The 72,089-nt window shown below is 32.5% G+C and overlaps 1 protein-coding gene across 1 annotated transcript; it reads right to left on the bottom strand.

Moving 5' to 3' along the window:
- Positions 1-36,883: 36,883 nt before the first annotated feature.
- Positions 36,884-62,555, bottom strand: LOC128996918 (serine/threonine-protein kinase fray2-like). Its single transcript, XM_054422453.1, has 8 exons — positions 62,485-62,555; positions 48,492-48,719; positions 44,043-44,218; positions 43,068-43,185; positions 40,687-40,961; positions 39,977-40,048; positions 38,543-38,897; positions 36,884-37,770 (listed from the first exon to the last, which is right to left on the bottom strand). Exons 1-8 carry the CDS (start codon positions 62,524-62,526, stop codon positions 37,489-37,491), a joined length of 1,548 nt encoding a protein of 515 aa, XP_054278428.1. The 5' UTR covers positions 62,527-62,555; the 3' UTR covers positions 36,884-37,488.
- Between the last annotated feature and the right edge of the window lie 9,534 nt (positions 62,556-72,089).

Genomic DNA, 72,089 nt, shown 5'->3' with positions numbered 1-72,089 from the left:
TTTTAAAGGTATATTTGGTATTGTTTACCTTGAATCAACGTTTTATAAATTTTTGCTTACGCTTGGTTATGCTTACTAATTCAAAATTAAAGGTTTTAATACATTTTGGAGTTTTGCATAGGTTATTTACTGTAATAACCTGATATAGTTATACCATTATCACATTATTTCCACTAAATGTGATAGAAGGTCCTGTTAAAAACGATTTATGTCATTTGAAGTATGATTATCCAATCTTTATAGGATTTTAAGAAAACATATTGCAACGCCAACTCATTATCATTGTTCATCATTTTGCTCAGCCATAAGACCTCAAATTATTTCTTAACTTTTATCCCTCGTTGCAGGACTTGGTCGAGTCTCTGAGATATTTATGAGATGTATGAACTAGTTGAAACTGGCTTGGTTGTAGACAAAGTACCAAAATTTGTTTCCTGATCATCGATTTTAGTGTCTATCTCTTGTAGAATCTTTATACAGTATATTTTCGCCATGGCAATCTTCCTCAATTTACTCTTTATCTTGAAAACTATCCTTGAAAACATTTAACACTAATATGTACCTAATAAACCAAACTAAATATAACTATTCTTTAAAAAGTTTAGTCCAAACCTTTGCCTATCCAATAATCAATTGACCAAACTAACCAGTGCAATTATAACTTTTTACATATAAAATCCAATTATGAACAAATTGGTTAACTGTAGCTTCGACAAGGTAGGACTTAAGTCTCACGCTCTAAGTTGCCACTATAGATCAGCTCACTCTTCAGTGGAGCCATCCAGTAACTACGACGCGAACACAATAGATCCATAGAAACTAACATAAAATTTTAATTTATGACTTATTTCAAAATTATTAAAAGCTTATGAACTGATTGGCCCATACAAACAAATCTAATATTCTTACCTCTCAGTAGTATATTTTCATTTTGAGATGCTTGTAGATTGACATTTGTTATTTAATAGTTACTTAATCGTGTTGTTTATATTATATTAAGATTAATTTAGGGGTTGACTAGTTTCCTCTGAACTGGCCAAATGTAATTAGAGTTTCATTCATGTAATACGCCACACATTGGGCACCAAATTAATTATCCATGAATGCAGCAGCTAATGGATGCTGTTTCAACTACTGACTGTTCAGTATTCTGTTTGGGCCAAGATATAATCTTATGTTAAATTGTGTTTAGTAGTAAATAAATTTTATTCCTTTTTATTTTAATATAAGCCTTTTTTTTAGCTAAAAATATTTATCTTGGAGAGGACTACCGGGTGTAATCTGGAATGAAATAAAGTTTTATGTTTATCTGTTTGAGTTTTAATAGTCAACCCACCCATGTTCTCGTTGTCGACTTCTTGCTGGTGTTCTTGTTCCGTTACCGTAACCAAGTGTAGACTTGACCAAGTAAACTTGAATTGTGACAAAAGGCTCTATCAAAACGAGTAATTTGAATTTTTTAAGTTAACATATTTATTGATCTGTACCTTAAATCAAACATATTTATTTATTTATTTATTTATTTATTTTATTACAATGCTGCAAAACAGGATATACCCAGTTACATTGTAGCATTAATATTCGAACAAAATCTTGACATGCATTATAAATAATAAATATGGTAAAAGTTCATCTTGCTGAAGAAATTATAATTATTAGTGTAATCACTCACAACAATACAATATATGACAAAAACGAACTAATATCAATAAATAACGTACAAATAAATATCTTAAAAAATAACAATGGCAATTATTTAAATATCTATAACAACAATAACGAAATAAATAAATATAATACAACAACAAAGTCTGAACAGAGTAATTAATTTAATAACAATAATTATTTGGAGTAATTAAATATCTAAAAACGTATTTCCTGAACGCATATCCGTCGTTAACCATATAAAATACCTTAATACCATGCAATTCTTAGTAATGGATAAAATATCGATTACATTTTGTTGTTACAGTAATCCTCTAGAAATCATAAAAAAGCTGTAAGAAGAGGTTGTGTAAAGTATGTTTAAAGGTCGTGGTAGCTTGTTGTAATCTTACCAAAGATCCAGTCAAATCCGATTGTGGTGAAATATGCGGGTCTAACTAATAATGAACCTGCTTTTGTACCTTTCTTTATTGAATACAACTGTTAATTACAGGGAACAGAGTTTCTCAAAATATTATTTCTTTAACATATATAATTTCTGTATTTTATAATATGACAAAAGGAATTTTGTTACTGATTGTTTTCAAGATAATAACTAGTCATATTAGACAAAAATTGAATTAGGAGCTTTTGGGTTGGAGCAATTGTTTATTGTTCCAAAATCGTAGGAATTTTTGCTATAGTTGTACTTTTTGAGTCAACATGCGAAGTAAAAAGAAACATTCAATTTATTATAAGTTACTATATTTTTGAGGCTTGATTTACCGTTGACAACTAATTTTCTAATTCTTTTACATAGGACAAAGGCAACTTTATTCACCCTCCATATTACATGCATTGGCAGTTTTCTACTTAAAAAAAAACAAAAAAAAAACACATGTTTAACATTAAGTGTTCAACTAGATAGAATATTGTCAGGGTATCAACCCTAATGTAGCAGGTGTTACAAGTTTTGAAGAATAAGGACTGTAGAGTTATGTAGCGATAAAAAGTTATTTTTGCTTATAAAATATATAATGCATATAATATCTAATATAAGCTAAAAAGGTTTAACGCATTTTAGTTTTATTACAAATGAAGAAAGCACACAGACTTAACTTGGTTAATTTAGGTTATAAATTAGCACAACCTAAACCCGTTTCAATGGATCTATTACTAAAAAAATATTATATATAACATTTGTTTTACTTATTTAAACGTGTCATTGAAAATATAAAAATCATCGTAAGAGTCATATTTTCTAAAACGTCACATTTGCTCAGATTTACAAAGTGCATGTGACAATGATATCAAGCTTTGAATGACCAAACTAATCAGAGCATATTAAATTTACTTAGTCTAAAAATCTAAACTTTAATATTAAAAAAGGGCATTATTAAATTAATAGCAACACTATTACACTGTAATTGAAATATGTTTAATGACAAATATTATTCAAAAAAGGATTTTCATTATTATAGGCTAACTTTTTTAAACATAAAAAAGTTAAAAAAATTGTGTATAACTATAAAATTTGTGCTATGTTATACACTATGTTACTGTTCCTAATAGATTTGTTTAGTTTCTTTCTTATAACTTGATTTTTTTATACAATTAAATTATTCATTTATTGACTTCCAAAATACATATATAAGTTGTGTATGGGCAGCAATGTTTAAATCACAAATTCAAATCAATTAAATAAAACTGCCTAAGAAAACCAATATTTTTCTACTTTTCAGACTAGATTAATGTTACCCACTTTAAAGCGTTACAGATAACTGAACATGGAGTAACCATGCCACATCATTAACTGACAGTCCACCACGCATAGTTATTGTCGTATCTTGTTTGTCAACAAACATGACAAGATCGTAACTATTGTTTGATCAGTGTTTGTGTTTGTTGTGTTGTTGTACTTGTCATTACATGATAACAAACATAGCAGCCAACAATGTGCATCTAAGTAGTAATTATTTTTTATGTTTGTAGAAGGAAATACAAACAGTAAAAATGTAATCTATACAACCTCTAAAAATATTAAGGGGAATTTGTCCGTACTAAATTTACAATTAATTATATTTTTGTACTTTGGTATTATATTGACCACACCGATAAATCAACCTCTAAATAGATTTGAATTGCTACAAAAAATCCTAGAATAACCTTACCTAACCTAACCTAACCTAAAACTTAGTCCAAACTTAGTTTAGGTTAGGTTAGGTTATAATTAAGTGGTTGAGATATCACCAAAGTACCTATTTTTTGATAAGTTTATAAACATATTATGTTTATTTGCAAAGAAGACATAATCATATTTTATCCAAAATCCCCCAGGGTCTCTTAGTTTAGTTGAATTAGTGAATCAACTACTTTATTTAAAAAAATGTTCAAATTTGTTCAATCTCTATTGTTAATTAATAGAAAGTTAATGCCATGTCAATTACAAATTTTAAACTTGTATAGGCCCTTTTCATCAGAATCAAAAGATTAAATATTGAAATCTAACTAATTAAACAAACTTTTAATGGGTGCTCCATTTAACCTTAAATTTCTTAAGATTTCAATCAACTTTATGCGTTTTCCTTCGAAGTAATCTAAATGAATACCATAGTACGATATGTTAAATTTGAGTTGACTGATTATAATATCAAACCTACATTGTCTTTACACCTTCTCAGTTACAAACAATGAGGCTATTTGATATTCAATGTCTGATCATAATCATAGAATCGTACTATTAGATAAGTTTCCTTATATAACTTTGGAACCTGATCGGTAGATATGAACTTAGTTACTCTAACTTGATATTCCACAATACAATTTAGTTATGCCTGCCCAACTAAAGTTAAGCCGTTTGCATTCAAATACTATCCTCAGCAATACCTATCTAAGCTACGAATTTCAGGTCATTGTATTTTTACCACAAATGATAGTTGTCAGTTTCAAATAATAAGAACTTGTAAAATTTAAAAGGTACACACTTGTCTAAAATACATTCGGTCGTGTTTTGAATTAGTTAATAACCTGTAGTAATAATATTTCATTTATATAATACATTTTTTTTTAACTATTTAATGCAGCGTCCCAAATTGATTTAAAGGTTTCTTGTTTAACTTATAAACTTAATTAAAGCTTTATATCTTTAGAAATACTCCAAAGTACTATATTCAAATTGGTGGCTTAAAATAAAAACTTTTAGAATTTGGTGACTATTTCCCAAACACTAAGATCAGAACTTTTCTTGTTTAATAGCTAAAGTTAAAACAAGAATTATTAACAAACACGAATTAGTGAATTGTTAAACAATATAAAACATTTAATGAATAATGTACTTTTTACATTCAACTAGAAAATTAAAATAATTATATAATTCAATATATATAATCAAACAAAATTAGAGAACACACATACGAAATTTTGGATGCAATATAAACGTTGACGTGTTAAGCCACATAATAAAAAGAGAATATTGTACCCAGAAAAACATGGTATTGTTGGTTTAACACATTGACCAGAGCAGAGAAAATATTTAAATGGAGCGATGTAATCCAGCTTGGTTGACTCGCCATGTTTACAATGGAAACAAGGGCAACATTCATAAACTAACCTCATAGTTTCAGGGTCTGACTACGTTCTCTGATCATTGGTTATTGCAGTTATTTATGTCCAAATTTTGAGACGGTTTAGTTAATTATATTTAATATTTTTCGCTCCATCTAACTCCATTTAAATATTATAAAAATAACTTTTAAAAGGTGATTAAAACACTCACGTTTGTGTCGTTGCACTTTAAGTCTCTAAATGATTCCTAAGAATTTTCTTAAAATTTAATTACTTTCTTCCGAGTAACATCTATTAAAGAAGCAAAACATTCCGTTAAAAGATTTTTAGTTCTTTTAATGAATAATGTTCTATGTTGTATATAAAATAAATAAAACATTTTCTGTCATGACAGGTCATCATTTTACAATTTAAAATTGTAGGTGTTTAAAAATCAACATAAAATGGAAGTTAGTAATTTTTTACTCAAATGTTTTATTTAGCTTTAAGAAAAGCCATAGTGAAATCGCATTAAAATATGTTGTGAGTGGTAAGCTTTTACTGGATGGTAAAAGATGAGTCATATTTTTTTAATAAACTTTTTAAAACAATTAGAGGTTTATACGTGATATTTTAATAGAATATTGTGCACAAATATGCTAATGCTAACCTTTATTAAATCTTAAACTTGCATTTTACTCTCTAATTAATATTTAATTGCGTAGAAAGAAGAGAACGTTAGGACTCCGTCGGAACTAACACTTAACGAAAAGCTAACATGAACATTTATTTGATACAAAATTTAAATAATACCTTTATACTTAAATTATTGGATATTCAATGTCTCTAAACATATCAGATGTCTGGTGGGGAAGCCTTTTTTAAAGCCATGAGGATAAAAATAAAAAGTAAATTGGGAAAAATTAAAGTCTAAACTTAAGTCTACGTCATATTTTATTAAATGAATAATACGTAATTTACCTAATCATGACTCCGTTGACAAAAAGACAAACATAATGGGATGATGTAAATAATATAAATAATATAGCTATGTAAAATAGACTCGAGTACTAAATTTATACTCAGATCAAACTTATAGAACAAAACGGGGAATAATAATTTATCTAATGAGATTATCATGATGAATGCTTTGTTTGCTTTAATACCCATTAACCAACAATAAATTTACAGGTAAATTAACAAGCCACACTTTTATAATCCAAACAATTACATGTCCTGAATTATTGAACCAGTATTTTAGTTCCATTATATTAAAATTCTATTACAACCGGTATTTTCATGAAGTTATTTAAAATTTGAAAACTTTTTCATAAAATGCTGTGTGCCTCACGAAATAGCTGAGGAAGTGTTACTAGTTCTCAAACTCCAAAATAGGTATTAAATGTTTCTTAGAGAAAATGACAGTCAAGTTCACTTTAATATGCATTCTAAAGACCCATCTTGTTCAGTTTCAAGAGGGATGAGCAAACTTCAAGTCTTACATCCTCACCTACTCATATTCATTTCGGGAAATACTTCAATATTTTGTATAAGTAACACATTTAACCCAAGGCCAGGTTTAGACATATGTAGATGCTTTCGGGTGCAAAATTTAACGGAAGGTTATTTTGAATTTAACTAATAAAATATAAAGTTGTTTGCATAATACAAAAATACATGCACACCCATGTAGAATATCTCGTGGTAAAAATACAAAATAATTTAATAATATAGTCTACCATTAAGGAATATATTACCAAACAAACAAATTGAAACAAATCATTTATATGCATACTACGTTTTCAATTTATAGTTATTACAATATTATCAGTGATGGCTATTAAGAATTATCAAGTTATTTCCAAGTTTAAATTTTTACATTTGGATTTCTCATATGCTACATCAAATTATCAAAAGGTTGGTCAACTACTAATTTAACAACATGCATATAATAATCCTAGTATTTTACTTGAAGGGTTAAGTATAACTATTTTGAATCAAGTAACGCTTTTGTGAATATAAACTCTGATTCACAGAATTAATTCCTCGCGATTTGTTTTCTTATCTGATAAAAAAAATCCGATTGCAATATATATATATATTTTTTTTTTTTAAGAGAAGAAATACGTACATATTGTCGGACGTACCCAAACTTGGAATATTATTTCACATTTTATAGTTTGATATTGATTTGATAATTTCATAATTTGACATTTTAACATTTCATAATTTGTTATTTATAAAAATATTTTCGGCGTAGTAGTTTTTAACTTAATCAGGTATATCGAAAAATAATTTTTTTACACAATGCATTTAGTGTAAGAGTAATTTAATTCATTTAACTTTTGACGGGCCACCATTTTGGATAGATTGGAGATAGCGAACTGCGATTTTCACAATGCTTTAGTTTTTGTAAACACTTAAAAATGAGGGGTCACTTGAAGGGGGTTTACGTTTAAAATTTAGAGTTGCCCCCGAAACCCCACATTTTTGCGGTACACTCAAAATTTTCAAAAAAATAAAACGAACCTTTGTGCTAATATTACAGTACCACCAAAACTATAATTCTGTATATTTACTTATAAAAATAATGGATGGGAGGGGGGGGGGGGTTGTGACTTTTTAGTCACTCTGAACAAGGACTCATACTCGTAATGCAATTTTGTTTGCATTGACGCACTTTAATAGAAAAATATATAAATTTGTATGGCTTAATTACTGCATATACGTGACATAGGTGCCATTTTAATTATTGTATGAGCTTTAAAACTCGTGGTATATTTATAACAACCGTTACAAAATTTATTAAAGTCTTAACAAATTGCTGAAGTTCAATGATTGGCATTGTACCAGAGCTGTAGGCTAAGTACTTAGAATATCACTTTCCTCAACAAGCTGTGGCTATGGGTGTTTAGGTTTATGATCACTTCACCGTTGCATGAACTTTGCTAACGATACCTCAAACCCTGACCTCTGGAAACTATAGTTTACCAACTACAGTCGTTAGTAGCTTATTATACGTCATACATTATAAACAATTTTTCTTCAAAGATTGTGAGCGTTAAAAAATTTAATAGATAATTCGGGATTGATTGTAGCTATATTTACTTAAATATTTGTCTCGTTTGATCAACGAAAGTATTTTACTTCACACGTTAACTGTATTGTATCGTAGAGTAGTTAAAACGATAAAAAAAACTAGTCATCAACATGAATATCTTAATTAAAAGCATTAGTTTTGAAGTGGAGCACTTTGAGGTAGGCCTATATTGAAAAGTTATGGTTCCCAGATGATGAGGCAAAACGAAAATATGTCAGTCATACGTTCTGTTTATGCTAGGGATTACTAACATAAAAGAAAAATGTAAAATTTGTTCACACCGACAACGTGTAATAATTCACAATCTTTCTTGTGCAGATAATCCCTGGATTTCTTAAAACCCGCACACCTGTTGTCGTATGTGAAACATATAAATAATCTGCAAAAACATTTTGTTTACACTTTTGCTCAACGTTGTTTTCTTTTATTTTTCGTTTGCTATTTATTAATCTCGACTTCCGAAAATGGAATTATAAAATTTCAGTAGATTTTAATAATAAGTATTGCATTGTAGGTTTTTTTTATTACAAAAACATTTAATCGTTTCCGGTAAGGATAGAACTATGAATAAACTTCACCTTTTGTTCTTGAACAAGAAAACTATCAATTAATGTCAGAAAATTAAAACATTGAGTCTAATATTTTGCACTATTATCAGCCCCAGCTTTGTATAATATCAAGGTTTTATCAGGCAAATCCTTCAAAGGCTTGACTGATGAGTGGATCAATTTGCCAAGCCGACAGCGAAGGGATATAAAGCCAATCAGATCACAGGATTGATTAGTTCATATGGAAACCTTAAAAATTCCTTCGGATCAAGTTTAATCTTTCGGGGATCAAATACCCTTACTTTTACTTACTTTCCCCAGTTTTTACTTTATCAGTACGTTTTTTTATCATTGGTGCTATTGTATTGTAATACAACTGTTTCCAGAACTGTTTTCTATGTTATTTTAAACGTGTTAATATCAATAAAAATTATAATAAATACAATATTTTGGTTGTCGTCATTTTTGAAAGTGCAGACTTTCATTACCAAAGATGTTTCAAACCAGAAAGACAGTTTTATTATTTTACACCCAAATAGTTACTAACAGAATTGCACGTATGTGCACAATAAAAAAAGTATAGATTAAAAATTAAAACAGTAAACGAATTTTACAGTAATATTCTTTTTAAAGAGGTGATGAAGAAAATAATCTACCTGTCTTTAAGCAACACAAGGTTATTTAAGATACTAATAGGGAAGTATTTCTATTCCAAAGAAATGTGAAAACATATTTCCATACATGGATTGATTAAAAAGAGTTATTAGTAAGGATACAGAACAATGTACTTTCCATAATTTCCTTCCTAAGTACACTGACTAGGAACTGGGGTATTTGATCTCACGAACTATTCATATGAACAAAATATGCATCAATTATCAGTAAACTAAACTTTAGAACGTGACTAATAAATTATCACAAGTATAATATCCTTTGATAGAAAGTAACAGCATGGCTAATTTATGGTAATTTTACTAATCATTTATGGATTGCCTGGGCTACATTGGATGTTGATTGTATCCAAAGTTCCTGAAGTAAATATTAGTATATTTGTGAAATTTGTCTGTATATCAAATCTTACACATCTCAAAATATTTACCTTCCATGCTCTCTGATCGGATACATTCGTGTCTTACCAATGTCTCAGTAATATGTGCCAAGTGGACGATTTCACCACGTTTGAGGAACCATTGATTATTTGGGAGGCTTTTTGTTCGAAGAAAATATACGCATTTGAAATCCTCACCACGTTTCACGGGTTTGAGATGTTCAGAGGAAATAAAGAATTAGTGACTTGGAAGTTTGCCAATGGACGTGATCAGTGTTATAGGCTGCTTACTGAGTTTGTTTGCGAGTTGGTTTTTTTCACAATTCAAAAATCACGTAAAATATATGTATTCAATCTTTAAAAATGAGATATATGATATATGTATTTTAATCGCTTGAGTAATGAACTGTTTTAAAATAATGATACTTTAAATATATTTTATATGTGTGAGTATATTGGTATTCCGTATTTACTGGTCCACAGAAAAAAACGGCAAATTCTTTAAATGCACATTAAATATCTTAACGCAGATAGCTGAAGATTATTACATATAAGTGTAAACCTTCAAGGTCACTCTCATACGAAATTATTTTTAAAAATATAGGTTTTCTTCCTTAAAGTAGCAAATAGTTTTTAATTTAATTCTGCGGGTATAATGATTTTTTTACAAATAAATAAGTTTAAGTAGGAAGTAAAATTAACGAATCGATGTTTTAAATGTTCGTTTAAAAACGTCAAATCTAGACTATTACAGTATGTAGGCATTATGTCAACTTATTTTTTTTATGTCTAAATTTAGGTCTAAACACGAATTATAAATTAAGATTTTTCATTATTTAAACTTAAACTTAAATTCTTAAGTAAGTAGTAGATTTAAACTTGTTTTTATCACATTTGATTATGTTCCAATAGGTCCACTATCAATTTGATATTTAAACTGATATATTATTATCTCATGAGCCATAACCGTAATAACTATAATTTCGAATGATGTTAACGTGTTACACAGATATGCGTACAGTTTACAACATACTATTTATATAAAAAAATTAATAATTAAGAGCACATCAGATTAATTCTGCTTTTCCGTTCAGATATAGCTTTAGAATTTATTTAAGTTAATCTGTGTGTTATGATAAGTAGAACATGGTTGTAGAAAATTTTTTTTTTATGTATTACGAGTTCAAAAATTAATAATTAACAAAAAAAAGATTATCGTTGGGAAAAATCACGAGGTATCATAAACACATTAAGGATGCCGTTTATATCCACTGTTGAAGTAGTAGTGGATTCTCTATGGTTGAGCAAAGAGTGTACAAGGAAAACAGCAATCATTATTAGCAACCACTGGGTAGTCTATGATCATTTAAACAACGATGAAGTTTCAGTCGATAGCCTATCGTGCAAAAATGTTTTCAGAAAAAGAAACCTGACTTTTACATTTCTTGAAACCAAACGAATAAAATGTAAAAGAGAGAGACTAAGAGAGTAAAAGAACAGATAAATATTCCCTAGTTCATTGGGATTATGGGTGGTAAAAAGATTAAGGATTTTCCTGTTGTTGTTGTGATGTGTTTTTTTATTGGTGAACAAGTAATAACATATGTTTAACATTTGATGTATAAGGTTTGCTACAAACCCCTTTTGGGTTTGTCTTTAGCATTAGTGTAAATAATACTCATTTTATAAAATAAAATATTTTGGTTTAATTTGTATGTGCGTGTTGCTAAAAACGACAACACTTATACTTACACATACGTACACGTATGTACACGTATGCATACTTACACATGGTCACATTTATTGGTAGCGCGGTTTCTGTATCTTACATATATTATACATTTCTACAATGCAATATGTTTGATAATGTATAATATCAAATATTTTAGGTAGAGATGCAAATGTCAGAATTCAATTCAATTTGATGATGCATCAAAACATTATTTATCATGTTTTTTTTATTTCCTTACTCCTGTAAGAATTTGTTTGTTACAACAGTTTAACGATATAAAGAGGTTAAATTTTATTTCTTAATTATTTAGTTGATAAAGTTGGCACAAACTGTGCTTAAAACAAGTAATTGGGATGAACGTTATCAAGTAGTTTATTGTTCTGATGTAAAATGTACTGCGAAATATAATATATTCAATTTACTATACAAGATAACTGAGGGATTTAGTAAGGAATGATCGAAGCCTCCATCTATCATCCATGACGTCATCTTAGATAAGGACCTGTTATCTCTAATGGGGCTCGTATATCTCTGGGAGTAACATTTACTACCTAGTATAAAAGTGCAAAAATAACGAACTATTTCCAAGATAAGTAAAATTTAATAATTTAGATGATATAAACTGAAAACCTAATGTAGAACTAAAACTTAATTTTGCCAATATTAGATGGCAATTAATGTTTTTAATTGGGATTGAGCCAATATACTATTACTAAGGCGTAACGATCGTTGTCATAATAAATAGTTTTTGAAAAAAATATAGAATTTTCTCAAAATGTTTCACGAGATGATTTTTAAAAGGTTATTGGTGCTCAAATAAATTTTACGCACAGCTATGCTGTCCGAAAACTCAAACACAACATCATGTGTGTATCTATTTTCAACTAAATTATACAGCTTAACAAACCATTATTGCATTACATAAATACAGCCGCAGGTGTCAAAAGAACAAGCAATACAACTAGAAAAACATTTTGGGTTATAATAAATGATTAAATCGTGATAAAAAATAAATGTATCTAAATAATGTACAGTTTTACAAATTCTTCTTTAAACTTGCCAAAATAAATAAATTTCAAACATGTACTATCCTCTAGCCTAATTATAATCTATACACAGTTAAAATGACAAAGTCAAGTTTATTTTTTTTTTTTAAACCAACTGATATATTCATTTCAGAATAATATGATTATGGAAGTAGAATACATTTTTGCTGCCTACCTAATCTATTGGTTTTCTAGATAGCGACCGGATTTCACTCTCAAGGTCTTATTGTCAAGCCTTAAAACGTGTTGTGGCTTTTAGGAGGTTGTCAAGAAGTCTTTAAAACAAAAACACGAGACATGAACAAACATTTTCACGAATAAATAGTATAGTATGGCCATACAACAACGCTAATGATCACGGTGCGGCTTCGGGTTTAGGTTGTAGGTCAAGACAAATATAACAAAGACAAGGATTAGGCTAAGTCCTAGCGTTGACCAATTTCCGCCGTCACAGAATAGTATAGATTTAAAATCGATGATATTGTTATTATTATGGAAATAAATTACAATTATCAATATTTGAGTTACCACTATTATTACATTCAAATAATTGTTTATTTTAACCCAAACAAGGGTAAATGATGAGTGAACAATGAAGTAAGATTAAGCTTTGTTACTGGCTAAGATCAGCTGTTTCAGTAACCAGATCATTCATTTAGAGCCCTATCAGGGACAGCTGGGTAAAGTTCCGAGTCATAAAAAACTACAAACTTTTCTCAGGATCGAACCAGCGACCTTTGATTGTAAGGTGAGCACTATAAACACTCAGCTACCCAATCGGTTATGCGTTCTTGATTTTATTAATATTTTAAATATTTAAAATCACATGGTTTTGTATCGTTAGACTTAGCTATTATTATCGATTGGTATTCATTGTATTATATTTTTTTATTTTTTATTTTTTGTAAGGCCCAAGATACAACTTTGTCATACCTTTCATGTTACGTGATGTGCGTGTACGGTTCCAAAGAACGTGACCTACATGTCAAATGTACTTGTTGGTCTTAGGTAGAAATTGTAGGGTGTCACGTTACATATTAAGCATCTCGTGCCTTACTAACATTGTCAGTAAGTACGCGAATTGTAGTCAAATGTGCGTGATGCAGCGTTACGGTGTGTTTTACACAATAAGCACGTAAACCTTTAGTGTGGGCTAAATTTAGACTTTTATTTCTCCATTGGTGACTAATATACAATCATACGGTTCTCAGAAAATAGAGTTAATACTGTATTGAAGTCATCTATACTGTATATTAATAGGAAAGCATGTTTTTTTTATATGTTTTTCTCAGCTCGTGCACATCGTAGGGAAAATATACCTATACTCTTAGAAAGATATTTTCCTGTAGGTGTGCAGAATTCCTTTTAAAAAATAAAATAGGCTCAAAAATAAGCACAAAAAATGGATTGAAAGTTTTTTTTGAATAATAAGGCCTTATGGGTTGCTATGCTATCGACGAAATAACAACTAAATATAAACAGAAAATCAAAACAAATCCAATTACATGATTCATTTACAGCGTGGGGTGAAAAATAGAGAAGTCTGAACATTAGATATTTTTGGTCGAGTTTTTGACCAGGGAAAGACATCTCGTAAATATAAAAAAAATACTTTTCATCATGAAATTTATATATTTTCTTTAACTTTGCTTTTTGAGGAACTTAGTTCATTTTAATCTAAAATTTTACATAAGTTGTTTACATGTATAAACTATATGAAATAGATACATTTAACGAGCCCATGAAATCAATAATACACAATTACATATAAATAAATAAATAAATAAAAACGTCTTTATTAGCCAGCATTTCTCAGATACATGTCAGTTTCTCAGAACAACTTTTGTCATTAACCTACTGCACTTACAACTAAACATTCATATCTTTTAAAAACTTGTTAATCTTTATATAGTCTGCACAGTTGTGCTATTTCCTATTGTATTGATCGATTGGAATCAAAATCTGTTTGATTTAAATCCTTATGTAAATAATATCGTATTTAAGTGACCTGATTTTTTTATAAAATCAGAAAACCATTTTTAATAATTAAAACGATGTGATAATTAAAACACTGCTTATAAGTTAAAAGTTTATGTCAATAAGCTATGTTTCAATATATTTGTAATGGATGACGTGTATTTGTACTACAAATACAAATACAAATGCTTCTAAGAATATTTAGCAGATGAACAACAAAATTAGTTCAATATGATGAATAAATGTGTCCTAAAGATAATGTAAAAAAAAACAATAACATGTTGTTTTATTCAGAAAGGTTGTTCGAATATGATAATGGTTTGAACGAAGTTATCCATTACTGTATGCTACACTAAGTTAGTGTTTGTAAAAACTAAAATATCTCGATGGCTCATTACAAAAAAAAGTGATTTCATTATTAAAATGTATCTCCTATTTATTTTGTCTTTGCATTTGTTTTGGTAATAGTTGTTAGTAATGATTAGGTAAGAACTTTCTTCATAAACTGAATTTTAATTTAAAAGTTTAATACTTGAACGGAATTTAATATAGAGCTCCAATCAACACATGGTTATTGGTTACTAAGGGCTGATTGAATATTTAATTTCATCTGATTCCATTACACTCTACAACCACGGATCTTTGGGTGACCTACGTTTTGGATCCAATTCTGAATTATAATAGTATAAATCAAGATAATAAATTCTTAGAATAAAGCAAAATGTGTACGGTCTAATAATTAAGAAAATAATATTTAATCTAAACACTCTATGGATTTCAAAATCGAAACACCATAATATATTCTTTCCTCACTTTGTTTTATGTTTTTGCAAAATTCCGTAAATGTAGTTTACTACAGTGTAAAAACAAAGCTTTTATAGACTTAAGTGCAACGAAATAGGGTTTTCTTTGACGTAAGAATAAACAAAGGGCATCGAGATAGCCATTGGCCATTTCCAGTGAATCTTTCAAGCTCACTTGACATGTTGGGTATTAAATCTAAAGAAAAATTTCGTATACCAAGTATTATGGAATGTAAAAAAAATTGTTTAACATGAAGGGTTTACCATTTTCAGTACAATATTGGTCACAAGAGCCACTATTTTTTTTGTTTTAATGTGACCAGATTGGGTTTTATTTACTTGTATTTATTGGTAGTAAAAAAATTCAAAAACTAAACTTGGCAAATTATTTCGTGCTCAGAGTTTTTGTGTGTATTTTAAAATGAATTCTATCTAACTTTACTGACCAAAACCCAAACAATTTATGAACGATGGACTTTGCTTCAAAAATCACTTGTTTGCTTACATAAAAGTTTTTTTTTTTTATTTTTTTTTAGTTAATTTCTATTCGTTACTTAATTACAACAATAATCAACATTGTATAATCCTTGTGTAGTACTATGTATGACGTACCGAAATAAAAACATCAACCACTATTTTCCCTGATAGTTGGGCAAAAAACTCTGTTAGATGCCTTTGTAGCATATTGTAATTAATGATGATAAGCATTATGTGTTCGCAACCTAATCGCAACCTTTTACTACATCACCACATCAAAGATGTTAATTCATGCAGTTAATAACATTTAATTCCTCTATCTTGTTTGAATTTGGAAAAGTACATAACCATGAAGGAGAGTTGTTACTAAACCTAAAATATCCTAGGCTATAATAACATAGACAAAATGAATTAAATATAGACCATAAATATAGCTGTGCTGCGGTTACCATAGGTTCTGGCGCACACCGCTGGTAGCGCCATGTAGTTACGGCCTACGCGCTAGGTAACTACACGGCGCTCCCAGCGGTGGGCGCAAGATCCTATGGTAACCATGGTAACCACTGCACGGCTGACAGTCTATATTTAATTTTTTTTGTATATGATAGTAATCAACAGCGATCAGTTCCTCCGACCTTCAACCTTAATATAAGTTGTATATTAAGGGAAAATAGTTTTCTCTTAAGAAATGGTCTAAAAAGTAAGGACGTACGTCACAACCTAAGAGGATGCTATGTCTGATCCATATTTGATTGGCTCCCAAGTCAAAGTAACCCGATTCTCGGGCACAGAGAGACTAGTGTCTAGGTTGTATTCGAAATAAGAGTAAGTAACATTGGTTGTTGCAAAGTCTAATGTATTTATTTATATAGCATGTAAAAAAGCAAGTGCAAACAAAACGATTATGTACATGAAACTAACCTTATTCTCTAGTATTTTCAAAGGTGGTCTCTGTACCTTTCCCGTACTTTGTAATATCTAAAGGCTTTTACATGGAAAATGTCGATACAACCCACTCAAACCGATACTCCAAAACAATATTTATTAACTATATAAATTTGCACATTGTTATCAAATTTATTTTCTACTTGAAACCCCTCAGAACAATCTTGCATCCTATCCAACTTGTATTATTTAACCAACCAACATGGTCATTTAAGTTTAAGGGGGGAGAAATAAAATGTTATATCAATTCAATTTGATATACTGTAATTACATTAATATTTTGTTTGGTACCATTTTTCATTTGTTAGGAAATGATTATTGAAAACCAGGGATTTTTTAATACAAGAATAAATACATAACTTTTGACCATTCGTTTGATCATGGATTCAAAATAACACAAATTTAAACTCTCTTATGCAGTAAAATGTATAAAGGATAACCGCTTACCCCTTTAAGCTCCGAAAGCTACATTCATGATATGAAACAATTAATTTCTCTATCATATTAGAGAAATACATTTAAAATGCAATTTCCCATTGCCGAGTCGTGGATGTTGCAATCTTAATACGAAGGTACGAATTTATAAATATCTCTATTATTTATATGATCCGTCAAATTATCTGCATTATTCTCTTTATCTGTTATCGAACCTTGAACCCCCAATTTATCTTTGGTAAAATCCTTACATAAAGTAATTTCTAACTTAACCTTAACATGATGCTTGGAGTTACATGTATAGGCTTCTTCGACCTGATTACCGAATAGTCTTGTATCCCATATAACTGGTATTGTTGAACTATTTGCTGTATAAGATACAGAAAATATTTGACTTGAAACAGAACAATACAATTAATGTTTGATTCTAATTTAAATCTATAACCACTTGGTTACCCAGAGGCATCTTTTTGCTCGTGATTTTTTTCACTTAAAACAAAGGCATACTTGGGAAAGTTGGAAAAACAAAAAGAAAGGATTTATTTAACAGAAGCTGATATAGTTTTTTGTTTCTGACATTAATTGTTTCATAAAATAGATGAGAGTGTGCAAGTCTTTTGTAACGTTTTTGCTACTATTGACTCTCAAAATGATATTCTACGAATTCAGCATTGTTCGAACGTGGACAAGGTACTTAGTTATGAAAAATTCATTGAAACCTCTCAATAATTTACTAAAATGTTTTATTTAATTTTAAACAGTTTTATTGAAAAGTGCTGAGACTTTAAGACTTTACTAAGAATCTTAGAACATTTTTATTTTATCACTATTTAGTATCATTAAAATGTTGGTTGGTGAAATCACAAAGTGAATCTTTCATAAAATACCACAAGCTTTTAATGAATTTTGGCATTTATCAGTTAACTAAAGTGTTGGAAGTAAACAATATTTAATTTTGCATACCGTAATGTCAACGTTAAACCAACAAGTACCTATTTAACTTGTGAATCACGTTCTCTGGGACAATAGAAGCACATCACGTAACCTCAAAGGTATTACAAAATTGTTACTCAGCCTTACCTATGGCTCTACGAATAAAATGAATATTATTTTTATTTATTTATCATTTGAAAATTGGTTATGCGTGATATTTCTGAATCGTAGTGCATTTAGACACTAAATGATTAATGAACAGTGAAATGCGAATACATTTTGAATAACAGGTGTCATTCAGTTGAAAATTTGCAATTGTAAAATATTTGCTTAACCATATTTTGTAGGTCAATCATAAATATACATGTATGGTCACTATGGCAAATACGATATTCCTTATTTAATATGATTGCCCCTTAAATACTTATTTTTTTTTACATAATTTAGGTTAACATTGTACTTCCCTACAGTTGAAATCCTGGATATTATGTATGTTGTACAGCACATCTTTTATCAATTTAGGATATAAAACTGTTTGTATCCCAACATATATCGTATTATTATACACGTTTAAATAGGAAAACTTAATTTTCTCTTATTATTTGTTGACCACAAAGGCTCTTTAAAACAATTTCCACAAAATGTCAATTAAATGAGGTTTTGATTACTTAGGAACAATGTTAGTCACGAAATAATCCATTGGGATTTTTGATTCACCAGAGGATTTCAGCGACTAATTTTACAAGCCACTATAATCCATCCAATTTGTACTATTATCACTCGTATATGGTTACCACAATTAGTATTTTAACAAACCGAAATAGGTCATATCAATTAACTGGATAAACTACGACTCTAGCAATGATTTCAGACAATAAATGGTTAACAAAGTTCAAATAATTGATTACAGGGTCTGCATGTTCTTGGTTGATTGTTAAAAGTGACAATCAATGTTTGTAATGGTTCGAAACTGGACCAAACTATTCCTGCTCATTTGGCTTTAAATAAATGATCCTGCCTAATGAACAACATCTTAGTCAGTACCAAAGCTACACGGATCATCACACTTCATTTGACACTCATCCTTCACTCAAATTTGGATTAAAATACGCACCTAGGTGACGCCACTATTTCAATTTTATAATATTATATAATAACCGTTAGTAGAATTGTTGCATTAATCGAATTTAATGTCGTAAAATCGTAAAATATAAAGGTGAACCAACGTGGTTATGTTGCAGCAGCCGGATGCACGTCCTGGATCGCTAAAAAAATAGCCTCCTCTTTGGTGTTCAATGTGGGAGTGATAATTGTTTGAGAAGGAATTTAAAAATAAATACAACAGTGATTTCAACAGTTGTTAAGTACATACTTTCAAAGTGGTAAGAGAAGCATTCAAATAAATTAGTAATTCAATTCGTCGATCCAATGATAATTTTCAATTTTCATTGCTGTGTTCCACAGGCGATACGTTTACTTTACTTTTAATGTTCACCCAAGTGAGGAGAAGGCAAAACACCGAATAATTTTAATTAAATTAATGAATTAACTAGGAAAATACGTTGTATTCAATGTATTCATAAAATACAATTTTCTCAGAATAAAATATTCCATCACCTTTGTTGTGGTGGTGAACAACAAATTACTGATAAATAAGCCTTTCATTTATGTAATTAACTATTATATAAATTAAATTCACACCATAAAATTGCTTCGTTTGACTGGCAATTAATCATGTTTAAACCTGATTTACCTTTGATTTTGTTTACAAGAAAACTTCTAATTGATAATTAAAACTCATAAAATTTCTGATATCCTTTAAATCTACTCGATTGCTTACTTGTAAAATTAACCAACAATACCTTTATTTTCTTTAACCTTCATCCAAATTTTAAATTTTATAATAACTACTTTGTAATGTATATTTCATTGTTGATTTATTTTCTAAGTAGATCCACTGTTAGTGCTATTAATGTATAAGTAGGGACCTAAGGAAATACAATCCTGAAATTCAAGTACATTTCATTGATTGTATGATTCCTAACTAATAATGGAGTAGAAGGAATTGAGAAAAAATATAAGTTACTTTACATTTCAAAAACCTTTTTTACATATTTTCTTTATTAACCTAGATTTAAAATGTACAAAGGATTGGTATTGTGTGTAATATTAAACCCTCATAATATCGTTGTACTATACAACTAGTTACAGCCAATTAAATATAATTTCTAACCTTTGTTACTTGTAACTTAGTAAAAAAAAAATATATATTACTCTAATATAATACCAAACACACAATTACTCCAATATAATACCAAAGTGACCATTATATTGCAGCAAACGCACACACTGTAATAGCAAAAGAAATCAAAACAAACATGAGTTAAAAAAATAATTGCTGTCAAATATTGTATAGCGTTGTGTAGACTTATACATTGTGCTGATCATATAGAGCCTCTATCAGCATGGTTCCTACCTACTGATGTACAAAGAGTTTCTAGAAATCCATCAGCATATTGAGTACTCTGTGATTGTACATCAGCGCTGTGTAGGCTCATCCATTGATCACATAGCATGATACCTAGCTGCTGCACTTGCATTAGCGTGGATTTTGAGATTTATCAATCAATGCCATGCATTTAAAACCTTAATAAATAGTGTTTATTTTAGTAGCATACTGTTAACTGAACACGGTGGTTACGTAGTGGATCATTATTGTAAAATGTTGCTCGCTGTCCACACGAAAGGAAAGTAAAGAGTAAACACACTGGTAAGGCCAGCAAATATATTGTTCAAAAGTTGGTGTTTTTTTCTATCTTTTACACTGACGACATTACACATGTCTGTGCGTATACAACACAGCGAAGGGTGCACAATAGTGAAGGGCAGAGCACGGAATAGGATACGAACCCATGCATCCATTCATCCACTCTTAACAATTTTCATCAATACAATATACAGAATACACAAATCGAAATTAATGAGATTTTCTCATAAACGATCAAGCAAGCCACAGACATTGATCAGAAAATTGTGTTTCTACGAGCCTAGTTTAGTTTAATCGCGTTAATGAAATTTAATATAATACTATACTGATACTCACACTATTATATTCGTAAACGAACTTAGAAACAAAAACATTTATCCAACTATATGTTTGTCGGATTGTCATACGTCATCGTATGCCAGTTGTATTTATGGATCTATTCACCCTAATAGTTAAAACACTCTTAATTGGAACAAGTTCACATCTTAAGGGAATAATCTTAGTATTATTTTAAAGGTAATCTATCTTCAACCAAAATTTTTAATAATCCTCCAAATAAAAAGTAACTAAACTGGAATAAAAAATGTCCTCTAAGAAAAATCTCCTCTTTTAAAGATGTGCCAAAGAGTAATTGCTAAAGTTAGAGAGAAACTTTTAAAAGCGTCAAAGAATATAGTTTAGCCTTTGATGTTACAGGAAGAGAAAAGTATAACTAAAAACATAATTTTTCATCTGTTTACTTTATTTATTACTTTTTAATATTATGGCAAATATTTATACATGATATCTATTAAATACCCCCGCCGCAGCAAACCTGCAGACTAAGCGAATTTCCATTTGACTGATTGGATTTACACTGAAATGTCTACTTAAAAATATAACATTTATTCTTGAATTAAAATGGAATTAGTTTAACAAGTACTTAGGTTTGCTGCATCAGGGAGGGTGAAACTGTTTTTTTTTGTTTTTTTTTTTTTGTAAAATGTGAATAGTTAGTAAGAAATAAAAACATTTTCCAAATTTGATCAAAATATGTCCACAAACAAGCAAACTACAACAGTTTACTTATTCTCCATAAGAATAACATGGGAATTTTAAATTTACAATTTTTTGGAATTTTCTCCGTAACCATTAGGCGCATAATAACGCTTCAATATACTAAATTATTTGTTTTTTTAAGCTCTACAAAATGGTTTGGAAAGAAATTGCTAAATTTTATGTTTTTTGGGTCAAAAATGGGAAAAACCTATTTTTACCCCATAAAACCCCCCGTAAACCCCCGTTCCCATTGTCCGATCATGCTGGATCGCGAACTCGTTCGAATAAACGTACGTTTACACGTTTGTACCAAATTTCATCAAAATCGGATCATTTTTGCTCGAGTTATCGTGCTGACGGACACATATATATATATATATATATAAATAAATAATATATATATGAATTTGAACGGATGGTGTTTTTGGCCTCTAGGGACATCAAAACGAAAAAAAATCGGTCCCGGGTCCAGGTCTTACCATGAGTACTACGGCAATAGCTTATTCCCTATATGGGAAATTCGCTAAAACACTACTAGTCTTAAAACCTTAATCATATTTTTGACTAAAACCTCTTAGTTCCGATTAGTTGATTTTTTTACTCCTCGTGTACTATGTCGTTACTGAGATAGTCTAAATATTTCCAAAATTGTATGAATAACAATGATAAAAATAAATATAAATGTAATAGTAAAATTCGTACCTAAGGATAAAAATTAGGATTTGCTGGCTCGAGATCATTTTCTGCAAAACCCCTTTGTCTCGTGGTACGAACGGTATTTTTCACCACACTATACACAATTGAGAAAATCTATACAATATACACTCTAACAGTCAACACAACGGCAACTTGAAGGTTATGTGAAGAAATATTTTGAACAATCAGTAAAAATAATAATAGATAGTTGCTAAGCAGCGATGATAATATAACAAGTATATTGCAATGCATATGGATACAGCTTGTGCATTAAATTTACATTAATGTTTAAAGTAAATAAGGGATTCTTAGATTTTCAGCCTGAGGACCACAAAAACCTGCTCGGTCCCCAAAAGACGATGACAGCTGGCATGGGCAGAAATACGTAGCTTCTAGCCTCCAATGAACGTTTGTAAAACGGCTACTGAAATGTATCATTATGCAATTTTATTTACCAATCTATACAAAGTTTTCAAATGAATGCCAGATAATGGGGAAAGTCTAGGTCAATGCAAGTAATTTAATGTGATTGTGAGGATAATAACTCTTAGGTATTGTTAACAGAGTCGCGTATAGACCTTTTCGCTTAATATATTAATAAATTTACTTAACACAATTTTATTCAAGTATGTTAACACTTTCCGTTTTAACCTATCAGTCACAAAGAATTTCTAAGGAGTTCTAAGAATTTTAGTACACGGTATTTAAAAATATAAACCAACAATAATAAGGAAAAGAATGTACGACTGTTAATTATAACTGGCAGCACTGAGACGCTATTTCAAGACACTGCTTTCTTGGTTTTACAATCTTTTTTACTGCTGCCTGGGACACTCATATATTAGTTGTAGTCAAGTTTGACTTATCATCTATGAATGAAAGAAGGGATTAAATGTTAAGTTTACTTGAAGAGGTGTGTTGTAAGTGTACCAAAAACCATACAAAACATATCTAAGATCTACATGTTTTTATTTTAAAGTTATAATTATCATATTGGGTGGTTTTCAGGCACTCCTTGTAGTATTTCGTCTACAATGATTTGTAGTAATAATTTAAATAATTTTTATAGTAATAGTATCATGAATTTATAGTAAAAACATGTATTGGTAGGATTTATAATTTTTTCACTTAAAGAAGTACCCAACCTAACAACTATGTATCAACTAAAACTATAACCTAAAAACTATGTATCTATATTGAGCAATAGCATTTTTTTTTATGAATTATATTCCTAAGAAGTGTAATTATTCTTATATTTTTCACTGCCACATAGATAAACATAGCAGGTTATCTAATAAAGCAAAAGCCAATAATTAAAAGAGCTAATTGTGTTAATGTAATTATTAGTATTCAATTACATAATTGCTTATGCTGCGATGAAAACATGTCAAAGTGTATAATTAATTATTTTTTACCACAGTAACAGGTGGTGCTAATAACACCTTTGTTGGTGTTCTGGTCTTTATAATGAATTAACATTAAAATGCCACTATTACTGATACAAAGAGTTGAAATCACTGTATCAAAAACTGTATTTGAAAATGCAACGATGATTTGTTATTAGAATAATTTATAAGCAAAGAAAAATTTCTAACGATCTAAGTTGCGACAACGAATTGGAGTTTAAATTAAATATCTATTAAATCTTAATTTATGAACACTGGATGGATTGGAGTCAGATAGTATTAGTGCGTTTATGTTGGCCCTTCAATTAGTGTTTAATAGTATATATATTATTTTGGAAACCATGTGGATTATATGGCTATTGAGAATAAACAAAACAAATTTGAATTTTAGATATGGAATTTGGTAGAATAGTATTATTAACATCATTACAGCAAAATTCTTAGAATGGTTAATTTTATACAGAATTTTCCTAGAGCCTATAATTTTAAATCACTGACACTTAAAATACAAAATATTTCGTTAATCATAATATGGTAGCAGCAATGAATTTTAATGTGTTTTCTCAGATCAATGGTAATATCAATTTTTTTTTATATTGTAACCGCATTGTTGGAAAATAGTTTGTCAAAATATATTTCACCTCCAGCTGATTCTGGACGTACCAATAAAGCAGTTTTAAGAGGCGGGAATAAGTACCATAGGGATTTTACTAGATAATATTTTTTTTGTCCTAGGACTCTAGGCACGAGCCTGGGATTGTTTTTCACATTACTTCAGGCTAGACCTAGGGGTTGCGGCATTATCACTTAGATAAAATCCATTGGTGACTTGGCGGGGATCGAACCCGGGACCTCAGGGACTGAATCCCGTGCTCTAACCACTACACCAGCTCGCTCCCCACTAGAATGCATTGAATAATACACTAGACACTTTTATAAAATATATCTATACAGTTTGCGGGTTTTGTTCATATCAACGTCACTAACAGTTTCAAACTAAGGAAATGACAAGAACAACTTTCTTTGACAACTCTATCGCTCAACTTCCTTTTCATTTTCCTTTCCTTTCCAAGTGTATCTCCTTTACAAATATCACAATAACACATTTTATTTTTTATTATGTTCTATTCCTGCTTAGCTTTAGGTAACATTATTTAAAACAACTTTACAGTATAACTCAACTGATTTTATAAGAACATAGAACTACAGTTTTTCTTAAAGCCATAGAATTAGGTGGGTTAGTTTAAATGTATAGAATATTGATATCCCCAAAACTCTGCGATTGAATACAAACCCTATTCTTTCATGATACTTTTGGGATATTTAATGACATTTACTTAAATGTTTGCTAACGTCTACTCCAAATAACATACAAACGACTACACAAAAGGTTAAAATTATAAATTATCATACGCCTGGAATTGAATTAAATTTTAAATTTCAATTAGAGTGTTGCGCTTTTTAAATGTAAAGAAGCTTAGCACTATACATACAGATTTCAAATAAACATAATAATTCAAGTTATTCTAAATTAGTATACAATCTAAAGATAATTGTTCTATGACCAGAATGGACGATGAATTGGAAATTCTAAGCAGAACATAGGTAACATCAGAGTAAAATTATTCATAGAACGGATAGGCCAATGATGTTTTAAAACCTTTGCTATTGTATTATTCTGACTAAATATAGCAATTCATATTCTAGTACTGCATATTTATAATCAAGGAATACAATTCTCAAAATTATGTAAAAATATATATATATTTTTTTTTTTTTTTTAAGGGAGATAAGGGAAAATGCTTTTACGCACACAGGTAGCCAGCCTGTAGTGTGAGACTCCTGAATCTATCGCAGACTACTCACTAAAAAACCCCCTCTACTCTGTTGGACACAGACCTGGAATTGTTTGTCACATTACTTCAAGTCAGGCCAACATGTTATCTAAGCCCTCAGGGCTCTCACCGTTTATGGCATTTGGATACTTTAAGACCTACACCGCATCCCGGTCAAGGTCGAGCTTCTTGGCGCGGAGAATACCCTGGATGTAATGTGACACACAGGTCCAATTGTCCTCACCCTCCGTCATCATCGGTATGACCGTGTCCACCGACAGCAGTCCTACTAACTGTTGAGCCTCCAGGCGGGGCCTTTCCCAACGCTGGCAGTGGAAAAATGTATGTTCCACGTCATCGGGAATGCCTGGGCAGTATATGCAATCGGGTGACACGGCTTTGCCCATCCTGAACAGGTACGACCGGAAAAAGCCGTGACCCGTCAGAAATTGGGTGAGGTAGAAGTCCACCTCTCCGCACCGCCGATTAACCCAAGGTTGGACTTGCTTTATCAGTCGCCTGGTCCAGCGTCCCCGAGTCTCCTGTTCCCAGCTCTCTTGCCACAGCTGGTAGGTGCGGGTGCGTTCCTCTGTTCGTGCCTGGTCCTCCCCACGGCGCTGATAAATTGCTTTTCTCTCCGCCGCCAAAAGTTTGACGGGGATGACTCCAGCAACCACCAGGACGGCGGGTTCGGACACTGTTCGGTAGGCGGATGCAACTCTTAGTGCTGCCTGACGTTGCACTCGGGCAAGCCGCATCCTATATACCTCCTTATTTAGAGCGTCTGCCCACACCTCAGCACCGTACAAGAGTACGGACTGGACAGAAGACATTAACAGCCTTCTACGGCTGGACCGAGGCCCTCCGACATGGGCCATCAACCGGCTAAGAGAGGAGACCACCCTAGCGGCCTTGTCCGCCGTACGGAAAATCTGATCCCGCCAGCTAAGCTTGCTGTCCACCATAATCCCAAGGTACTTGGCAGAACGAACGGTCTGGACTTCAACGGCCCCTACCCTCAACGGCACGATGGTGTCAATCCGTTTTTTTGTTAATATCACGATCTCAGTTTTGCTCAAAGCAAGCGAGAGACCGTGGTCTGTCATCCATGCGTTTATAGTACGCATAACTCGGTTCAGCTTTAGCTGAGCCAGCTCAACGCTACGTGCAGCTATCAAAACTGCAACGTCGTCCGCGTACCCAACCAAAACAGTTTCCTCAGGCATTTCAGACCTCAGGAGGCTGTCATACGCGACATTCCAGAGGTCCGGGCCGAGTATGGAACCTTGGGCAGCACCGGAAGTGACACTCATCGTCCGTGGGCCCTCTGTAGTGTCATACAAGAGGAGGCGGAACCGGAGATAATCCTCTATGATACGCATGAGGTATGCCGGGACGTGAAAGGTGTTCTCCAGAGCATCCAGCATATCGCACCACCTCGCCGAATTAAATGCGTTTCGCACATCGAGAGTGACGAGCAGCACAACCCTTCGAGAGTAGTGGTTAAAATCCTCAGCTCTCATCACGGCTTGCTTCACCTCTTCAACAGCGTCAACCGTAGATCGCCCCATCCTAAATCCATACTGCCGAGGGGACAGGTCCCCCGCAGCGACTACGGCTGAATTCAGTCGGGAACGTATCAACTTCTCGAGGACTTTTCCAGCCATATCCAACATACACAGAGGTCTGTAAGAGGATGGCAGGTCTGGATCTCCCTTCCCCTTCCCAACAAGCACAAGCCTAGCTGTTTTCCAGCACGAAGGGAAAACTCCTTCGACTAGGCAGGCATTGTACATGCGTAAAAGGATCAAGGGGTTAATAGTCAAAACCTTTTTGAGAACTTCGCCGGGTACCCCATCGGGTCCAGGAGCCTTATTGTTCTTCAGGGATAGGACGGCCGCCTCCACCTCTCCAAGACTGAAAAGTGGTACGTCATCCACCCTTCCGAAATCCCGCAGTGGGCGCAACGTGTGAGCCGGGAAAAGGGACTCGACTATCCTCTCCATAGTGGCCCCATCCATGACGGAAGGTGGAGAGCGGGTGCCAAGTTTCTTGGTTACCAGTTTGTAACCCAAGCCCCACGGATTGGAATCGATATCGTCCCTTAATGTCTCCCAGCAACTACGTTTACTCCGGTTGATGGCTCGACGAAGAGACCTCCTAGCCACTCTGTAAGCATCCGACTTACGACGTCTGTCTACAGGTTCTCTGGCCCTGGTAGCAAGTCTTCTGGCTCTCAATGCTGACCGACGCAATTCCGCAATCTCGGCAGTCCACCAGTACACAGGTCGCTTATTGCACCGGGATCTTCCGCGAGGCATAGACTCATCGCAAGCGGAGACGATTAGTCCCATCATGGATGTAACTAACACCTCTGCATGAGCCACACTAGTTGCGGGGGGAACCACCGGTGTTCCTCGTAAGATGGCTTCATTGAATTTTGCCACGTCCAATTTTTTAATATTCCATCGAACGGGCACTTGACGAAACGCGGCTACTTGTCTCTGATGACCATCCAGGACATCAAAAATAATGTACTGGTGGTCACTGCCCGTGTAATCCTCCAGAACTCTCCAGGCTCTGATCCTTGGCAAAAGGGACTCAGATGCAAGGGTTATGTCTGGGATCGTTCCCCGCATCCCAGGGCGCCGGAAAGTTGGCGTGTTTCCCTCGTTGACGACAACGAGTCCGGCTCTGGCAGCAAAGTCCAGAATGTACTTGCCCCGGGAATTGGTGAGGGTCATTCCCCACTCGACAGCCCTAGCATTAAAATCCCCACCCACGACGACGTGTCCTGTGGTATTGCGCACGCTCTCTTCCAGGCGGTCTATCTTCTCACGAAATTCACGGATGGCCTCGTTGGGAGTGAGGTAGACACTAAAGTAAGTGACATCCCGGCACCGAACCCAAACGAAACCTCGGCCCTTCGCGTGACCCCGTACTTTGTACTTTCGCTGCATTACGCGCCCAGAATGCAGCAGTACCAAGACTATCAGGGAACCAAAAAGATGGGTCCCTATCACGGTACTGGTACTGTTCGCTGACTAAGAGCGCGTCGACATCGTGTTCTAGGGCAAGCTGACATAGAAGTGCGTCAGCCGACCTGGATCGCTCAAGATTGCACTGAAGGATTCTTATCTTCGTGAAAGGACTTTCGCTTGCTGTAGTGCAGATTTGAATACACTACACTGTCCAGACCCAGCTATATGCTTCAAGTGTTTGTCAGCGAGCCCATTTTCTTTGCAAAGGAAACAGGACTCGACTTGGCAGTCCTTACGGACGTGACCGACCTCCCCGCACCGAAGGCAGTTCTTGCTTCGGTCGGGTCCCTTGCAGTTTCGGGAGGAATGGCCGAAACAGAGGCATTTAAAACACCTCTTCACTTCCACTCTCCGTCTGAGCCTGCAGTTGACCCAGCCGACTCTCAGATGCTGGAGTCCCAGCACTTTCGTGGCATGTGCGTCTGCCATTTCGGCGACCGCCATCCGCTGCTGACTCCTGTTCGGTTTTGTGAGCCACACCTTAAATAAAGCCGTTTGCCCGCCAAGCTCGGGGACAGCTTTCTTCAGGGCCTCAACAACATCAACCTCCGTCGACACACAATCAATGATAATCAAAAATATATATATAAAAGGTCAAATTTAAAATGAATCATTAATTTTTCCTTATTCCGTGACTTACATGTTTTCAGAATACATGCAAATATTTATAAAAAATGGGGCTAAAAAGCTAAAATAAAAATGTTACACAACATGATCATTGATCACTGTTGTATACTTTCTAAATAAATTCAATCATATTATACATTTCGAAGAAATATCTTCTTTAATCAATAATAACAGTTCATTAGTGTTTAACAAAGTCCCAAGAAACGGTTACATTAGCTAGTAAGAGATTATGTAGATCCAGCTCTGTAACGGTGTAATACATGCGGTATCGTGTTAGCTACAAGCTGCAGGATTGGGTTGAAATCTCTCTAATGTTGGCAAGCCTCGCCAACTAACTCTCACCATACCGTATGCCAATATTATTATGTTACCATATTGTCAGTTATTTACAAAATTCTTACAGTACTACATTTCATAAAGGACTGATTAAATTGCCTTTTTAAAAAGCTCACATCATTTATAACACCATATTTTGAAAGTTTACCCCGAAAAATCAAGCAGATTCTCTGTATTAGAGGTTTTTGAGTGCCAAATGATAGGGTAAAAAATAAAAATGACTGTCTGGGTAGCTGAGTTGTTATAGTGCTCGCCTAACAATCAAAAGGTCGTCGTTTGGACACTGAGACAAGTCAGTAGACCCAGCTGTTCCTGATCATTGGGCTTAAGAGTTGGCACTAGTCAATAATTTTGCATTGTTGTTGACCGTCAGATGTCATGCGAAACAATTGGTTGTCCAAGCGCCGATCAGCAAAAACATGCATTCACGTTGAAGCATATTGATCACGCACCATAAGCTTAATTAATTAGCAAGCAGAAAATCCTATGCGATTCTTGAATATATTATCCATGTGAATTGCTTTTCGGATTGTTAAAACTTTTGTTTTATAGGTTGAAAAAATCACAGTTTAAGTCAATATACAGGGTGTTCAAAAAAGGTAGCGACATATTTTATCTAGTGATTCCTTGGCTCAAAATAAAATATAAAACAAGAATAACATTTTTCCCAAAATCGCTTCATTAACCAAATATCCGCCATTTAGTATTTTTGACATAAACATTTCTATGAAACTTGGTATGTATGTTAAGGTAGAAGAGACCCATTAAAAAAAAAAAATCATCTCGATTCAACCTTAAATTTCAAAATGGCACAGCTCCCCATTAAATACAATTGGACCCTCTAATCTATTGTATTTTGTGGGGACCCTCTAAATACAAGTAGGCCACTTGTCCCATAACACCGGCACAGACAAGAACAAATGACATTTAAAATACGTTAGATTAAATAATTTCAAATCTCTAAATAAGGTCCAACAAAGTAAACATAAAACTTGTTTTACAGGATAACGATGAAAATGTGGTTGAATAATGTGATTTTGTTAAAACTTAAATTTAGTTAAAAACTTAATTAAAACTTCACCGCAAAACACAAGTTTCCTTTTGATGATTATAATAAAACTGCGTTTGAAAAACTGATTGGGGTGAAGAGTAACTAAGACTAAAGTTTTATTTAGTGTGACACGTAATTGGATTACTTAAAACTTTGCATGATTATAAAATCAAAAACTTTTTTTCAGGGAACCTAACTCATGCATCTTTTGACAAGAACTACGTAATTATTTAGCATTATGAACTAGAGTTAAAGGGTATTTTCTTAGCTACTACAGAGCTCGACTTTGTTCGTTGACGTTAAATAATTTTAAAGTACTTTTACAGTATTAGTTTTAGCTAAATTTATGAATTCTAAATTATTTTTAAATATATTTGATAAAATTTAATTTTTAATAAATTTCAATGAAAAAAAAAGATAGTGAAGCAAATATTATTACCAGACTGTTATATACACGATTATTTTTTTTTATATTGACAGTGACTATATTAATTACATACTTGAAATAGTTTCAATGTTGCAAGAAATGTGGTAGTACGATTATCAAGAATAAAATTACTTTTTTAGTTAAAGCTGAATAATTTATTTATACTAGAAATATAATTATACTAGCAGCAAAACCCGGCTTTTCCCGGTAAAATTAATCATACAATGTACAATTTAGGTGGTTGTAGAATTATTTTATTTTCTGTTTTCATAGATGTACACGTATCTTATTAAATCTGGATATTCATTGTAACACGCATTTTCTTAAATTGTAACTAAAATATCAACAGCAATTAAACTATCCAGTCCAGCTGATCATAATGAAAACAACATGTTCTTCATAAGGATAGCATGGGAACTTTAAAAGCCACTGGGACAGAGCCCAAGGGAAATTTTCAAAAATGTAAGGTCAGTTTGCAAATCTTCACACCTAGATTAATATTTTGGTAATATGTGGGGTTAAATCTTAAACAAAAAAACCTTTTTGTTTACAAAGTTTCATGTAGCGTATTAATAATATATATGTCAAATCTATGTTATCTTTAGGATCGGCTTCAATGCAAAATATCTTACGATATCACGCAATAACCACTAAACACATTTTATCAAAACCTCAATATGTCAATATAAGGTTAACTATGTATCTATTCAAGACATCGATGTAATATATCGTTGATTCAACATACTACGGAATTATGCAAATGCAGTTGCCATTTGTCTCCTGTCACTCGAACTGTCTGATTAACATTAACCAATGTTCAACGTGAACCTTACCTAGCAGATCTATAGGGTTCAGATCCCATATTGTAGTGTGCTTAATGCTATGTACCAGGTGTCCAAAAGTTATAAATGTTCTTAAAATGGAATATGGATAAACAAATAAACGGTATCAACAATTTGACACATACTTTCTTCAATTGGCATGTCAAAAAATCTTAACATGGGTAAGTGGTGAGAGTAACCATGATATTTTATAGAAAAAGTCAGAAAAAAATTTTCTTTTGAACACAAATTTTCCAGCATTGCAGGTTGTATAATCTTTGTAAAAAAAGCCCCTAACATTCTCAATAAAAAAAATCTTTAGTGCTATTTTCGTACAACTCAGATTTTTCCGTTATGTAATGGGGTTTATTAAAAAAACTTGGATATACCTACTATGGATTAGTTTCCCAGATACAAAATGTCATACAAATCTAACTACATGTTCAGTCTGTAGCTCTGTACACATTCACACAGTTTTTTTTTTAGTTCCGTGGTATATGAAACATGTATGTGGGTACTAATTCATGGTATCTCCAGTTGATTTGGCATTTTTAAGTTTACTTAGTAGTGAATTCCCTATAAAACCCACATATTAGTTGAACAATTATATTTTCACAAAAAAGATTATTCCAAAAAGTTTAATTAAAACTTAGTATGTTATAGTCCTTATAGCTGTCAACAAAATGGTACAGCCCCGATTGTTGTAAAAAATTATGGTTCAAAATGTATTGCAACATTTTCTTATAAAATATAGTTACTCCTACCGCTTACCCATAAGGGTTTTTGCAAAGCAAATGGGAGAAAGTATGTGACAGATTGCTTATACCGTTTCTTTTAAATATATTTCGATACTACAGTGGACTGTATCTCATAGTCATGTAGTACATACTACATATCTGTCAAATATATGTATTTATTGTTACGCTAATTTTTTTAGTGCTGTAGTTATACAGTGGTATCGATTTACTAACACTGAGAGTCATTAGCTGAATAAACTAGAAGACTTTCGACGTTATCTGAAGTTCTTTACGCTTTCTAATTTCCGGATAAGATTTTATCACCTCCGTAAACGTTCTAACTACTTGTGTTAGCTTCAAGAAATATCGGTAATATCTTGTCTGGAAAGAATATAAACGTTTGTTAGAGAATGCTGTAAGCATAAAAAGCATTTCCAGGAATTATGAAAGTAATATAAATTTTTGTGATAGCAAATTTATAAGCAAATTCGTTCTTTTGTATTTGTATTGTTCTCTTTTAGACAAAACTATCATAAACTAAGTGTTTTTTATTTATTTAAATCCAAGATTTATTTAAGGTATATATATATCAAACTAATAAACCTATATCAAAATAATAAGGTAATTTGCTAAACGTACACAAGTTTTAAAGGTATATTACACTTAAATCAATTTTTGTTAATAACGTACGAAGGTATGTTTCCTTTTAATACAATAGTGTTTTAGTTTGTTCCGTGACATACAATATCTTCAAAATTTTGATTCTCTAAAAAAATGTATGTATAGTCTATTTAAAAGCCTATGTGTTCCTTGCATTAGGTTTCAGCGCTGACTTTTTTTCTGATAGTTGATGTATACAAGACTAAATAAAATTTAAGGTTTTGAGTTGAAACTTTGTATTTTAATTTTATACGATTACCGTTGAATTAATTTCCTTTAATAATTTTATTTTTTTACTCTCAGTTGACATAACTATGTTTATACATTATCAGAGTTAAGTATATAATGTAAAATTATAGATTGAGAAAAACAATATTCTCCCAAATCATTTCACACGTGTTTACCTATTGATAGATTTCAAATTAAGCTACATATATTTCTTCTTTGTCATATCCTTATCTCTATCCTGGAACACAGGTCTATCAATCCAAATAGAAGAGCTCTCTAATTTCACGCACGTAAGAAATTAGAGTGTTCTCTGACTTGGATTGCTCAACAAATACAATTCAGGCAACAACTACAATCATACAACTACACAACAAAACCTAATAAACAATTACCAACTTATGTGTTGAATAAAAAAATGACTGTAAGGAACCTTAAAAATGTCTGTTATAAATAAATTATATTCCTTGAAAAGTATGAAATGCGTTACTACCTTCTACTACAAAGGAGAGGAAAAGGGTTGTGTCCTCCTAAGCCAAGTTCATCTGTATTTTGACTTATAATACACTACACACTTTTGTGTATAGAAAAATAGATTACAATAGAATAGATACAGATTGTACAAGAATAAAAAAGTATTTTGTTTGATGCTACATACAGTTTCAATTAAATATAATATAAAATAAAGTGAATGTAAATCCTTTTAAAAGTAAAAATCACAAAGTAAAGAAACTTTTTTGGTGGAATCATTTAATACTTAGGGTGTGTATTAGATTATCTGTTCATTAAAATAACATATGATGCTATACTAAACTGTGTTAACATGCAATTGGTTTGGATCCTACATACATTAAAGCAATGACTATTATACTAACTCATAATATTATTTATTTACATTCAGCTGCAATTTTATTACAATATCTTTTACATAACAGTGCCTAGGCTAATAAAAATTGAATTAAAATTCATTTATAGTACATGGCAAGAATACTTATTTTCTTAACCTTTTTTTACATATATAGTGTAAAATGTTTAAATATAACAGTTGTTAAACAATTAATTGTTTATTGCTAAAACATAATTGATTTTAATTCTTATTGTATATAGGTTAGACAGTCTATGTTAAAACGTTATTTTGTTTTTAAGACTATAGAAGGGTACAATATTAATGGTCATACGCCCATTAATATTAAATTAAGTTGTTGTTAAATTAAGTTATTTTATAACAATGCATAATTATTATTACAGCCAAAATATAAGCTAGCCAAATTGGTATTAGTTATTCTTCTTAGTCAGGTCTAACTAGCTTCTTAAAGAAAAAAACATTAGTCTTAAAGCTATATGCTAAAAGACTAGACCACTATACTATAGATGTTAAAGGATATGTAAGGTGATATAGTAACAAAAAGTTAACTTTTACTTTAAAGGATGTCATGTGTTTAAATATAAAAGTTTATTGTTATTTTGTATATAAAAAAAAATATAATTATAAGCATGATTTAGTGTCAGTAAAATAATTAAAAAAGATGATAATGCATTTCTTAAGACTAGTCCATCTTTTAAGTAATGATTATACTTGTGATATTCGAATCAGACATGTTGGAATACTGAAAAGTAACTAAATTAGAACTTCCTTGAATTTTATATTTTATAAAATTCTCATTAGGCAATACAAGATATATTTAACTAAATCTAACTATTTTATGAGCAGTGGTACATCTTCCAGGATTGAATTAATCCATGGATGTAATTCGTTATAAATCGTACAATGTATTTTATACATCTTACTATACCGTACTTATAATACACGTAACCTAACTAAATAATAGCCTCCAGCAATTGGTAACACATTTAATTGGTCTCACCATACACTGAATCCTAAGGCTTTTACCTATCTACTTAGGCCAGCTGTTGAAGGGTTTTGACTAAAATAAATTTGTTGTATCATGTTGAGTATCATGCTGTTGTAAGAAATTGTGTTAAATAAAAGATTTACATATTATGGCAGTAGATTCTAAAATACCATAAGTTGTCCTGAGCATGTCCACCAAGCGTCCCACCAATGTCACGCCTCAGTCCTTATATGAGTATGGTGGATAACATGAGGTTTTTTTGGACGACAAACCGAATACTCCATACACCTTAATATTACAGTTTAAAATTACTATAGTTATTATTAGTGGCTGCGCTGAACTACGTCCATTTTTAGGATAAATATGCCTGAAACCTAAAAATAACAATCAGAAGTATGTTTCACATTGACACATAATGCTAATACCTTTACTAGGGTGGCCAAAAAAGAGGTACTTGTCCAAACTGCTGTTTTAACTTAACTTCTGTTTTAATGGACATCACTCCAAAACAAACCATTAATAATGCGTTAAGAATTATGCTTAAGTTGAAAAGGGGTAAATCTGTTAAACATTTATTTATTTCCACAAAAACCCTAACGGTTTATGCTCTCAACACTTTAGAGACTGTAATGTATGTTAAACAACTTTAAAATCAAAATTTTGTAAACAACGTTCACCCGTACAACACCAGATTAAATAGACCGGTAGAACCACTTTTACCAAATATTCCTTTAAGTCATTCTTGCATTTACTTAAGTTTTGTTCACCAAGAAATGACCTTCGTAAATGAAACAACAATTTTGTTCCCATATATTTCGTTTTCTTTTTGAAACATTCTAAATTATTTTACCAAGGTAAAATGCAAGAATGACTTAAAGGAATATTTGGTTAAATTAGGCCTATACTCTCTAACCAATTTTTTTTTTCGAAAAACACAGAGCTTAGAACAGAGCTTAGAGTAATTGATGAGTAAAAAATCAAATCAATTGATACGAAAATGAACGTTCCATACACATTAATAAATTTACTTTTAATTTAGACGAAATTAGTGTAACTGTTTTTATATATAGGATTATTGTCATTACTATTTCTTTTTGTAAACATTGACACTATTTGTTGTACCATTGTGCAAATTTATAAATAAAGAATGTTTGAATTGAATTGAATATCTAGCCAAATATGTTTGACGATCGTAAATACTATAATGACTACCAATGTATTAGTCGTAGTCAACTTTAGTATAAAATTTAACTGAGTTACCAAAAGAGATTACCCAGATAAATTAGCTTAGGTGTCTCCGTAATACAGTACTAATTTTTTATGTAAGGAAATCTAATATTTTTTTCGTCTAACAAAGAAATTATAATAATTGTCTCTAGCTTTCAGTGACTTATATTGAAAATTTGTTTCCATACAAAAATAAAAATAAGATTGAGATTAATTATATAGATAGGGTTGACTTCTTTATTAAAACAAATCAATGGTTTTTATTGAGACGCATAAAAGTCCCCTGAAAAGTCGCATAACAACCCCTCGAGATGTAAGTCAGGAAACTGTCATATTGAAAGGGGAATGTAATATTTACATTAGCTAATTCTTTGAGTGGAATAATAGACTATATGAGCATCTGGCTGAAGCTGGTTCTTATAGATAGGATGGCTTCACTCGTATCAATAATTCGTCAACTTTTTCTCCACCATACTCAGTTCTGAACTTCACATTCAAACTTCCTCCATCTCAAGGGGCTTTACCAGGTTGACTCCGCCTGAACCAGTGCTGCAGACGTCCAGACACTGTCGTGGGACTCTTCTCATACTCTTCCCAATGTGATGCTGTGTGCAGGACATACCCAGGACGCCGAGGTGATCCGGGCGAGGGCACCTCCGACTGCAAGGGTGCCGCAGGAGATGGAGGTGCCGAGGACCCGGAGGCTGGGTCTCTGGCGGAGTTGAAATAATACCGAGGCTTGTTAACCTCTTGGACTCGTTCTACGGGTGACGTAGAGACGCTTGGGAGAACCTGTGGTAACATAGGCAAGTGAGTGATGAAGATAACTGATATAATAGCTACTCACAAAACATATATTTTGAAACAGTTCTCCATATGTAAGCCCGAATTGCTGATGCATTATACACAGGAAACGTGGAAGACCATTTACCATACTAGACCAGGTGGTATTCCAAAAATAAAAAACAGGTGAGGTATAAAAAAGTGCATGGTAACTTAAAACAGTGGGTTGTTTACACAACTCGTTTCGTTGATGTGATAGAAAACTTCATCGTAGATGTTAGCCTCCGGATTGCCAAACAAAATTTAAAAGGATCGGGCAATCCAATATTTTTGTAAACACAACAAGTTTCGGAACCTGTAAGGCACTATCATCAGGGTGGTTTCTTTCATCCGATGAGCGTCATATTGTTTAACACGGAAATAATAAATACACATTTAAACACGACATAAACACAAATATAAAGCATTTATTGTAACTAATCACACCGCACAAACCCCACCGGGTTAGTGTAGTTTGTTTTTTCTTAACTGATAAGTTACCATAAATGTTTTGTATTCGTGTTTCTGTCGTTTTTTAAATGTTTATTTATTATTTTTATGTTAAACATTATGACTATCTTCGTATGAAGAAAGAAACCCGTACTTGTGATGATGGTGCCATACAGGTACCAAAACTAGTGATGGAAAATGTTAGTAAACGTTTTTAGGATTATGACAAAAGTCACACATTGTAGTTCTATGTACCCAAAGGCACATTTGGTATCTTTTTTGTATCAATTACCTTTCTCCCTCGTTCAGAAAGAAGAAACGACACACTTGGAAGTTGAGATTGAAACTCCTCAGGGTCCGAGAGATCTCCTCCGAGGCTGTGTCTCCTAGAGCTTGATATTCTGTAGTCGTGGAGCTTTTCCCTTTCCCTCTCTTTTTCTCTGTCTCTTTCTCTCTCCCTATCCCTGATTTTCTCTCTCTCCCTGCTTCTCTCCCTCTCCCTGCTGCGATCCCTGGATGGTTTCCTCTCTATGTAGTAGTCCTGGGGTTGCAGGTAATGCTCGTCTAGTTCCAACTCCATCATGCTGGGCGGAGATCGCCGACTGTCGTAAGTCCCCTCAACAACGCTTACATTTCTCGAATCAAGTCTTGAAAAAAGTGAATTTTTTAATGGAGTTGGTATGGAAATAACTATAAACTGTTGAAACATAATGCTAAACTGTGAAATAATGTTATCATACTGTAAAATATAAGTCTAATGGAAATTATCAGGCCATGTATGATTTCACGGGGTGATTAATGCCCAGTAAATAATGTATATTTTTGTGTAAAAGTATAAGACCACATTAACAAGTTCAGTTTGGTGAGTTTTTTTGTGAAGATATCATAATGTCTTTACCAAATCATGTAAATCGAATATACAGGGTGAACACAAAAGAAGTGAACAACTTTAATAAAAGATTACAGGAAAGTTATACTACCTAGGAGAAAGTGAAATACACCATTAGAAAGCTAAGATTCTCAAGTTTTTTTCCCATATATTACAAGTGCTCAATATGGGATCCTCGGCTTATTTTACACACATCTATTCTAAAACTAAATTATGCCCAAACTTTTTCAAGAATGGTCTCATTGACACTTTGTACTGCAGTAGTAATGTGATTTTGGAATTCCATAAGGTTCAATGGCAAAGGAGGAACAAAAACTTTGTCTTTCACATTCCCCACAAAAAAGTCACTAGTGGACACGGGTGGCAGACTGAGTTCTCTCTAATTCTAACACATAAAAAGACTTTTCTGAGAGCGTATTGACAATTTTTAAACAAATCGATAAATAACATCTTTCGTCACGTGTTTGTATTGTTGACAGCAATCAGCTGTTTGAGACAAAACTTAAGGTGTTTTCCGACTCACTGGTACCAACCTCAGCGATGTCGGACCCGTAGTTTTCGATAAATTGATGTTCAAAGTTGTTCACTTCTTTTATGTTCACCCTGTATTTATAATTTTATTTGTTAAAATTTTTAAAATTTAAACAACTTAAATTTTGAATTAGTTTCTTTATACTTTTTTAAGAATCTGAACGTGTTGAGGTTATTGTATACAAATAATGACAATATACACACTATGGTCAAACTTTGTGTGTATAGAATTTATAGTGTATAGAAAGAAACATAGAATAATGATAGGGCCATTTAAGGAAAGTTTATTATAAGTAGTGATAATACCTATCAAATTCTCGATCGAACTTTCTGTCTGTCTCAGCATCCACCAGCTCGTGACGAAACCTATCTGAGAACCTGTAATTCAAAAATGAATATAGCAAATTTAAAATTACATTTTTACCTAATCAAACACTAAACTTTGAACTCTCTATATCTGCCTATTCATATATTACTTTTTTTAAATAATAACATGCCAACATCATTACAAACTTGACAGTATTTGGCACAAGTGTGTATACACAAGTAGTATAAGCTAATAGAATGATATACAGTAACGAATTCCACTTTTGCAGTACCAATAAAATGTTTATAAATTTGTATATACATATTTTATTTGGTTTTACACGGCTATATTCATTAATCTTAAATCCTAAGCCTATCTATCTATCTATCTTAAGCCTAGGAATAGATTTTGCAGGGGCAACACGCATTGTAGTAGTTAACGCAACTATTGCGTAAAGATAGTGTTAACGACACGAGTAGAAAAACGACTCATTGTACCAATCACTTATTGCACAAATCGTTAACAATTAAATTGGTTAACAGCTGATTAGCTGAAGTTTGAAGCATTACAATTTTACTTCTTCTCTCAATCATTGAACATAATTGATCCGTTACCCGTGTTTTTAAGTAAAACTATGTAGTTATGTAAGTAAACAATGACATCCTATTACTGTACTAATTTTCCAAAGTGCTTAAGGTTTATAGTTTACCTCCCGGAGTCGTCCGAATAGCTCCTAGGAAATCCCCGGTTTTCCATCCCTCTTCGACCGTACTGTCTGCCCTCTTCGCTTCTTCCCTCCAATCTCGCAGTTTCTCTCTTCAGCTCCCGCGCTTTTTCAACTTCAAAGTCCACGTTTCTTTCTAGCTTTTCTACCACTACCCCTCGTCCGTCAAGATCTTCCACTGTCTTCTTCCTTTTCAAAGAAGACCTGAGCTCATTTATTACCCCGTTGCCGACATTTTTCTTTGACTTTTCGTCAAATTCCTGTAAAAGTCAGATACAAGTAAACAGTTTATGGATATATTTTAGGTTTTGTTGTATTTTACATGTTTTACTCTATGTGCTGATCCAAACACTTAAATTAGTTTGCATTCTTGATACATTCACAATTAAAAGTAAATAAAATATACTTGCTATTGAGATAGCAATTATACAGTTACGTCAGAAGGCATGTAAAATTAATCCCTAATTTTAAGTAGGTAACTGTACATTTGTAGGGAGTATTTCATTTGGTCCAAAATCGTTTGGTCCAACAGTTGTAAACCAGTTCGTTTGGTCCAAAACCGTTTGGTCCAAAATCGTTTGGTCCAACAGTTGTAAAACAGTTCGTTTGGTCCAAAATCGTTTGGTCCAAAAGTACAGGCAAAACCAGAAGTAAAATTTTGCCTTGTGGAGTAAACTTATGAAATAGACTGTACGTTTCACGTGGAGTATTTCATTTGGTCCAAAATCGTTTGGTCCAACAAATGTAAAACAGTTCGTTTGATCCAAAATCGTTTGGTCCAACAGTATGAACTATTACGTCACTCACATTTAAGGCGTTTAAATAATCGCCGTCACGTCGTCAACCCAACCGCCTGCCTTCCGAGGCCTATATTTGTTGTTTTGTGTAATGTTTCTAAATAATTGATATGTTTGCATTTACATACACGTACATATACATGTATTTATTTATATATAATGTGCTTGTGTCCTGTTAACTTTTTATCCCCAGTCAATCTTAAAACAACGCGTTTTAAATCCATAGATTTGTGGATAAACATTGACTTTGCTTTAAGTTTGCATTTATTGTTAAACAGATGGTTTATTTAATTTATCTATATATTAATTTCAATCTATATTTGTTGTGTGTTTGTCATGGTATTTGTAACAATCATTTAGTTAATAATACAAAATATATAAAGTGAATTTCTCAGTGAAGATATATCCTATTTTTCTAAAACTTCCCAAAATGTTATGTTTACTCCCCATGAGAACCAAGAATAAATTATTGAAAAGAAAAGAGTTTGTATTTGTTGTGGCTTATTGTCAATGGTATTATCTTAACCATTAACCCTATCTATATATATATATATAATAGAGGAGGTATGTATTTATTTATGTACAAAACATGGTGTATTTAACGTTTAAAACATAGAAAGTCGGCATGTTTAAAGCAAAAATTGTATTAATATTATTATTGTATACGACGGTGGATATTTGAACGCCTTCAATGTGAGGGACGCAATAGTTTATACCGTTGGACCAAACGAACTCGTATTAATGTGTTGGATAAAACGATTTTGGACCAAACGAACTGTTTTACAACTGTTGGACCAAACGATTTTGGACCAAATGAACGGCAATATAAACGTACAGTATATTTCATATGTTTACTCCACAATGCAAAATTGTACTTCTGGTTTTGCCTGTACTTTTGGACCAAACGATTTTGGACCAAACGAACGAGTTTTTAACTGTTGGACCAAACGATTTTAGACCAAACATACGAGTTTTTAACCGTTGGACCAAACGATTTTGGACCAAACGAACGGCAATATAAACGTTGGACCAAACGATTTTGGACCATTTGAATACCATCCCATTTGTAATTTTTTTGTCCTACACACAATTTATTGATGGGAATTTTAAACCCTTCTTCATTCAAAAGCATTAAATTGATGCCAGAAAATCCAAAAGCGATACTTCGCAAGTTGAAAAGAGTTAATACCTTCAAAAGCGGATTAGTTTTAAACGGTTAGGTTGGATTTTCCTCTTCCCTCCCTTGGCTGGAATACCTACCACAACTATCTTTAATATTCCCCAATAAATGTATATATTACACATTTTTTAATTATCTTAAAGGTATAAATATCATATCAAAGAGATATATATTTTAACTGCGTATTAGTGCAATGTTTTAAAAAAGGGCAAAGTAAATCCAAGAAATATTTATTTAGTGAGTGTGAGTTGAATAGTACTTTATTGCACTTAAACCTTTAACATTACTATTTGATTGTGAATTACCATAAAGAAATTTTTAATTGCCTGTGTCTCAGATAGTAACAGTTTGTCATAATTTGGAAAAATTTACAGGCCTAAACTACTTACTTTTACAGGCTCCTTATTTTCTTTGGGAGGTTTTTCCTCCATGACTGGAGCCGAAGGTGCAGACACTATTTTAATAGGCTTCTTATTTTTATCTACCATGGATGAATCTGAAGAAACCCTGAAAAAATGTAGGTTATTTAATAACGCATCATACAAAAAAGTTAGTCCTACTTTGGTGGCTAAATAATATTTACTGATGGTTTTGTAATTTAGTTGTTAGCTAAGATACAGTGCAACGCATGTAATACAAATGTCACGAATCGATGAGAAATAATAAAATATTTTTGCTGACGGATTCTAGCAATGATCGAGGCCCATGGATTATAGCCCAAAATAGTTTATCATTTTATTGCTATTTATAGGATGATCTCCTAAGCGAATTTCTTTTCAAAAGAAGACAATATTGATTGATGACAGACATTATGGGATGTTTCACTATCATTCAACGCTGATTTTCGTCATTGAATGGCCTATGTAACGAGTTAAAATATCTCCTTATTGATCATACTAGTCCAATACCCTGAAATCCGTATTTCATTTTACTGTGTTTTATACAGAAAAGTGTCTAATCCCTCCTTAAAGTAGTACAACGTAGACTACATATCTGTAAAGAATTTAATTGTATTACTGACAAAATGTCCTAGATGACATGTTTTGAAACATGTAAAATTTTTCTAACACTGCATTTGATTGAAATAAATAATGAATAAAATGTAATACCATGAAGTTTACTCATTCTAAAATTGTTTTGTTTGTTGCTGAGGTAAAATTCGACATCATTTTCTGTTTTCCTGTTTTATGTGACAGTTTTTACACTATAAACTCATTGTTCATAATTCGTCCTATTTCCTAGAACTTTTGCTTTGTACACCATAGGCCCCGTAAAGTTTTTACCACTTAATGTAACATAAAACGTTTATAAACAATGCATCTTGTAATGATTCACAGCATTTCTAACGCTTCCACATCGATTACCTCTTGTTGCCGGTGAAGGCTAGGTCTATGAGGAACAGAAGTCCTGTAAGGATAGCCAACACCCCCAGTACGATAGCGTTGTCCACCAGATGATGAGGTACCTGATCCACGGCGGCCAGACTGAGTCCTCCCACTGCTAGGAACATGATGCATCCCAGGATCAGGAAGAAGCAAACCTAGAGGAACACGGATTTAATCATTTCTCTTTTATACAGATAATACATTTAAATAAGCTTTCATGCTGTTACTATTCGTGCGTTTGGTTACGTTTTAAGGTCAAGCTTGTTATTGCCTATGATGATTTTTATGGCTTGCACCTGCTTGTCAAATAAATATTGATTGATTTTGATGTAAAAGTTATCCTTTTGTGTTTTGGGATATACCTAAAATACCCTTCTAAGTTAAAATATATTATTATAGTTATATTATTATAGTTCTAAAGTTTGTGTTATAATGTGTGTGTTATTAGGAGGATATTCGTTTACATTTGAACGGGATTGTGTATATTGCCTAAAAATCAATTTTCCTTAGTTAGTGAGTTACATAAAACTAACCATTGTTGAGGCTAACTGTAAAGAGAAGAGTACCATCATGATATATGTCATCTAGGCAAGGCAGTCCTATAGTGAATAAATAGTGGAGGCAACATTTTTTGAAACAATATCTGGATTATTATATCACGTCGCTACAGCGTCTGGTAAGTCAATGTATTCTTATTTCATACGCAGTGATATTGTAGAAAAATATTTGATCCAACATAGGAATCTAACCGATTTATTGTAGGATTTATCAACTAGTCCTGAAAAGGACGTCGAGCTCTCAAAACCGAAATAATAGGCTACAACAATACACCAGCTTTCAGTTTCGTGAAACATATTTTTGTTTTTAAATTGACCTTTTGTGGTGAATATTGAACGACACTTTTCATCACGATGCGTAAGCCACAACAATTTTCTTGGAAAATGTGGTCAGATTAACAGTTAGGTGAGCTCACAACAAAACTATATGGTTAAGAATCATGAAATAATAATGGACAGACCTTCACTCGAATTATAACTGTGAATATAATGTTTACTTGATAATTTCATATATACTTTGATAAGTTTATTTAGTATAAACCTGTTCAATTTTTCTTTATATACACAATTACGTGTTGAAGTATTTAGCATACGGCTGTAAATTTTTAATATAAACGTTTGAAAAAGTTTTTGGTCAAGGGTTATTATGCATAATTCTTGAATTCAAAATATACATAAACCTCGTGTTTGGATCTATATATTTGGAAAATAACAAACCTATAAGACGATTCTAGTACTGAGCTGAAAAAGTTTAAAAGTTCCAACTACCATGTTAAATTTTGTAATATAATTTTGTTACTTTGATTTATAATCTTTCGTAATACACATTTCCTTTTAAGCTTTTTATAGACTAAGCTGCAATATAGTTTTGTAAATCCACTATTAGCTTGATATTGAATTTTTTGAATATTACGTCAAGCTGCATTTTCAACCATAGGAGCTGTATATAGTCTTAGTAGGCTAATCAGCAAGTATTTCCCACAATATAAACCTACATTTTATGCAGCCATTAGTTATTTAATGAGTGAACGTGGGAAACATTTGATTGGGTTAACTCGCTAATTGACCTTGTCCTTCTAATACCACTGGTTAATTGGAATACTTACGTATAGCTGAGCTAACTGAGTAGGATATACTGTACTATATGCAGTTTGTGGAATTTAAATTTTGATTACAAATAACAACTTATATGCGACAATACTGTATTACTAAATTGCATTAAATATTTATTTACAGAAGTAAACACGTTGTATATGTTTTACTGTGTTTAATTTCTTAAAAGATATTGTGGATATACCAAAGCATTTTCGCTTCACTCTAACCGAATAATTGTTGTTTCGGGTAAACTAGTGAACACTAAACAAATCTATCATATGTTAAACATAGCAGTAAGAATTTAGAATAATCTTCGAGGGATATAAACTACAAATTAAAAAATTTTTCTTCGCACTTTTTAAGTAAATACGAAGCCATTTTAACATTTTTTCCCTAAATGAGGGTTTTTGAATGTACTATTATAGGTCAATTTTCTTGATTTATAAAAAAAATATCCCTCCCAGAGTGATCTCCTATTAATTAATATTTTGACCTTTATAAATTCACATTTAGGCGTATGCATTGCATGTTGTCATTGTTTGAGCAATAGTTGTGTACTGTATTCCATGAATTAACATTTCAAGATCCAAATTTGTGAAACAAAACAATATTTAAATTTGAACACGCCAATTTTATGTGTTTGACGCAAAAAAATTTAAAATTTAAATCAACAAAAGTAATCTGAAATGAAATGAAATGGAAAATCGTTTATTTTTTCAAGCAAAGTTAGGGCCACATGGCCCTTTCTTACACTTAACCTGAAATCTTACACTCAAACTGCAGTGCCAAATAGAAGTACTGTAATAAATAAGCACAGTAACCAAGCCTAAACACGTAAGACATTTATTGTTTTACAAAAAAATTAATTTAATGATCTCAATTCAATAAAAAATTAACAAAACAATCATTTTGGAACCGATGGTATAGGATAAAAATTATGAAACAAAATAAGGTAAGATATAAACTAATTGCTGAAACTTAATGTCGAGAAGAATAACATTGTAACCTCAATGTCCTATAGGGCACAGCCCCTTGGTAAAACCGTTATTTTAACGTTCCGACTCTCCAATCTTAAACTTAATAAATAGTAACCCGAATTTCATGATTCTAGCTAGTCTAAAAGTAAGAGAATTAGTGATAAAACAGTCAATGAAGGAGGGCTCTGACTTTTATAATCTTAGATTACAAATACGTGTACATAATACCGAAGTAATATTTTACTTATAATTTTATCCACAACACTATGCACACCTCCAAATCAATTCATTACATTTCCACTTGTTGTATGACACCTAACAAAACAAGTTTTCTACTTAAATAGCCTAGTACTTCTCAGAGACATCAACGCTGGAATTACCGAAGGCGCAGCCATCGTGGTTAACAAAATGCATTTCCTGGTGTTTATGCATTGTATGCAGCCTGCAACTGAGGCACTCCTTTAGCATTATATTGCCTGTATGACACACATGTGTTTTACAGCTGTTAGAGGACAAGAATACTGACTCAGGCTGTGGCAAAGCTGTTACGTAACCGAGTGTGTTTGTGAATGAATGGACTGGTTCTCACATAGCCGCAACTGATTGTAGCATTCACACAAGGCCGCACTATTCACAGCCTTGTTAGGCAATTAACATCTCTTGGAGGTTTGATGGTGTGAATTCCTTATTGATAGGTATTAATGTTTTGATTCTTAAACCACAATAATTTTCAAAAGCATTATTACCATACCTTTTTATCCATAATATATTTTACCAGAATAATAATAAGAATTTAATAAGCGTTATTATTAAGACCAAATCGGCTTTTAACATATTGCTTATAACCATTTCCTTTATTTTATGATAAACAATTACAGCCTAGTTGTCTATTAGAAAATGAAATACATTTTTTGACGGATAACTATGCATTTATTATTTTCCTCACAGTTTTATTTATTGTATTTACATTTTTGACTAGCCTCCTTGAAAAAAAATGTACTTGCAGTTTATTTTTTACTTACATTGACATTAAAAAAAGATTATAGTAACACTCGAAACATAATGTACACAAAACATTGAAAAATAGTGAATTAAAAATAATCAGTTATTTAGTAAATACTGACTTCTTCGTAAACAAAAATTAGAACTAGTAGAGCATGGTTTAAATATTTTAAAGGAAGAAACTTGAGAAGGTACAGTTTGATTACCTCTGATCCTGCTTCGGGTAAGCTAATCTAGGAAAAGCTTGAGAGAGGAAACACAATCACCATGCTTGAAGAGCAATGTTAGATACATGTTATTAAATAATAGTGATTTCGTCACTGGCAAAGATCAGTTGGGTTTTTTCGGCTAAGGCCATTTAACCAAACCAAATGATGCTAGATACAGTTTCTAACCATCAAAAATTTACTGACTTCTCTCAAGATCATACCTTTGACAAATTACTCAAAACGTACCACTCTAATGCACAGGGGGTTTCAAATGGGTCTAAAAATGGCTAAGGCCCCCCTACTTCATTCCGGAAAACTAAACTTAAACACACATTTTTTCCTGAGAACGTAACGGAGTTTTCTTAACAGGTATATACGCTGAAACTGGCTTTAAAATATCTAATTTTGGGGGTGGGCCCCCACACCCACTTCTTTTTTTAGTAATATAAACACTCCCTGGTAGTTCCTCCCCTACAAGGTCCTAGAACTGCCACTATTGCTTCTATATTCATTTCACATATTTTTGTTTTGGAAATAACTAACTGTAGGCTTATCATATTCAAATTACGTTACATTATGACTACATACCATTCTCCTGGCCCTCCTCAGCTCACCACACAGTTGACCAATCAGCAGTCCCAGAGTGATGATGGTGAACCCACCAAACGTGACGTCAGCCAATAATGCTCCATTCTCATCCCACGTGATGTTGTTCAGGTGAGGCCATTCTCTGGACAGCTTCTCCAGGTGATAGAACACTCTGAGTGCTTCGTTGTCTGTGAACCTCTTGTACACCAGGCAGCACAAGCATAGTATCTGTAACATAGTCCTGAGTGTAATATGGGTAGAGGATTCGCCAAGCTAAATATGGAAATGTTTATTGTTGTTACATATTTCTTTTAATGCCTGCAACTACGTATCCCAATAGTACAGTGTATATTTGGACGACTTTAGTAGCCATCTCCTAAAAGTTCATAAACCAAAATGTATGAAATTTCTCAACACGTGATTATGATATCTTATTTATTTATTTATTTATTTATTTCCAACGGACATCTCCATTTTACAGCATACAAAACAAAACATTAAACTCAGGATGACTTAATTGATAATAACAAATTTTGTGCTTATATATTAGAAAAAAATCAACAATATATAATGATATAATAACAAACAACAGTAACAATGCCAAACCTAGCCAAACAAAACAAAAACTGACAAAATAACAAAAGGTATACTAATAAATAAATTATTTAAAACAACAACAATAAATAAAAATATGAAACAATAACAACAAACCCACTAACAACAATAACAAATGAGAAAGATAAATATATAGATTAACTAATATAAAATTAAATTGATTAAAGAGCAACGACAAACCTAAAGTTAAATGCAAAGACAAAAGTGAAATTTTTAACAGACAAGTAGTATTGGTTTGAATGGTACAACGAAAAAACAATTTTTATTTAGGACTGACTGAGATTGATCTTCTTTTTGAGTGTAGTTACGCTGTCTTGAAAAAAGTCGACATGCCTTGTCACTTTGTTGCCAGCTCCCTGGACTCGAACCATCGTGCTGTTTGCTGAGTAGCTTGTGCGGTGCTGTTGCTTGATAAACAGATCAGTCGACCTTGTGTTGGAAGGAGTCTTGAAATGGATTTGGCGGAGCATGTAAGGACAGTCGACTCTTCCGTTGATAATCTTGTGCAGCAGGACCGTGTCAGCAATGAGTCTACGTTCCTCCAGCGACTGAAGACCAAGTGCCAGGGATATAGTGTCAATGGGCACCTGAAGGTATGGGAATCCCATCTTGAAGCCCACCATTCGAACAAATCTTCGTTGAATTTTCTCCAGCTCATTTATTAGCAACTTTTGATGAGGACTCCATATTGGTGAACCATATTCGAGAGTTTGCCTCACCAAGGCACAGTAAAGGGACTTTAGAGCTTCTGAACCGCTGAGCTGCTTTGAGAAACGGAAGATGAAACCGAGCGTTCTGTTTGCTCTACAGCATAAATCCAATACATGAGCTTGATAGTTCAATGAGGGCGTCAAGATGATGCCGAGGTCCTTAACTTGCTGCACTCGGTCAATATTTATGTTGCGAACTGAATAATTGTAGTTTATAGGGACTTTACAGCGATGAAAAGTAATGACTTGGCACTTCTTGATATTCAAATTCATCCTGTTGTCCACACACCAACGATCAAGACTAGTAAGATCTCTCTGAATCCGGAGGCAGTCATCAAAAGAAGATATAGTGGAGAAAATCTTTACATCGTCAGCGAAAAGCAGAGATTCGTTCTGAAGTGCGTCAGGGAGGTCATTTATGAAGACTGTGAAGAGATACGGACCAAGTAACGATCCCTGGGGTACCCCTGAGTAGGAAACAAATTCAGAGGAGAGAGCCGACGCATACTTGACATTGAGACGACGGTCAGACAGATAACTGGCCAGCCACCTGACGAATTTGTTTCCAAAGCCGTGGTCTTGAATTTTCCGCAGCAGAAGGGTGTGGTCCACCGTATCGAAGGCTTTGGAGAAATCCAAATAAACAGCATCAAGTTGTTTGTTTGAGGCAAAGGCTTGTTGAATTTGGGTTTGGAGAAGAATCAAGTTAGACACTGTTGATCTTCCTGTTGTAAAACCATGCTGTTGAGAGCATACAATCCCTGCAAGTTTATGTTTGATTCGATCAAGGACAAGGTCTTCAAATACTTTAGATATAGAGGAAAGAATCGAGATTGGCCTATAGTTAGCAACATTTTCAACTGGACCAGTCTTATGAATCGGTACCACATAAGCCCTTTTGAATGCATCAGGAAAGATACCAGAGTCCATTAAGGCATTAAATATGTCACAGATTGGTGGAGCCAGTAAACACCTGTTGTGTTTCAATACCCTTGGAGGTATGCCATCAGGACCCCAACCTTTATTGTCATCGAGCTTTTCAAGTTTCTCAAAGATTTCACGTGGGCTAAACCTTAAAGTTTGGGAGTCTCCAAGGTGACCAAAGGTTGACACATCAAATGATTCCGTTGGCTTTGTAAAAACTGAAGAAAAGAAATTCTTGAAGAGGTTGCACATGTCGTCAGCTTCAGTTGCGATGGAACTATTGTAGACAAGACGGGATGGTATTGTGGAAGACTTTTTTAGAGTGTTGACGTGACTCCAGAAATAATGGAGATTCCCAGGGATACCCTGCTCAATTGTTCTTAAGTACTTCTTATGTTCGCTGACTGCCAGACTCTTGCACGAAGCCCTAGCATTTGCAAAGGATTGGTAGTTGTATGCTGTTGGCTGTTGCTTATATTTTTTGTGAAGGATTTTCTTAGTAATCACTAGATTTTTTAAGTCATTGGAGAACCATCTAGGAAATGGAAAAGAACCTACCCTTCTTAAAGGCGAGTTTTCCTTGACAACCTCAGCAATTACAGAAAGAAATTCGTCAGTGGCTTGGTTTAGATCAGGTGTGCTCAAGACAGACGAAAAATCTAAAGAGGAAAGAGATCTATGGACAACATCTAGTCGGCATCTTTTAAGGTCGTGTGTATACTGCTTCTTCTTGGAGGTCACTTGTTTTGTAGAGGAGTTGTAAGGCAAAATGATGGATATAGGGGGGTGGTGTCTCTCTTCAACATTTACAAGAAAATCGTTCTCCAAGGACACGGTGAAGTTCATATTAGAGCTGAGTACTAAGTCTAATAAGACGCCTCTTCCATTAAAAACGTGATTAATTTGTTTTAGACAAAAAAGTTCCATCAAAGTAAGAACCACTCCAGATGATGGAGTGTGGCCTCTGTCCAGTGGATGGTCCCAATTTATGCCTGGAATGTTGAAGTCACCGACAATAATGATATCGGTAAAATTCTGGCCGGAGGACATGACTTCTTCAACTGAGGAAAGAAAGCTGCTGTACTTGGAGACGTGCTGATGTGGTGGTATATAGCAAGCTACTAGAAGCCAGCTAGTGCCTTTACAAGGTTCAATTTTAACCAGCAGATGTTCCACTTCTTTTACATTTGAAATCAAGCGAGTCGAAGCTATATTATCTTTGATGGCAACTAAAACACCTCCTTTGCAGGACTTAGAACTGGTTAGTGGAGATCGATCACACCGGTAGATAGTAAAATTGTCAGGAGATATTTCTGCATCGAAGACATCATCTGAAAGGTTTGTTTCTGTCAAGATTATAATGTCAAAATTACACATAGAAATGGATAGTTTGATGCTGCTTAATTTACCCCTCATGCCATATCTTGGTAAAATGAAGCTTTTCGTGACAACAATCAACAATATAGAATTATGTTGAAGCACTTATTTTAAACTATTTTTTTACTCAACGTAATCTGGAGCCTACATTCAAAATGGAGTTCAAAAAAATTGCTTTGCTTATATTTATCTATGTATTACTATAATCGTCGTTCAATAAATTGTTAATGCTTTTCATCATGAAAACAGGCGTGTGAGTCTGCCTTGCAGTAACAATGACTAACTGTACCAAAGTATACTATATTATGTATTATAGTGAATGTATTATTGATAATAAAGTGGACAGCAGAAACTATTTTAAGACACAATTTTTTTAATCGAAATGTGGCCCATGAGTTCTTAGTTTCTAAATAAGTCAGTTAAACATAGTACGGGCTAAACATTTAAAAACGTCAATTTAAAAACTTGCCTAGTTAAAACAATTCAAGGTTAAAAAAAGTATTGTTATAGTTTTCTTAATTTAATAAAAAATATTTGAGTAACATCACATCAATGTGGTGTTCAGCTTAGTGTTTAACAAGATACTTCGTTGCAAATAAGTTTATTGAACAACATCTTTCTGCTCTTTTCTTAAAAGTAAATAATAAAGGGAATCTGTTGCAGTAAAAAAAAATACTTCTGTTTCATTCGACTGCGATGGAGTTTATGGTTTTTTTTTACATAATAAAAGGTTAATAATTTTTATTTATTTATTTAAAGCTAGTTGTTAAGCTAATCAAGATGGGCAAAGTTACCATTTTGACACAATTTGAAGTAGCCTATATTTAAAATCCAACAACGATTTTTGCCTCTACTCTTTTAGGTAAACTAGAATGTTTGATGACTCTAAATTCCAATTAAAATATTTAAAATGTCACATTAATTTATTTGTCACTTAGAATAGACCTAACTTTTGGTAATACAGGTTGTCCATTTGCTATGTTAAAATCAAAAACGAATTATGACGAGTTCGATTGTACTAGCTTCTAAATCTCTGTCAACCAATACAAGAGTTATCCACAAGTATTTGAAATATTCTAGTACGATAATGATTTATTTTTACATTGGGAGCTTTAGTATACGTTTGCTAAGGAATTATAAGCGGATTCGAATAATGTACAGTATACAAGAATATAAACAATCTAATCAAAAAACAATTAAGAAAGGTGTACGATATTTGTACAATATAATTTTGTATTTGTAATATATTTTTTTCAAAACCATGTCGACCTCTGAAATCCAACTAAAATGGACTAAACAGCTTATAATTAGGTAGCTACAAAAATTTGCAGACAATTCCCACTAACTTCTAGTTAGTAATTTAGTTATTTAGGGTTTTGAAAAAGGCAAAAGTAAAACAACGCCTGCTGTTGTTATAATATTTTATTCTCACGCACCAGCTGAGAGAGTGGCTGACCTTGTGTAGGTCACATGGACTTCAGCTGTTCAGTTGTAGGGGGAAGGGGGGGCTACACTGACCGTCACAGCATTGGAGCTTTTAATAAGACAAGGCCAAGGTAGTATGGTCGTATGCAGTATGCACCTTATCAATTCTGGTCGTAAACATAAAGGTACATGTATAAAGATAGTAAACTATACAGTATTTAGAACGACGTAAATAAAGAGCATCATAATTTTAGATTCAAACCCGTAACCATAGCTGGAACTTCAATTTTCAAACGTAAAATTTGAGTTCAACTTCTGGCTGTTTTCTAGGTAGTATTTTTAATATCTAGTTTATTATAATATTCATTTATGATTATTTTATTTCACACACATTTGTGAACACAATGAGTGTTTCACACACAAATGAGTGAACTTATTTGTAAATGTTTTATATAAATAAAAATGATACTTATTATATTTCATAAAGGTTTTTTTCTAGAGCATGTTATTGCACAATTCATAGCTAGAATAATGGTTGAAATTTCCCACTTGATGATATTTTAATCCCTTAAAATCGATTAAACCATTACTAAAATACATATACTCTTTTGCTGGCTGATGAGGTACTTTCCAATATTAATCTTTATTCTTTCTCTGTTGATTTTGAATACGCAGTAAAATATTAGTTTTGTAAAGTTTGTACAGCTCGTTTCGCAAGTAAAATATCGTACTTTTGAGTAAATGTGATGGCACTTTTTTTCTGGACTAGATCAGCTGGATTTTAAATCAAAATCATATTAGTCAAGTGAAGTGAGGCTAGGTCAGAGTCGAAACATTATGAGTTACTGCGGTTTCTGGGAATCAAACTGTCAACTTTATATTTTCAATGCGAGCGACACATCCAATTATGTTAGCAGTGTAAAAATGTATTGAACGACTGTTTATAAGAAAGTAAACTACACACTTATGAATTTTTCCAGCCAGAAAACCCACAAAACATCAAAGAAAATAACGTAAGTGATTGTAGGTGGGTGAAAAGTTGAAACATTATTCGATGCGGGATATTTTGTAAACTGAAATTGACGACGAATAATTTGCCCCATACCGAATGCCCAGAAAAATACATAGGGCCTATACAATATTCGTTTTACAGACTAGAAGCTGGGTAAAATCATATTCAATTGCGATATATTTTCGAAGCTTGAAGCCCTATGAGATCTAAAAGGAAAAAACCTACAAAAATAAGGAAATATCACAAGCTATGCACTGTGGACGAAACATATTCCCATGCAAGATATTTCTCAAAGCTAATTGTGTACCCAGGGAGGTGCGGTTGCTCGGAGCGGTTAGGCATTCATTTCTAACACAGAGTATACATATTTATAACTTGACGAAACTCTTGCTCTATGTCGATGTCGTGTTGTCCTACAATCGCATCCTTCACTCCATTGTTTTCTTGGTGACTGTTGTGTAAGTTTAGACGTGCCTGTACTCCATGGAGTTTGGGATTTATTCATATTTCTTGATGTTTTGTGTGTTTAAAACTCAATGTATTAGGTTTTAAGGAGAGGTAGTTTATTATCGATCATTCTTTTGGTTATAGTTTTTGCTTAACAGCTAAACTCTGTTACTTTGGTTTTAAGCGGAGGTAAAACTAGATTATATATTGTTTCTTAAGCTATAAAATATTTGTTTAGATTTACGTAAGGCCAACCTTACATAGTTAGCAAGATCAACTACTGGACTATCTCCGGTTCTTTACAAAACAACCTTTATAACGTTAAAACACGAAAAGTAATGGTAAAGTTAATCTAGTTAAAGTTCTAAATTAATCCAAGCACATGCTATATATCTTTGGTATGTGATATTTCTGTGGCATGATAGTACCATAGATAAAACATACTAGTACTAAGCCCACCTACAGTTGAAGTTCATCCAACCCAGGGAAAATGCTGTAGCCACGGTAAGAAGATTGCTTTCCTCCATAAAGGAATTCGTTTATTTGGGGATAAAACTATTTTCCTGTAAGATTTTTAAGCGTTGGCAATAGCGGATTGCTACAGGAATAGTATCATAAAATCCAAGTTATAATTCTAAATAACAACTAAACCAAGAATACAACGTTGATGGCTGACCAAATCCTTTAAAATTTCTTATACAACTGACTGTAATATATATAACTAATTATATAGAGTAACTGTATCAAAACTCTGCTAAAATACATTAATATTTACATTTAGCTCATGTTTAAAATAATCATCCAACCAGTAAAAAAAACATTTCCTTAATAAACAAGTTTGTTCATTATTTCTGTCCTTTTTTGGTCGATAGGTGATATTGGTAAATTCGTTTAAAAACTTAGATCCTATGTTGGATGCTTTATTTCTATGAAATGTTTAATTTTTTTAGTTATATTCCTCAAAACACTGTCCCATAAGCACCACAAGACTTTATAAAGCATAACTGTTCGGCATTGAGCGAACCATATCCGGCGTGGAATCGCTAACCCATTTTGTCATATAACTAAATTTAAAATTATAACAAGATTTGCGTTAACTAGTTTACACTAACAGTTTTAATACTCGTTAACGCTGCTGGTAGGTTCACGTGTAGTCATTATACCGTGACGACTCTACTCACACGGCGGTTGCATTTGCTGGTATGACGCGGACCTACCCAAGCGAGACGTTCCTCCTACTACAGTGTGTTTCAAGTTTAGTTTGCGAATATTACGTCACGAATTCGATGATAGTTCTTCTTATGCGTGTGTTTTACAGTAGTTGTATAATATGTAAAGAGTGACAATATTTATTTTATGTCAGGTAAATTTATAACACGGATACATCCGCTGTGTGTGATTTTAATATTACTACCTTGTTCCCAAATGGCCACATTGCTTATTTGATAGCTATTGTGTGGTGAGTGTAGTTAAATAACATATGGTTCATTTATATTTGACAATAGTTCGCACTACGTCTAGTTTTTAACGACTTATATACTTGATCTAAAGTATGTTCCTAGTCTACACCAAATCTTTCCAAGGCTAATAACAGATTATTTATTATATTCTAAACTGCTAACGTTGCAATGGTGAACAGGAAATCTGTCCACAGGTTAAAATATTAAAATAACTCTTTTCCTTGTCTTAAACTCTATGTGGATTTTGTTTAATAAAACATCTCCTTAAATATGAATATTTAAACAAGTAAACAAACATAAGTATTTCCTCCATTACCGTAAATTGAGTTTAAACTATTCTTAATTCTAAAAAGCTAATTATCTGCTTAGATCTTTCCTAGAGAAAACATGATTAATACTTAATACTTCAACTATCTGAATTTTATAACATCTCAACACTAGACATTAAGAAATAAATAAAAGAAAATTTTGAATTTAAGTTTGACGAGATTTCCTTTATTTCCATTATAAATTGTATATGTTTTAATAACACTACTGTACTGTCAATAAAATATTACCAACAGTAGGCCTATATGAATATGAAGACATTTTTTTTTTTACAAAACAAGTGTTTCCAAACGAAAGTTAAAGACATTGATATTTTCAAAAAAGGTAAAAGAAAATAAATACAAAGATAAGTTAATAAAAGTCAATAAAATTCAAATAATGGCTAAAATAACTTTTATGGTTCGACTAAGGGTGTAGATCCTTTACTTTTTATATTGACATTTCTTTAAAAAGTTTAAAGTACCTGCCTATAAAAAAGCGCTTTCTTTTTACTAAATATGTTAAAGTTAAGTTTTCGTTGCTCGTATCTCAGACAAAATATTCTCTGTTTTAAGAACTGTTATGAATATTGTATGTCATACCCATTAGTCTATAATATGTACGTTTACACATTAACGTTCAGTATAAAAGGTTGAAAGCATTTATTTACGATGAAACCCGAGATTGTTCTCTTAGACTGGATTCAAATTCTACTAAACAAAATTGCATTTAAGTTATTCATTTATAGTGATGGTCAATGTTTTGGGTTTTTAACTTGTATGCCAACATCTTGAAGAAACTCTCGATTATTACCTCAATCTAGGTATTGTTATCTCTATTCAGGAACTTATTTGACCTTATAGGCAAACGATATTTTTTACGAATCAAACAATCAGGACCTTTTAACATTTAACGTTTCACTTGTAAGGTTAAGGATAGTTTTTTCGTGAGAGTTGGCACCATCCTCTAGTACTGAAGGTCGAAGCATGGGAAAGCCGACTCCTTGACCCACCCGTACGACCATTGTTCGAACGATTGTGAACACTAACACGATTCGGCTATAAAATTGTACTTGACTTGCTGTGCCTACTTTTTACTACCAGTAAAAAGATGTGGTTAAAGAATTAAAGCATGTAATGTATATAATTTGGATGTGAATATATTTTTACCAAAAACCTTATAGGTTTAGTATTGTTCAGAGTGAAATTTGTGTATGCCAAATAAGTGCAGGAAGGAGGTTTTCTACCATAATATTATTATTTATTGAAATTTGTGGAATAATCATTTTATCGCTATTGCATTGTTAGAATATTTTTTTTCAGTCAAAACAAAAAAATCCCAATAACCTAACATTTTCCAAAATTTGCTCCTTACTCATTTTTTTTTTTTTTTTTTTTTTTTATTTCCAACGGCAGCAGCCAATTTACAAAGATAAACATGATGGTTGAATACAACAAAATAGGTAAGCAAAATTTGATGATAAATATAAGTTAACAAAGATATAACAGGTTATAAATATCCAAAGCGTAACAACAACAAAAAAATAAGATTAACAAACAACAATAAATACTCTAACATAGCAACAACAGAAAATAAAGGTTAACAAACAACAATAAATTAATTACTAGTCTTTCCCAGAAAGAAGAAGAGAGGAGGCCTGCCGACGAACCTGCTGAAGTCCATCGAAAAACAGGTCACACCCAGACGCAACTCGATTTCCCAGGCGAGTAAACCTTGCGAAAGGACTGTTGAAGTCGAAGTTGGTTGAGTGGTATCTTCGACCCAGCAGATCTCGAGATCTTGTGTTTGTAGGCACTCTGAGGTCGATTTCAGCTAGGAGATCTGGACAGTTCATGTGACCATTGACTATCTTCCAGAGAAGAATAACATCAGCCACGTCACGTCGCAGGGCAAGAGGTGACAAGTTCAGATTGCTGGACAGTTCCTCCACAGGCACATCAAGATAGGCAAAACCCAGCCGGACACCAACCAAACGAAGAAAACGCCTTTGTAGAGCCTCCAGTCTCATCCTATTGCCAACAGTGTAAGGCGACCACACGGGACTTGCATATCATTATGGCTGTCTTACAATTTTATGGCTCTCTATTATATGGCATTGCTCTATTATATTATGATTGCAGTTGCATTATCACACAAATTTTCTTGGTTTTAATTATTAAAATGTGTTTCCCTCGTATAGTGATTCTCTTTCAAGTTTTCGTACTATAATTTTACAGTTTATTTAAAAGTCAGTTGTCAGATATTTTCTTTAGTAAAGAATAAATACCTGATTATGCTGGTTCACTAAATCGTTGGAATTAATGCAAGTTTACAGACTTGTACCGAATTTAATAAAAATCTTACATTTTTAATTAAACTCTTGTGCTACGGCCACACATATAAAATGTTTCTTTTTGAAATTATAGTAGGCTATTTTGGCCTATGTGGCATCAAAATCAAAAAGTAAGTCGGTTCCAGTTCTAGGTCTTACCATGGGACCTACGGTCACAGTGTATTCCCCATATTGGAAATTTGCTAAGTATATACATATACAATTCAAATATGGGAGAAATGTATATCTAAGTAAAAAATAGGCGTCTTTGAAACAAATGTTCATTAGTACAATTTTATCGCTGATAATTGACTGAGTAGCATCACCAATAGTACAAGTTTGTTAATACGTTCAACCTATAACTTTTGATTACTGTTGATTTCAAAAGAACAGTTGACAGTTGAGTAAACTGTTATGCAGTTAAATCAATAAATGAGTGTGTAAAAACTAAACTTTTATTTCCAAATTACAGTTTAAAAAAGACGAGACCGTGAAGCTTTACTTCATTACTTACGGTACAATAATGAATCTATTTTATTTTGGATCCAATTACTCATAGCGTTACAATAACCTTAAGAACATAATATCAATTAGGAAATGGAAATTTAAGGGAAGTTAAGTAAAATAATATTCACGAGAATAAAAATACATACAAACATAAAACTCATTTGAAGTTTTAATTTTAAAATAAAGTGGTTAGTAAACAAGTTAAATATTTCCTTTGAATGGATCCACAAATGCGTTTTAAAACTTCAAAAGCAACCAGAGTTGTTTTGAACTAAATCTCATCGAGTAATAGAGTTGAGAGCACCTCTTGGATTATTTAAGTAGTGTGTGTAATTATAATGGACTTGTAGCTTTTAGAGGGAAACACTCTGCATTTACGAGACGAAATTATTCCAGTCAAAGAGAATATAATGCTTATTCAACAGGACTCTAATTACCTTAAGACCCTTAGGTAAATGGGGACAAATGCATTCAACGAGCTTTCTAACATGTTTGTGTCAACAAGGAGACAAATATTGAATAATCTTTATGAATACTCATTTCAAAGTATCACCATGTGTATTTGGTTATACGGATTTTGTTTAGAGAATCGAGTATGTATTCTAAAGGTCATTAGTGTTTTGCGACCTTTGAAAATGTTTAGTGTTTCGTTTATACAAACAAGTGCTATAACGTAAAACGGAGTTCGGCCATTATACAAAGCTTGTTAGATAGCTAATATGTACAAAGCTTAATGTTATAAACACAACGGTCTCTATACTTAGATTAAATTATCAAACGTTCTCCTTTGTGATACAAATAATTAGTATAAGATGTAATCAGTTTGATAGATTCCAGTATAAGTAATGAGTGTTCAATTTTTAACTTGAAGAATTCTTATCGCGCTTAATTTTCTTATCGATAAAAAATCATGGGTAAATTGTATTAAACTCAACAAAACATTCTAAAAAAATTTTCGCCTCAAAAAAATGTTCATTGGAATAAACATTTTCACTATTACAATAGTATATTTTTTCCTTGGTAAGGTTAACAAACACCAAACACAATGAATCGTTTAATTTTGAACTTCATGATAACCAGTAATAAGTACACAATGTTTTATTTTATAACGTTCATTAAAATGTTTATAAAAACTAGAACTTTGATGATTACAATTTTACCATTTTGTTCGAGCTAAAAAGTGCCATTATTTTGGTTGGAAATAGTATATTTCATAACAAGAGTGGAAAGTGAGTCATTACATATTTGAGACCATGTTTGAAGTGTGAGATTTATCGAGCTACTTTATTTATAAATGGTCGAGAATAAGTATAGACCCACTTTCACTCGTGTTTTGAACGTTACTTTTCGCTACACTACAAAGAATAATTATTTTCTTCATTACAAAACTAAGAGAATTTTTTTGGTTATGCCTTCAATTTAAAGTTAATGTTTACTTTAGTTGTTGAAAATTGAAACAGTTAATAAAACAATAGCAAAAATTTGTTTGTTTACGTCGGCAAAATCCAAAAAAGATAGTAAACATTTCGCAGTAGTGTAGCGAAAAGGTATTTACAAATTTACGTACTTTGGTATTTAATTAGAATTACTTAAGTAGGCTACTCGCTTAAGTACTTAAAATAAGCTATAGATTCGGATACAGCTATCTTTTCGTTACTTTTTACTGTTACAAACATTATTTATAATTGAGGTAACCGGTAATAATCCGAGCAATCGTAGTGACGACTGATACAAGTGAAGTTTTGCTCAAACAGGTGAGCTATCCCTTAAGGTTTGTATTCGCTGAAGGGAGTGAATTAGAAGACTTAGCTAAATTAGTCACGGTGAGAGCAAATTGAGTTAGCCACAAGCCAGATTAAACCATTCTACAGCCTCTGGCATTTATAAAGGCAAATGAAACCCACTTTAGCCTTTACTCTTCCTAATAGCAATTGAAATCTACGTGAATGATAAAAATGGAATTTAAAAAATGCACTCACATTGAACTTTACTAAAATTAGCTGTTACCCACGGGCTTCACCCCGTTTGACATCATAAGGATTAATAAAACTATTGATTGGTTAAATTAACCTGAAATAAACAAAATACAGTAAAAGAAACAAATAATCACACCTGATTTTAATAAGGATATAAATTGAAAGATTAACATACAAATAAGGACAGCTGAGGTTTTTTAACATTATGTATAAGGAAAGTTCCCTTTGGAAAGCAATTACGACCTTAAAGGGCAATTTATGAAATAATGGATAATTATGCGCAAGGTTACTCGTCATGACGAACATTTTAAGTATATGGTTTATGGGGGTGTGAAAAGAAAGTTAATTTTAAGGAAATTAATTTTCAAATAGCTGTGCAACTCTTTAAAACTACAAACAAAATTTTTAATTATTTTCAAACAATAATATGGTTTGAATTAAATATTGATTAAGATTAATATAACATCATAAAATAAGATTGATTGAATTGATTAGTGATGAATAGAAGTACCATGTTTGACCCAGAATCTCTACTCCTGACCAAATAAATACTAAGACTAAAACTGTTAAAATGTTTCTTTAGTTTGTTACAACAAATAAACCTAAGGAATTAAGATTATTTTCTTAACAAACTATCATGAGCACGTTTTATATATCAGCAGATGATCATGAAATCACGATATTACGCATAAGTTAGGCATAATGTAAGAAAATTCCTAATTTTTAGTACATCCCTGCAACGCAAAGGCAATATTAAGATTACACTCTTACCGCCTAACTTAACAATCGTATTTACCCTCCATAGGAGACACAAGAATGTTATTTACACGCCAATTTATTCTTTCACATTCTAAACTATATACCGAACTTATTAAATTACAAAACAAACAACTATTACTCACCAAAAGAATCACTTTAAACACGGCTCCTCCATCACAAGCCATTTTTCACATGTCACTCCCGGTGCACTGTGCCTCACTGATAACGTATCACTGACAGACAGACAGACAGACGGACAGTGAGAGGGGGAGGGGGGGGACCTACTTACAGGTTCCTGACTGACGCTTCTTCGCCGGAGTGCCGCAGGTCTATGTTATGGAGGAGAGAATAAATCCTGGGGTTATAAGGTTCAGGTGGACTGAGGACTAGGTATAATCCTGGGACTTTTGCCTTGGGGACCCGGGTTAGATTCCCACCAATCACCAACCTTTTTGGTTAGGGTCATACTACGCATAAATTCCTGTACATTCAAATATAAAATGAAAAAAAAGTCTGAGTTGAACGATGAAAACAAAGATTCATGAGTTGCCGAGTTAAAATATGGTCCAGGTTTGATAGATGTAACATGGACCAGGGTTGAATTTCCATCAACTAATAGTGTTTACCTTGTATAACACGCTCTTTAGTAAAATAGGCGTGACTAGTGCGAGGTATAAATTCAATAATTAGGCTCAAGTTTCGTTGTTTAAGTGTGCTATACTGAGCTAAAATCATGTTAATCACCAACATTTTAACTGGATTGATTCTGACTCACTGTAACTGTAGATACATTGAGAAAGTATTATAATATTCCAATATGAAACATTAAGTATTAAACCTGAAAAGTAAGTATAATAAGTATAATCCACGAATCTACGAAATCGTTCATTTAGATTAACCTAATACACAATCAATATTGTGTATTACCACTGTTTTTTTGTTTTTTTGTTTAATAGCCATATCATACTCTAGTAATATCTATATAGAGATATCATATAATATCTAGCATGTGTATTTACTGAGATAGAAGGATGGTCGCTTTAAATCGTAGAACGTCTTTCCTAGAGTTTTGTGTCCTAATCCCACCAATAACCAAGCTTTTATCCTTCTTGTTTGAGTCACACCTTCTCTAAAGTACTTCCTCAAATAAACACAACACAATATAGATTCAAGTTAAAATATATACGCATACCATACTACTTATATTTTATTCGAAAATAAACATATTAGTACCATGGTAAAAAGTTAAAATGTATAAAACAAATGGTAGGATAAAAAATAGCATGTATTTGCGGTAAACCAGGGTCTATAAGACAAGGTGAAAGTAAGCTTAGCGTTAGAAACCAGTATATACCTTAACAATAACAATGTTTTTGTACTCAACACTGACATAACAGTAACAGTAACTGACATAATAGTAATTGATTGAGCAGCAAATACCATGTTCTTAAAAAAATCTAATTAATTTGATAAGGGTCTGTCGCAAGGAAATCGTTTTATGTCCCACTTTCAATTCCTATGACGCTAGGTTCTAGCCCGGAAAAGTTAACACATTACTCCAGGCTAGTCCTAAAGGATTGAGCATTATCACATGGATAAAATCCATTTGCGATTGGAGGGATTTGAACTAAGTACCTCAAGCTACGCAGCCCCGAGCTCTACCACTAGACCAGCCAATCCCCCACCCCAGCTTACCCACAGTCGCAAGGACATAAGGACATTGGGGTCTTCAAAGCCACGTGAAAAATTTCATTATTATGTGACTTTGCATGTTCTCTATTTACAAAGTGACTGCATCAAAATGCACAACACAATAATATAATCTTCTATTCAATATTGCCAGGTAAGATAAGCCTTACCACTGATTAATTGTATTATATAACAGTCTGTCTGTTACAATTGACGATAGTCAGTCTTTGGAATAAATTGGCTGATAACTTCCACGGGAACCGTAAACTTCCACATCAATGGTTTTGATCGCTGTATTTGCCACCATTGAGGGCGGCGGAGTGATTTAATCGGGTTTGCCGAGACAATTTACCTTCCCCAAACTGAATTTACCTAAGTCTCCTAATCCACTCGGTCGTAAAATAGCCTTCCACCATTTCAACTCCAATGGAACTCTTGCATGGGTGAAACCATTGACATGATTATAGAGGGAAAAACCAATATGGGGAGATTATCGTGATAGTTAATTTTACGAACAATAATATAAAGATAACACAGTTTTCCAATGGAAGATTTAATTTTTTAACTTTTTTACTAAACAATTTTTACATTACAAAATAATTACCTATTTTTTTGTAAGCGAATAAGCATTTTTAATTAGATGTTAGATTCGAAGATTTAATTCATTTATTGTATATTGTAATTTACTCTGTAACTGGTAAAACTACTTCAAAAAATCTAAAAAACTTTAAAAAGTAAAAACTTCCAATTGATTTTGCTTCTAAATATATTATTTTATTATGCTTAATTATTTATGAAATTAATTTATAAATTTCATATATTTATATTCACGGTTGACATATCATGATAATAATCGACACTATTTCCAATTGTTTATTTGATTGGTGCATTGTAATTCCTCACAATATAACAGCTGAGTTATGACGTCATGATATACGTCACTGTTTGGCATGTATTGTGTCTAGAGTTATTGACGTACTGACGGATGAAGTGAAGACAACCACGTCACTCAACAACAATGTACGATTGTTTGTCCAATGAATGGACGCCGTGTGACATCACTGTTGTCCTTTAGATTGTCACCTTCATATAGAACGCTGTAGTAATAATAGAGATCGATGTATAGTACGGGCATAGACTAACCAACACAAGTAGACTTCTCATCCCATTGTAAATTTTGAAGCACGTTTTTCGTGTCTAGTTCATGTACGTGACACAAAGGCGCTAGTGTCGATGAAACTTTGTTTCCATAATTTTAGGGTTAATTTCTTGATTTGTGCTTTACTTTTTGGTTATATAACTAGGGGACAAGTTATTGTTTATGATTAGATCGTATTATTTGGTTAAACGAGGTTTTAAATGGCTGTAATAACGGGAAACAAATTGTAAACAAAACACGACCTCTACATAAACCGTACATGAACTAACAATAAAATTGTCTTCAGCTGTTCCATAAGGATGAGAAATCTACTAAGGGAGTATGTTTTATCTATGGTACGGGGTGGGACAATGAAAGCACGCCAATTTTATTTCGCTCTCACATGATAAGTAAAACAACAACAAAAAGCTGTGCAAAACTTAAATTTAACTATACTATTTTGTAAACATTGTACAATGAGGCTGACAGTTTTTTGTGAAAACATTTTCTACCAAAATAATGGTTCTAGTGCCAAACCTAGAGATTCTTTGGAACATATTCGATCCCTAATTGACATTAAAATCCACTGTTCCAGATCAGAATACGATAGGGAACTGGGTAAAATTATTTAGAAGCCATAAAAATAGCCTCAAAACACTTCGTAATTGAATGAAGTTAGAATAAATTCCAACACCATAAGGTTCAGATTTTTTATTAACAATTAGTGGTATTGTAGTTAGTAAAAAAATCGTAAAAATCATCTTTCTGACAGTTTTTTTTCTTCTGAGAAAGTAAATTAATACATGCAATAAATACTAAGCACCAGGACCCCTAGTGGAGAAACTAACTAACGTGGCCATAATGTTTACCAGTATTTGCGTCATTTATGGAAGGAAAGACCCAGCTTGATGGAGCCGGAAGTTAATTTATACCGTTGCCGGAAGTTGCAACATCTCCGCATACATTACTGCCACTAACAATGTTCTAGCGGTTAATGTAGCCTGAGAATGGTTTACTCTATGGAATATCTTCTAACTAGACGTGCATTTATCATAATCTTGGTAATTCATCAACGTGGTTACTGTGCATGTTTTGTGATACTTAGATTTCCTTTTAAGTAGCTACTTAAATTGGAAGGTATTTTATTAATACAAATTTGTTTTAATTCTTTCCAGCTATTACTGGTCTCATGTTTCAAGCAAGCACAATGTCTTTGTTTAAACAAAATAGGTAGAATAGCTACTAATACATAACAACAATAGAAACTTTTTTGCTCAGCAAGTATTGAATTCAATAAATTATTTCAACAATTAATTTCTCCTTATAAATACGAACCTAACCCCAGTAAATAAGTCTAAACCTTAAGACTAGCAAGTAAAATCATAATTTATTCTATACTGGTGGATCATATAAAACCTAATTCCCTCTCATTGTAGTTAACAATCTTTTAATAATTAAGACCAAAATTGTACTAAATGGGCTTAGCTGTCTATGTGCTTTTTCAACTGGTATTTGTACTTTATTAATACAAAAGTCAACCTTTATTGAGTTTTAGAAACTTAAATAAAAATTTTGAGTTTAGACATTTAGAAACATGGGTGTTAACAGCGTTCAGATCAAAGTGTCTAAAAGTAGTATTTTTGAATAGTATTAGATCGAAAATAAAAAAACAATATAGTTTGATCGAAAATTTAATTTACTGATATTATAAGCCTCTCTAAAATATAAACAATTAACAGATTTCTAAATTTATAAATTATTTGAAGCGAAAAAAAAACAGTTTTTAATAATCATCTATCTCCTACGTGATGGGTTTTCGATACGTACCAGTACAAAATAATTACGCTAAAAAGAGTAAATTATTGCAGGTTGCCTCTAAGTAATTTCGTTATCAAACATTTCATAAATACTCGCGTTTCGAAAATATAAAAACACATTCTCGTTACTGTAATTCCATTTGATCATGAGAAGGTATTCATTCATTGCAGGTACAAAGAATGAAGACGTCTCTTTAGCATGCGACCCAAGCGAACATACACATTAGCCTAGTGCGCTGCCCGCATAAAAAGTGAAAGTTTGAAGGACGTTTGTTGTCGCCGTAGAGAGGGAGTAGGTTACTGATAGAAATATCAGTAGACAACAGCCTGTTGCAGACACCACGGTAATGGGTCGATACGCTTTGAAACAGCTGTTTGGGTTTCTCATTAGTTGAGTGTAGTTTTAAAAAATATATCGGTTTATAATGTCTGTTTATAAAACTACGTCTGCATCTGTGACTGTAATGTTAGTGGCGTAATTCCCGAATGTGACTGTCTTAGGAGAAAAAACCCTAGATTAAATAAGCTTACCTTTTAAATAAACACGCATATGGAGCATAGACGTGCTTAAATCCACATTTTAATTGTATGCTATACTATAAAAAAAAAAAAATAGGCCCTCAGTTCTAAAAGTGGCTACGGTAGAAAGATATTGGTTTCCATGACAACGTAAAGACTATCTTTAGTATTTGCCATCACCTGGGGGAAATATAAAATGAGTTATAAAAACATACTTTTGGTAAATATAATTATTCTGTATGAATTTGATTTACTTCGTGGTTGGAAAGTTTCCAATAATGCAACCTCCTTATGTGTGAATATTATAAAATGGTTCTTCAGGAATCTTTTTATTCGTCTGCTTATACTGTGTATTGGCTCTGGTAACGCAAAAAGATGATTTTCGTGACTTGTTAAAACTCTATTTCAACATAAAAATTTCGAATATATAATAGGTTACGTACCTTGGTCCGTCTTCATTCTTATTTTAGTCAATGGATGACTAGTTTCGGGTACAAAGACCCATTGTCAAATCCTTTTTCCAGAAAGGAAGGTTGAAGACGGACCAAGGTACGTAACCTATTATATATTCGAATATCAGTCTTGGTGGCAAAAATGTTTAAAATACAAATATCGTCATCAATAAATCAATCAAATCATTCTTTATTCAATAAAACACAGAGTACATGTGTTGAATAGACTCAAGTCAATAACATTAGAAAGTAAACATTTAGTCGAGGGCTTACACAAGAAAAATAATAATGTATTTCTAAGCACCGTGAAGATAAAATACCCCCGCCGCAGCAAACCTGCCGACTAAGCGAATTTCCATTTGTCGGAATTGATTTTCAGTTAAATATATTTTAATAACATTATGTTTAACGAGTACCTAGGTTTGCTGCTACAAGGAAACTAATAAAGTGTGTTTTTGAGTAAAATATTGATAGCTTAGTACAAAATAAATAAATTTGCCAAGTTTGATCAAAATATATTCATAAACAAGCAAACTACAACATTTAACAATATTCTCCATAAGAATAACATGGGAATTTTAAATTTACAATTTTTTGAATTTTCTCCGTTACTAATAATCGAACAAAAATACTTTTATATACTAAATTATTTGTTTTTTTAAGCTCTTTAAAAAGGTCTAAAGAAAAATTGGGAAATTTTGTGTTTTAAGGGTCAAAAGTGAGAAAAAACAATTTTTACCCCATAAAACCCCCCGTAAAGCCCCGTTCCCATGGTCCGATCGTGCTGGTTCGCGAACTCATTCAAGTTTATCACGCTTTACACCTTTAAACCAAATTTCATCAAAATCGGACGAAAATTACTCAAGTTATCGCGTTCACGGACGTATATATATATATATATATATATATATAAGTCTATATATATATATATATATATATATATATATATAAAAATTTGAACGAATAGTGTTTTTGGCCTCTGGGGACATCAAAATGAAAAAGTAAATCGGTCCCGGGTCTAGGTCTTACCGTGCCACCTACGGTAATAGCTACTTCCCTATAGGGAAATTCGCTAAAAGTAAATAAATAAACAAGTTCCCTTAGTTATGTTATGGAATTCAAATTTAATATTATGTGCAGATTTTTGTGCTTGAACTTTTTTTCATTTCATGTGAATGTTTAGAGTACTTGAGTGTACATAAAAGTGTAGTGTAATTCGTATTAAGTTATATTCGTATGCAACTGTTTTATCATGATTTTAAGTTTTAAGTTTGTATTTCAAAGTTGTTTGTTTTAGGTTCTAGCCCTAAGCTGTTTTACACATTACTTCAGGCTAGTCCCAAAGGGTCGTGACAATATCACATAGATGAAACCCATGATTAGCGGGATTTGAAACAGGTACCTCAGACACTTAAGTCTCGTGCTCTGTCACTAGACCAGCTCGCTCCCCTGTATCACATAGTACGAAAAAGTAAAGCACCAAGCATGATGACATTCACTTGATTCTCATAGGACTATTTGCCTGTGGGCTGTTCTAGTCTCAGACAGCATGTTCGGTCCCACCTGTATACTAGACCACAATTCTGTGGTCAGGATCAATTGAGCTTTGATTGTTGGCACAGCTGGAGAACCCACAAGGGAACCGCTCAAACAGCCTATATGTACTAAGTGGCTATTGACACCTAATATGCAGTGTATCAAAGGTGGTTGGAATCAAATATGAGGAGATTATAGACGGTGTTTCCTATGCTTTCAGAAAGTTGTGATTGTATTTTTTTATTACTTTGTGGAAAATGAAGTCCCTAAAATTTGCGTAGTTTAATTAATACACTTTTTTACATTATGCCAATCTTTCGAAATTAGTTTACATAAAAAACAATATTGTATGGTTATTTAATATAACTAAATTGTTTTACTTGTTAAGTTAATACAAACCATTTGACTGTTCAAATTAGCATAAACTTTGGATATTATTTGGCTCATATTGATTTTCTTGTACTATATTTCCGTTGAAACAGTTGTTATAAATATTGTAACGTCTCCATGAGTTCACTTACGATAAATCTGTCTCGTACTTAATATCATAAGAGTTTTTTTCTGTAAGATTGTACTTAAAATTAACACATTAACAGGTTTTGGCTATTTAGGTGTCACTTTAAAGCTAATGACCCAGCGGAAAGACAAATGACACTTTAAAGGTAATTTCATTTAGGTCTTCGCCCCCCGCCCTCTTAGCGTTTGATTGATTTTTATAATTCACTTCCTAAGCTCATGTAACGCTGAGCAAATTATTTCATAACAGTTTAAAAAGTAAAATATCAGGTGATCTTTCATTGAATAAACATTTAGTAATTATTACAGCCGAATAGTACACCAAAGACAAAACAGTTCATGGAAATGGATTTCAAATTACCTAGACTATAAAGTGTTGATTGCTTCCTAATTGATTTACATAAATCAGTCTTTACGTTATATGTTCTGTTTACTTTATTGTAAATTGTAATTTTCACTCACCTAAAAACTGTCTTAAACAAAAATAATATTTTATAGATTAAATAATAATGCCTTAATTTTTTCCTAGAAAACAAGTTTTTTTTACCCAATTAAAATACGAAAATTGCGCACGGTTTCCCTCACATGTATAAATAATGTATATAGTATATCATTATTGTAAATATACAACTTTTCCATTTAGTTTGAAACTACCAATATTTTACTTGCAATTCAAGTTTAACCAAATTTTCTGTTCTTATTGCCTATTTAAATAAAAACTATAGTTAGTGAGCTGTGATTTGGATTAAAGTTACAATAAATTGTATTAAAATATTGGTGCTAATACTAAATACTCTATACAATTCCAACAACTTTCATGCATAATATAAAGGAAATAAATCTAAAATGCAAAACTCCTCAAAAATATTTGTAAACCGTTCAAGGACACTAACTTCCTCTGATAAACAGGTTCAAATTTATTAGTGATCAAATTAAAATCGTTTATGTATCCCAGTGTTTAAGTTGGTTGTAATATGTACGAATTCTTAACAAATATGTTTCTGTTTACTTTGCATTCCTCCTCACGTATTATTGTCTCTATTCTACAGTCTGCATCTGTCCATGTATATGCCCTCGGAAACTTTCCAGTTCCCACCATATGACGTCACGTGACCATGACCGCGTAATTGGCGGGAACTATTTGGCGGGTAGGACATGTATCTCAGTTCTGTTCTATATCGAAGTCTTGTTTGCTATGTTTGTATGTACTTGGTCTGAAACTGTTAAATAATTTATTCTTTTTATTGAAGTGGATGAGGCTAGAAAACCCTGCAATATACTGTACGCCTAATCTCTATTGAGTAAGCCACACTTATATGTACGTTCTATTCTACAACGAGAAGTTGATATTGTAAAAGGAGGGTGTTCAGCATGAGAAAAGTTACAAGTATTGTTTTTTTACAATAACAGATTCAATATAAACGTTAAATTTAATAACAATTGTATATTATAATTATCATAATTGCAAGTTATTATGATACATAAGCGGTATTATTCGTATAGCTGCGCTGAAAACAGAAACTAACGTTACGTTTGGTAACGTTAGCAATTTGAATTGCGTTCTCTTTGAATGCCGCAGTATGTTTCTGTAATGTCAACACTGCAATAATTAATGTAATTATTTAATGGGCTATAGTGTGTGACTAATACTATTTGGAAACTAATTCTGGTATTGAATTAACAAACCAACTAATTAGTTCACTAACTATAACAATATTGGAGAGAAATAGGCAAAACCTACTAGATAAGTCTTAACATATTTCGACCTTACAAATTGGTCAACAACTATCGTTTGGTAGTCAATATTTTTAAGTCTATTTTTTTAGCACACGACTGCACTGAATAACACTGTATCTCAGATTAGTAATGTATTGTCAAGGAGCTCATCTGTGAGATCCAAGACAAAGGTATACAGATTGGCGGTATTGACATGAACTAATTAGGCATGAATAATCACTACATTGTACCGAGTCTACATTATTAATTAATCGTTGGTTTTGTTAAAAAACTGTATACAATTAATTATTAACACATATGTAATTTCTTAATATTAGTGTATTACAGTTTTATAATTATAGTAG

This window comes from Macrosteles quadrilineatus, unplaced genomic scaffold (assembly GCF_028750875.1).
Source record: "Macrosteles quadrilineatus isolate MER2022 unplaced genomic scaffold, UCM_ALF_1.0 Scaffold_6__1_contigs__length_79288215, whole genome shotgun sequence".
In the NCBI taxonomy this organism is placed as follows: Eukaryota; Metazoa; Arthropoda; class Insecta; order Hemiptera; family Cicadellidae; genus Macrosteles; species Macrosteles quadrilineatus.
The sequence above is the reverse complement of the archived record's forward strand: the minus strand, read 5'-3'. Positions and strand labels throughout refer to the sequence as shown.

Coding starts and splice junctions, on each gene's coding strand:
- LOC128996918 (XM_054422453.1), bottom strand. CDS start 62,526: ATGGCTTGTGATGGAGGAGCCGTGTTTAAAGTGATTCTTTTG. Junction 43,186..44,042: donor GCCTTCACCGGCAACAAGAG/GTAATCGATGTG, acceptor ACATTTTTTCAG/GGTTTCTTCAGATTCATCCA. Junction 37,771..38,542: donor TTTCTGAACGAGGGAGAAAG/GTAATTGATACA, acceptor ATGTTACCACAG/GTTCTCCCAAGCGTCTCTAC.